The sequence below is a fragment of the Scyliorhinus torazame genome, chromosome 17 (genome assembly GCF_047496885.1).
Source record: "Scyliorhinus torazame isolate Kashiwa2021f chromosome 17, sScyTor2.1, whole genome shotgun sequence".
Taxonomy (NCBI): domain Eukaryota; kingdom Metazoa; phylum Chordata; class Chondrichthyes; order Carcharhiniformes; family Scyliorhinidae; genus Scyliorhinus; species Scyliorhinus torazame.
Genome location: NC_092723.1, coordinates 42,000,415 through 42,061,362, shown reverse-complemented (window position 1 = coordinate 42,061,362; position 60,948 = coordinate 42,000,415). Strand labels below are relative to the sequence as shown.

General features: G+C 47.3%; 1 protein-coding gene across 1 annotated transcript; it reads left to right on the top strand.

Moving 5' to 3' along the window:
• Positions 1-5,065: 5,065 nt before the first annotated feature.
• tmem167b (transmembrane protein 167B) lies at positions 5,066-25,207 on the top strand. The gene is made up of 3 exons (XM_072480352.1): positions 5,066-5,196; positions 18,605-18,736; positions 24,194-25,207. The coding sequence occupies exons 1-3, from the start codon at positions 5,187-5,189 to the stop codon at positions 24,274-24,276; spliced, it is 225 nt and encodes a 74-aa protein (XP_072336453.1). The 5' UTR covers positions 5,066-5,186; the 3' UTR covers positions 24,277-25,207.
• Positions 25,208-60,948: the final 35,741 nt, after the last annotated feature.

The window sequence follows — 60,948 nt, the reverse complement described above, 5'->3', positions numbered from 1 at the left end:
TGCAACGGCAACAATACTAATACCTCCTCTCCAGCCTGGAATGTTCTGGGCCTAGCATGTTTGTTTGGTCATTTTCATTCTTGCTCCTGATACCTTTAAATGCTCTTCAACTACCTAACAAGCTCCTGTGAGTCTTTCCAGAAATGTGGACACGTAATTCAACTTTGAGGATTCATGTTGTTGTTTTAGTAACTCCGCTTTCATCAATGTTAATGGACCCCATATTTCATGGAAATAAACTAATTCAAATGGGCTAAACCCGTTGGATTCTTTCAGAGAATCTCTAGTGGCAAATAGTAAAAAAAATCCAATCCCTTATCCCAATCTCTTGGATATTCATGGCAATAGGTCCTAATCATTGGCTTTGAGAGTCTGATGATATCTCTCCAAGCCTCCCTGAGTTTGTGGGTGATAGGTGGTTGAGTTTAGTTGTTTGATACCTATACTACAAATTATGTCCTGGAAAATTTTAGACAATAAATTAGAACCATAGTCAAATTGTACTTCTAAGGGTAGGCCATAGCGCGTGAAAAATTGCGTCAACTTTTCCACTATTACCTTAGCTGTAATTGTTCTCAAAGGTATAGCTTCCGAAATTGGGTAGTTATATCCATGACCGTAAGAATGTACTGATGCTCTGCCTTCACTTTAAGCAACAATCTCACGCAATCTACCAATGCCTGACTAAATGGTTCTTCAAACACTGGCATGGGTATTAAAGGTGCTGGTTTAGTCACATGTTGTGGTACCTATTACCTGACAGATATGACAGAGTCAACAGAATTACACTACATCCTAATGCAGTCCTCGCCAGGAAAAATATCTGTTGACTGATACCTGAGTTTTCTGAATTACCACATGTCCTGCCAGTGGTACCTTAAATGCTATCCACAGTGCTTCCGTACGATATCTTGGTGGTACCACTATCTGATGAATAACCATCCATTTCTCGTCTGAGTATATCTCCACTTCCTCATCAGAACTCCATTCTTAATGTCGTATCACTCTAGAACCCCCTCTGCCTCAACTTTTGTGAGAGCTGACTGCTAATCTTTGCAGCTCTGGATCAGCCTCCAGGACCTCAATTAATGAAGTCCTACCAAACACTTCATCAGAATTATCTACATTCTCAAGGATAGTTTTGGCTACTCTACCATCTGATTGTGGTGAGACTTGAATCTCTGCTGGTGAACTTTGTTTAGCCATTGCCTAGTCACCACACACAATGGAAAAATATCTGAAATTTGTTCCTGTAACTGTTGTGTCTCTTTTATCTACCCTCGGAATTTCTGAAACCAGGGGTGACGCTATAACCTTAACTCCTGCCAAATCATTCCCCAAAAGTAAATCCACTCTGTCCACTGGTAACTTCTTAACCGCTCCAACAACTACTGGACCTAATAATAAATCACTCTCCAATTGTACTTTATACAATGGAACTGTATATAATCTGCACTTATACCTTTCACTAACACCTTAGCTTTCATTGAACTCTCTGATGGGAAAACTAAATCCCTCTCCAGTCAGAGTTTGCACAGCACCTGTGCCCCTTAAAATAGTTATGGGTTTGGCTACATAAGTTGATGAACATTAGGTGATTTTCCCTACACAGAAACACTGCATATCATTCATCACACCTGCTCCCACAGCAGTGTTTACCTCAGGTCACCTAAGTACAATTTAGCTACAGTCTGCCCTGTAGTATTCTCCACTTTCATTCTCTTTTCCGAATTCTCCTTATGAATCCCAACAAGTCCCATGGGTCTTCCTCGCAACTTCCAACAGGCTGAACGAATGTGTCCCACTTTATTGCAATGGTAACACCTAGGCCTTTGAGTCTCACCTCCACCCTCAGTACCTTCCTTCCTGGTCTGAGGAGGAGACCTTGGAGCATTCCCAGCTATCCATTCCTTACCTTGGCTACCTATGTTCCTTTCACAATCCCACTTTCTATCCTTTTCACAATTATGGGTTGACAAAACAGAGGTTAAATTTATGGATCAGCTCATAATCATCAGTCATTATCGCTGCTTGTCTAGCGGTCATCACCCTTTGGTCTTCAACATGGATTCTTATCACAGAAGGTAGTGACTTCTTAATTCTTCCAAGAGAATTACCTCTCTCGGAGCCTCCTAGGTAGTTTCAATTCCCAATGCACCTACCCACCTATTATAACTGTTCTGCTTAACCCTTTAAAATTCAGCATACGTCTGTCCCAGCTGATTCCTTAAATTATGAAACTTTTGCCCAAATATCTTGGGAGCTAATTAATATGCACCCAGAATAGCCATTTTTTTAACCTCAACATAATAGACACCCTCTCTGAATGGACACATAAAATTCCTGTGCCCGCCACATCAATTTATTTTGCATGGTAATGTACACTTTTTTTTTTTGGCCTCTACAATTGGGTTGCTATTTTCTCAAATGCCATAAAAATGTTTCTACTTCCTTTTCTTCAGATTTTGGGAGGGCCTGTATAAATCTAAGCATCTTGTCCTGTGTTCCACTCTAGAGTTAAGCTACCCTCTAGCTCCTGGCAGCTCCCTTTTAATTTCCAGTTTAAGCTGGAACTCTCCCTTTTGCCTTTTCCTCTCCCTTTTCCTCTCTCTTTTGCCTTTTCCTCCCTCTTTTGCTTTTTCCTCTCTAATGTTTTGTCCTCTCGCTCTAATGCCAACCTCACTTCAATTTGAAAAGCTCTACCTTTTTCTTTTTCCTGCACCTCCAATTCTCTTTCTTTTTGCTGTATCTTTAACCGGACCTTAGCTAATTCTACTGATTTTTTGCCACAACCCAAGCTGTGCTTCTGGCATCTCTTTCAAATTTAAATGCTGAGCCATCGCATCAATTATCTCTACCTTCCTAGCTTTAGCCAGCACCTCTATTTTTAATTCATGTGCCAATTCAATTAGCTTGTATTTTCGAAGCCATTGTAAATAAACCAAAGGCAGGTCCTCCACTTGAAGAAAAGCCGTAGCAGCTTCCAGAACTATCTTGTTATACTATTACAAATCTGGTGCCTCGTTTTAATAAATATCATACCCCAAACGTTGTTGTCTACTGTTGCTCCCCTTTACTGGTGTCAGCTGACAACAGTCCTCACAAAAAGCTTTGATTTAATACAGCTTTTTATTTAACTCAGTAAGCTTTTACGTTATATAAGTTGCAACTAAAACTAATACCCAATAGAGAGACCTTGGCCAGGCCCACTCTGGAACATGTGCGTTGTGAGTTTCCAGACTCAGGGTCTTGTCTTGCGAATGTAGATCCCAGGGTTATTGCTGCTGAATCTGGAAGTCCCTGCTTTTCAAAAGGTTTTAGTTGTTAGTTTATAGTTCATTCATAAACAATACTGTAGCACATAGGCCTCATTTCTCCTTGAGAGAACCTTGCTTTTGTTGTTTCAAAACAAAGCGTTATCAGCAAAATGTCCAGTTGCAAGCTGTCATTCTGTTTTGGCAGAGCTGCAATTTTCACACACACAAGTCTTTTAATCTCTTTTACCATCATGCCTTACTGTTGGCCTCTTTTACCATCATGCCTCATGGCACAATGTTACCCATTGTCCTCATCACTATCATTCCAAAGATCACGGAACTGATCCCCCAAATTATGTTACAACACCCTGGGCGAGTGCACGGTCAATTCCAGCCCCACTTGACGCGGAGTCGCAACACCATTGAAATTAATAATTAATTCTTAGAAAACACTCCAAGTATTTTGTGTTTGGATGCCACATAACTACAGTCACCAGGTTTGTAAATGTAAAAACAATTATTTTTTATTAATAACAATAACTATAATTAAATAGACTGCAAATAGAACTAGTTAACTATTATTTAATTCATAACCTGCCTCTTTAACTTGCCCCACCCTCTACACACACAAGGTAGACAAACACAGAGGGAAAAGAGGGGTGGAAAGAAAAATAATATGAAGAGTGGGTGGCACAGTGGTTAGCACTGCTCCCTCCCAGCACCAGCAAATGTCCTCTCCATAAAAAAAGACATTCAAAAAGTGAGATCATCTGTGAAATGTGCAGCTATTATTGTAGGATATTTACAGAAATGTATAATCCAATGTTCACCCCAAATTAGTGTCTGTGAACTCAAAACGTAACAAAGGGAAACATGAAGAAGCCAGTTTATCACAAGCAGGTGTGAATGGCCACCATTCACTCCAATCGTGTAGCAACGTCTTTGTAACTTCAAATCATTAATCTGTACAATAGAAGAATTGATCATGTGGTCACGATGAAAATTGACTTCACAAAACACCTTTATTATTCCAGGGGCTAGTCAGGGGCAAGGCGGTCTGGAGATCAACAGGACAAAAGAGGGACCATTCCTTCAACAGGACAGAACTCTGCCTCCCCAGCCAATGGGGATGGGGAGGGGGGGGGGACTAATTTGATCCCACCTACATAACAGATATCTTTATTTTTTACACTCAACAATCCAGAGGCTCCCAACCATCTTAAAGGAGTAATTTAAACGTGTGATTTGTTTTCATGCTCTCCCATTAATAATCTAAGTGCACACATTATCTGTAAGACTCATCTTCTCTTGGGTGTCTGTGCCTGTGTTTAAGGGCATGATTGTTTTGTTTCATTGCCTTTCCTGGGGTGAATAAACATTCTCCTTTTCCCTTGATTTGCACATGCCACAAACCGTATTTTGTGTCTACTACCAAGTCACAACCCTCCACCTACACGGACATCTTTCTGTGAAGGACCCTGGGGTGAGGGGGAAATTATCCCACAACCATAATTTCGCCCATCCATAACAAGAATATTTTGTGGATTCCCTTTTATGTTAGTCATGAATCTATTCTCATAGTCTCTCTTTGCTCCTCTTATACCACTTTTTAAAAATGCCTCTTTACTTTCTTTATTCAGCGAGGTTCCTCTCCTGTATTGTCATATTACTACTTTTTGAGAGTAAGATCCAATTTTTAACCAAAAGCGTGGATACGATGACATTTGTGAGGGATTGAGGGGGCAGGCAGTAGTAGGTGAGCATCGCTGTGATCGAGGAGCCGATGCAGCCCGGTGGGCGGGGTTTGATTACTTCTCCCTTGTGTTTGTGTGTGTTTACCTCCGGTCTGGAGGCTCGAGCCGGATCATGAACGCGTCATAAAGGAGCGCGCGCGAGGAGAGTGCGCGAGACAGGAGCCGGGCCGCAGCCATGACCAACGGTAAATTTTTCAAAATCTAACTGCCTGCCCGGGCTTCTCCACTCACGGCCCGTGGCGCGGTCGCTGAACGAGCGGAGGGGGCTGCGTTTGAGGACGTGGCCAGCCAGCCGGGAGAAGCAAGGCCTCTGGGCCGGGGCTGCGTTAGGTCGGGCCGGACCGGCGCTGGTATGGGCTGCGAGCTGAGCCGCTGGCTTCGCCTTTGGCTCGGAGCCGGTCAGTACCGCCCCCCCCGCGGAATGACCAGTTTCACACGGGGTCCCGAACGCTCTGGCCGGTCAGTCAAACCTGAATGCGGAAGCGCTGCGGGGGTATGGGGGCGGAGTGGTAATTGATTGTCAGCCGTTTGGTCCAATCGGCAGCTGGCTCTTGGCGTCCCTTTGTTCTTTTTACCAATTGCGGCGCAGGAGGCGGAGCTCGAGGTGGGTTTCAAGTTAGGTTGCGGCCTGGGCTACCCTCCTCTGCCCCCTCCCAGAAGCAGTCTCGAGCTCTGAACTCCCATCCAGCCACTCACCTCAATGGCCACTGTTTGTGGGAATTGAGTTTTGGCAGGCTCTTTAACCTCAAAGTTGCACATACTGACCACACACACATCTCTCAAGAGGTTGCTGAAATGGTGTTTTATTGTTGCCCAGACACTTTTCCTTGACATCTTTGTTTCCTCCCCATGTAGTCCCCTGAACGGAGAGCTAGCCTTGAGGGAAGTTCATAGAATATAGGAACAGGATTAGGCCATTTGGCCCATCCGAGTCTGCTCTGCCGTTCGATCATGGCTGATCTCATCCTGTGCTCAACTCCACCATTCTGCCCATTCTCCATAACCCTTCAATCCAATACCAGTTAAAAATCTGTCTAACTCCTTATATTTATCCACAACCCTTTGGGAGAAGTAGTTTCTCCTCAACTCTGTTTTAAATTTGCTACCTCTTATCCTGTGGCTATGACCTCTCGTTCTAAAATGCCCCACAGGAGGAAGCATCCACTCCATGTCTACTTTATCCATACCTTTTATCATCTTGTATACCTCAGTTTGATCTCACCTCATTCTTCTAAACTCTAGAGATTATGGGTCTAAACTGTTCAATCTCTCTTCAAACGACAAACCCCTCATGTCTAGAATAAACCTAGTAAACCTCCTGAACTATCTCTAATGCTACTACATCTTTCCTCAAATAAGGAAAGACTGACTTATCTAGTGTGATTTAGGTTGCAACTATTTTGGGTGAAGGAAATGTTTGCCCTGCATTGAAACTCAACACCGTGCTGCAGAGATTCCAAATGAAGTGGCTGAGATGTCCACGTTGGTTAATTTTGTCTGATTATGGAGTGCACTGCCTTGCCCTGTAGGGGCACACATGCTCACCAAAGCCCAGAAAATTATTGCAGATTGGCAATAATTTAGGGGCCTGAACTGCTGGAGTTGAACAGACTAAAGCCATAGAGTTTAATGGTCAGTCTACTTGCACACTATCTTGTGTGCCCCTTATCTTGCGTGCCCCTATCTGTTTTATTATCAAATTTCAGAATTAAATGGAGCTGCATGGATCAAATTTGTTTTGTCAGACCCTTTTCATTGATTCAGGTTGACTGGTAAATTATCAGCAATCACCTGGAAAATTACAGATCTGGCTGGTTCATTCTTTGGAATGCTGAAAGTTTGAAATAAAATCCGAAAAGACTGGACAGGTCAACACGCCTCTGATCCTGCACTACAGGGAATGGAGTATTCGACACACAAAACAATGAGGTTTTTTTGTTTAGGACTTGGTGTTTAAGTTATTCAAAGCATCATAGATAGAATCCCTACCCTGCAGAAGGAGGCCATTTGGCCCATTGAGTCTGCACCAACCTTCTGAAAGAGCACTCCACCCATGCCCACTCTCCCTCCTGATCCCAATAACGCCTTAACCTAAGGGACAATTTAGCATAGCCAATCCACCTAACCTGCACACCTTTGGACTATGGGAGGAAACCCGGAGCACCCACTGGAGACCCATGCAGACACGGGGAGAACATGCAAACTCCACACAGCCACCCAAGGCCAGAATTGTACACTGGTCTTTGGAGCTGTGAGGCAGTAGGTGTATTGCATTAGATGTGCCTGTTATCGGAGGGAAACTTGTGAAATTGTCTGTTTTTTGTTGATGACACTGGAATAACCAAATGTCATCCTTTTCAGAGTCAACTCAAAGGGTAAATAGAGAGAGGAAGATCACGTAAATGTCTCAAGTCAATTTGTTTCACCTAACGAGAGGTCATTGATCCACCTGTCTCTTTGATTGCTCAGTCATTGTTCTGCCATAGTTGGGTGCATCGACTGATTCCTAAAGCGATTCGGGTTACGGTGTTGCCTTTTTAAATTCATCCTTGGGACGTGGGCGTTGCTGTCTCAGCCAGCATTTATCATCTATCCCTAATTACCTTTAAGAAAGTGGTGGAGATCTATCATCTTGAACTGCTGCAGTCCATGTAGTGCAGGTCTGCCCACAATACTGTTAGGAAAGGAGTTCCAGGATTTTGACCCAGCAACAGTGAACAATGATACATTTTCAAGTCAGAATGGTGAGTGGCTTGGAGGGAAACTTCCAGTGGTGGTGTTCCTATGTATCTACTACCCTCATCCTTTTAGATGATAGCAGTTGTGAGTTTAGAAGGTGCTTGCTGAGGAGCCTTGGTGAGTTCTTGCAGTGCATCTTGTAGATGGTACACACTGCTGCCACTGTTCATTGGTGGTGGAGGGTCTGAATATTTGTGGAGGGTGCCAATCAAGTGGGCTGCTTTGTCCTGGATGATGTTGAGCTTCTTGAGTTCTGTTGGAGCTGCACTTATCCAGGTGAGGGTAAGTATTCCATCACACTCCTGACTTGTGCCTTTTACGTGGTGGACAGATTTTGGGGAGTTAGGAGGTGAGTTACTCGACGGAGGATTCTTAGCCTCTGACTTGCTCTTGTTGCCGTAGTATTTCTATGGCTAGTCAAGTTCAGTTTCTGGTCAATGGTAACCCCATGATGTTGGTAGTGGGGGAATTAAGCTCAAGATAATGCCATTGAATGTCATGGGCTGATGGTTAGGTTCTCTCTTGTTGGAGATGGTCATTGCCTGGCACTTGGTGTGGCACAAATGTTACTTGCCACTTGTCTGCCCAAGCCTGGATATTGTACAGGTCTTGCATTTGGGCATGGACTGCTTCAGTATCTGAGAATCGTGAATGGTGCTGAATATTGGAAGGTCATTGATGCAGTAGCTGAAGATGGTTGGCTGGGACTACTATGGTAAATGTTATTTGTAATATAGGAAAAGAAACAAAGACTTGCGTTTATATAGTGCTTTTCATGACCACTGGTTGTCTCAAAGCACTTGACAGCCAATTGCATACTTTTGAAGGGCAATCACTGGTAACGTAGGAAATATGGCAGCCAATTTTCACACAGCAAACAGCAGTGCAATAATGAACAGATGATTTTATTGAAGGATATATATTGGCCAGGACACTAGGGATTGCTTTTCTTAACAACAGTGCCATGGGATCTTTACATGCCTTCCCCACCACAGCAAGCAAATGAGGCCTTAGTTTAGCACAGTGGTTAGCACTGTTGTTTCACAGCACCAGGGTCTCAGGTTCGATTCTCGGCTTGTGTCACTGTCTGTGCGGAGTCTGTGCGTTCTCTCCGTGTCTGCATGGGTTTCCTCCGGATGCTCCAGTTTCCTCGCACAAAATCCTGAAAGACGTACTCGTTAGGTGAATTGGACATTCTGAATTCTCCCTCAGTGTACCCGAACAGGCGCCGGAGTGTGGTGACTAGGGGCTTTTCACAATAACTTCATTGCACTGTTAATGTAAGCCTACTTGTGACAATAATAAAGATTATTATTATTATTATTATTATTATTATTATTAATGTCTCCTCTAAAAGACAGGATCCCTGACAGTGCCGCACTCCCTCAGTACTGGAACTGCGGTAACAGCCTTGATTTTTTGTGCTCCAGTTTTAAAACTGATTTTGTGTTTGGCAATTGCTATCAGTGCTGACACAGACAGTGAGTGCATTCCATGTCTTTGTTTAGCAGTGTGGCTTGATTTTATGTTGCTCAGACCAAAAATTGCTGAAGAGCAGGGTTTTTTTTTTTTTTTTTTGTTGACTACTGCCCGAAAAAGACTTGTGTGTATTCAGGTTCCATGTGCTTCTTTATTTAGACAGTAGCATGCTATTTTCAGATCACATCTGCTTTATTACATTTTTTGCAAAGTGAATGGTGCACTTTTAAAATGTGCTTGCAGCATAACCTTGGGAATTAAAATTGCTTTTAAGTTAAGATAGGTAAATATGTTATCTGTTATATCATAAATAATGTTTATGTAAGTGCTCAGCTTTGCTGCATTTCAAATGTTTCTTGCTGTCTAGTGTAAATATTTGCATTAAAATATTTTGAAAGAGCCAAAAGCAATAATTCACGAGGAATGGGGCAATTCTCCAAGAACACACAGGCTGCTTGTAAGCTCTTGATTGAACTTCCATAAACAAAGCCATGGTTTTGATTTCTAACCTGAGCAGCAGTCACAAAACAATTGCGTGCATAATACAAATGACCTGGATTTTGTAGTCATTGGTAACATTGCATTCAGCACTCGGGGTTTGATTCAAAATCGAGGGGTGTGGTGATTTTAATGAGCAAAAAAATGGAATTTGTGAGTGCGAAGGAGGTGAGGGATCCAGGTGGGAGATGTGTGATTGTGTGTGGGGTATTGGAAGGGGCACCGGTAGTTTTGGTAAATGTGTATGCCCCGAATTGGGATGATGTGGGTTTTATGAGGGGGTTGCTGGCAGCAATCCCGGATTTGGCCACGCAAGAGTTGATCATGGGAGGAGATTGTAACTGTGTCCTGGAGCCGATGGTGAATAGATCGAGCCCCAGGCCGATGGGTGGGGTACGAATGGCAAGGGAGCTGGGGGGGTTTATGGATGATGGGTATGGTGGATCCATAACGCTTTCAGAACCCAGGGGGAAGGGAGTATTCCTTTTCACACGTCTATAAGGTGTATTCGAGGATTGATTACTTTGTAGTGAGTCGGGAGATTTTGGTTGGGGTGGAGGGGGCAGAGTATGCGGGGATAGTTATCTTGGACCATGCACCCTACTGGCTGGATATTCGGTTCAGTACGGGACGAGAGCAGAGGCCGGAGTGGAGGTTTGACTCGGGGTTGTTGGCAGATGGAGGTTGGTGATTAGGGATTATGTGGAGTTCAATCAGAATGGGGAGGTGTCTGCAGGCATTTTTTGTGAAGCACTGAAGGCAGTGTTCCGGGGAGAAATTATCTCATTTACGGTTCGTGTGATTAAGGAAAGGAGGGCGGAACATGACCGTCTAGCGAGCGAGATAGTGGAGGTGGAGAGGGAATATTCGAGGGTGCCCACCGTGAAGGGATTGATGAGGAGGAAAAAGTTGCAGGGGCAATTTGACAGGCTGTCAACGGGGAGGGCGGTAGGGCAACTGCGTAGGGCAAGAGGGGTGCAATATGAGTATGGGGAGAAGGCGAGCCGCATGCTGGCGCACCAGCTGCAGAGGCAGGCTGCGTCCAAGGAAATATTGAAGATCCGGACTGGGGCTGAGGATGTGGTTTCTGAGCCAGGGAAGATAAATGAGGCATTTAGAGAGTATTACAGGGACTTTATGGGGCAGACCCAGGAGGAGAGGAGGGGGACATGGGGCGGTTTCTGGACGAGCTGGAATTTGCCCAGGTGGAGGAAGCAAAGAGGCAGGCGTTGGTGGAGCCCCTGGGGCTGAGGGAGGTACTGGAAAGTATCAGGGGTATGAAGTCGGGGAAGGCCCCTGGGCCGGATGGGTACCCGGCGGAATTTGCAGCGGACCTGGCACCACATCTGTTGGGGGCGTTTGATGAAGCACTAGAGAAGGGGGAGTTGCCGGAGATGATGAAGCAGGCGGTAATCACACTAATCCCCAAAAAAGGGAAAGATCCGGTGGAATGTGGGTCGTATAGACCCATATCACTATTGAACACGGATGTGAAAGTATTGGCTAAGTTGTTGGTGGGGAAGATGGAAGATTGTGTCCCGGGGGTGGTTGCAGAAGATCAAACGGGCTTTGTGAAGGGCAGGCAGCTCACGAGTAATATAAAACGGCTGTTGAATTGAATGTGGTGATGAATCCGCCGAGAGCTCTGGTACTGAAGGTGGTGGTGTCCATGGACGCGGAGAAAGCATTTGACCGGGTGGAGTGGCGGTACTTGTTCGAAGGTTTGGGTTTGGGCCGAGATTTGTGGCATGGGTGCGGTTGCTGTATGTAGCGCCAAGAGCGAGGGTGAGGACGAATGATAGGAGCTCACAAAACTTTGACTTACACAGTGGTACGAGGCAGGGGTGCCCGCTGTCGCCGCTGCTGTTTGCGCTGGCCATAGAGCCATTGGCGATGGCTCTCAGGGAGGTCGGCAGAGTGGCAGGGGATAATAAGGGGACAGAGGGAACATCGGGGTCACTCTATGCCGATGACCTCTTGCTGTATGTTTCGGATCCATTGAAGAGTATGGGAAAGATTATGGGCCTGTTGGGGAGATTTGGAGGGTTCTCAGGATACTAGCTGAATGTAGGGAAAAGCGAGGTATTCCCGGTGAATGAGTTGGCACAGCGGGCTAATTTAGGGGGGATGCCACTTACGATAGCGAGGGATAGGTTTAGGTACTTGGGGATTCAGGTAGCGAGGGAATGGACGGGGCTTCATAAGTGGAACTTAATGAAGCTGGTGGAGGAGGCCAGGGAGGATCTTAAGAGGTGGGATACACTTGGGGAGGGTCCAAGTGGTGAAAATGAATATTCTGCCGAGGTTCTTGTTTATCTTTCAGGCTCTCCCGATCTTTATACCAAAGGCCTTTTTTTGGGACGTGGACACAATCATCTCTGACTTTGTATGGGCGGGGAAGGTGCCGATGGGTGGGGAGGACCCTGCTACAGAGGCTGCAGGGGGGGTTGGGGTAGCCAAAGCTGTTTCATTATTATTGGGCGGAGAATGTGGACAAGGTGCGGCGGTGGTGGGAAGGAGAAGGGGTAGAGTGGGTTAGGATGGAGGAGGAATCTTGTGAGGGGTCTAGTTTGAGGGCTATGATGACGGCAGCATTGCCAATGGCTCCGAGTAGGTATTCAGGGAGCCCAGTGGTGCAGTCCATGGTGAAGATGTGGAATCAGCTGAGGAGGCATTTTAGGGTGGAAGGTCCTGTTCACCTATCACTACCTTGCTCGCTGACCTACACTGTGACTCCCAGTCAAGCCACATCTTGATTTTAAAATTCTCATCCTTGTTTTCAAATTCCTCTATGGCCTCACCCCACCCCACCCCTTCCACTCCCATTTCTGTCATTTCCTCCTGTCCTACAACCCTTCAAGATATTTACACTCCTGTATTTCTGACCTCTTGAGCATACCTATTTTAATTGTTGCACCATTGATGGCCATGCTTACAGTTGCATAGACCTAACCACTGGAATTCCTTCCCGACACTTCTTCCTCCATTCCGCCTTTAAGGCCATGTTTAAAACTTGCCATTTGATAAAACGTTTGGTTATTTGACCAAATATCTTGTGTGGCTTTGTCATATTTTATTTTATAACGTGTCTGTAAAGCACTTTGGGACATTTTATTATTTTAAAGATGAAAGCAAAATATATGTTGTTGTGGAATGTGAGTTCACACTTGTATAATTACAATGCCAGAGAAGTTTTTGACAGTAATTAATAATTATCACATTGTTCAAATTTCACTTATATTTGAATGTGCAGGCTCTAATTTTTTCTGGCAATTAGTGGGCAAATTCTGCTGTTGAAGCATTTGAATGCTGAGTCTCTTGGCAACATATTGATGTAACAAATATTCTACAGGAGCATGTCAACTCTTGACAGTACCTTCTTTATTTCTGCATTACCTTGTGCATGGGCGGATGGCAGAAAGTTGCTGTCTGATTTGCTCAAATAATGTGAGTGTTGATAATTTCACTATTATTCTTACAGCAATCTTGGGGTCATTAGGTGTAGTGTGCACTCTCAGTTACAAAATCAAACTTAAAATGCTGGACAGTAGCCAATGCCGTGTTTTTAAAAAAAAAAAAAATTTTTTTAAATTCCCTGATCAAAAACCAGTAGAACTTTCAATAGCCACATGGTGTAATTATTAACGGAATTAAACTTTCTAGGCTTAATAGAATGAAAGGTTATCTTGGATATAGGCTCACCTAAGGATGTTAATACATTACGTATTATATATTATTATAGTACAGTTGTTGAACAATTGTTCAATTGTCCTATTTTCATAGGAGATCAACTAGCAAAATAAAACCATTTAATGTCCGAGCAGGTCAACTAGTCTTCACAAGTATACATCATCCCTGACCTCCTCATTCCTGACCTGGGGGTAATCGGCAGCCAAATCTTGTATTGATTGCCCTTGAGTCAATGCACACATTCGCTTGACACTCATATTTTTAAAATCCATATATTTGTATGTATTATAAATAGCTGAGAACATAGGAAATTGTTTCGTCTTGATGAGCATGTGATACTGATGTTCACTCTTTATCCACAGAAATAGGAGCAAGACTAGGCAATTTGGCCCCTTGAGCATGCACTGCCATTCAACTTGATCTTGGTTGATTTTCTACCTCAACACAATTTTCCTGCACTATCCCCGTATCCCTTGATATCTTTAATATGTAGAAATATATTGATCTCTGTCTTGAATAGTGACTGAGCCTCAGTCGTCTGAGGTAGCTAATTGCAAAGATTCACTATCTACTTAAGTGAAGAAATTCCTCATCTCAGTGCAAAATGATCTACCTCTTATTCGGAGACTATGTCCCTTACCGCTTAACCCCAGCCAGGGGAAACCTCTGTTGACTGTTTCAGTCCCAACAGCGTCGCCAATACTGTGGGTATTTCTATTTATCTTGGTGAACCACAAGCCTTCCCTTATATCGATCAAATGACCACACAACCAGTTAGTTAGTTCAAATGATGGTTTATTTACATACACAAGAGTTATCTCAACATGCAAACACAATATCTACTGCGAGTTAAACAACACCTATCAGCTGCAATAACCTATACTTAACTTCAGGACGACCGGCACTGTGCAAATGGATAAGGCCTTTCTCTGGATTTCACTTGGCTGGTTCGAACAAAGTGGCTCTGTCTCTGCTGGGCTCATCCGTCAGGTAGCGATCGTTGGTCTTGAACTTAGTGGCTGTTCCTGCTGCAATTGGGCTGGCACAGGCCGGATCCAAAAGAGACAGAACACATGGCTGTGTCCTCTTTTATCCCTCTGGGATTTTGCGCTCTTTGGAGCGGTCCTTAACCTTGGACCCAATAGTTTGACAGGGCTCTGATCATTGTTTTTGATTTCGGCCAATAAAGGGGCAGGTGCCTTGGTGGCTGGATGGGTCCTTAGCAGACGTTGACCTTGGCAGTTGGGCTTTCTGAGTAAGGGGAGTGGTGCCGATCAGCCTGTGGCTGTACCGGTTGCTTGGTTGGAATTCTATTGCCCTGGGAAAATGGGCCATTAAAATGCAAACAAACGGGGGTTTCGATCAGGTCTGGTTCCCTGTGTTTCAGATACACATAGGCTCTGTATCTGTCTGAGTCCAGGGTTGGCCATAATTCCCATGGTCTTTTGCAGGTGGCCATCTTAGATGGCTACACCCCTTTCCTCCATTTACCCTGGCAGGTCAAAATAGTGTATGCTATAATGAGATCGCTTTTGTTCTTCTAAACTAGAGAATATAGGCTGTCTGTTGAACCTTTGTTGTGCTCCCTGTACGGCAAACCTATCCTTCATTAAGGAAGGAGACCAAAACTGTACACTATACTCCAGGTGCAGTGTCACCAAATCTCTAAGCAATTGCAGGAAGATTTCTTTACAACTCCTGTACTCATAGTCTTGCAAAAAAGGCCAACATGCCATTTGCTTTCCTAATTGCTCGTTACACCTACATATCGGCTTTTAATGACATTTGAACAAGGCACCCAGCCATGTGCCTTGTTCAAATGCCTAAATCCCCTTGAAGTCTCTTTGCAAACTTATATTCCCACCTAGTTTCAGGTCATCAGCAAATTTGGAAATCATATATTTGGTTCCCACATCAAATCATTGGTATAAACTGTGGATAGCTGGGGCCCAAGCATTGATTCTTGCAAGATCCCACTAGTCACAGCCTTCTAGCCTGAGAATGACCTGTTTATTCCTCCCCTCTGTTTTCTGTCTGTAAACCAATCCTCCATCCATGTCAGTCTGTTACCCTCAATCCCATGTGTTCCAATGTTGCTCACTAACATGTGTGGAACCTTATCGAAAGCCTTCTGAAAATGCAAATACACGACATCAACTGGTTCCCACTTATCTATTTTGCTAGTTTTGCCCGCATAAAAATTCAAATAGCTTTTTTAAACAAGATTTCTCTTTCGTAAATCCATGTTGACTCTGCCCAATCCTACCATTATTTGCTAAGTGTCAGTTATCGCAGCCGTTATAATATATTCTAGCATTTTCCCTACTACTGATATCGGGCAAACAGATCAGTAATTCCCTATTTTCTCTCCTTTCTTAAATAATGGGGTAACATTTGCCACCTTCCAACCTGCGGGAACCGTTCCAGAATCTGTACAATTTAGGAAGACCAGCAATGTATCCACTTTCTCTACAGCCACCTCTTTCAACACTCTGGGATGTAGATCGTCAGATCTAGGGGATTATCAACTTTCAGTCCTATTAATTTCTCTAGTACTTCTTTATAAATTTCTTCCAGTTCCTCATTCCCACTAGCCCCTCAATAGTCTAGTATTCCTGGGAGTAGTTTTGTAACTTCCACTGTGAATACCGACAAAAGGTATTTGTTGAAGTTCTCTGCCAGTTCCTTATTCCTCATAATAAAGTCTCCTGCCTCTACCAGTAGTGGGCCCACATTTTTCTTTGCTAATCTTTCCATTTTTGCATATCCATGCAAGTATTTACTGTCTGTTTTTTGTTTCTAATTTACTTTCATATTCTAATTTTTTAAAATCAGTTTCTTGGCCATCCTTTGCTGAATTCTAAAATGCTCCCAATCCTGAACCTTACTTTATTTTTTTGGCAACTTTTTAAGCCTCTTCCTTTGATCTAATAAATGTTCTAACATCTTTTGTTGGCCATTTATGGATCGCCTTTCCTGCTGGGCTTTTGTGCCTCAAAGGCATGTAAATTTGTTGTAAACTATGTATTAATTCTTTAAATGTTAACCATTGCCTCTCTACAATAATCCGTTTTAATGTAGTTTCCCAATCAATCACAGCCAATTTGCCCCTCATGCCTTTAGTTTCCTTTGTTTAGATTTAAGACCGGAGTTTCCGATTGAACAGCAACTTTTAAACTTTAAGAGGCTCCTTTAGTCATAGAGGTCCACAGCACAGAAAAGGCCCTTTGGCACATCCCATCTACGCCGGCCCAAAACAACCACCCAGCTATTCTAATCCCATTTTCCAGCACTTGGCCCAGAGCCTTACATGCCTTGCCATTGCAAGTGCACATCTGAATACTTAGTGTTATGAGGGTCTCTACTTCTACCACCCTTTCAAGTAGTAAGTTCCAGACACCCAACACCCTCTCGGTGAAAAAGCTTTTTCTCACATCACCTCTTCCTTAAATCTATGCCCCCTGGTCATTGATCGCTCCACCAAGGGGAAAGGTTTGAAAATGAAAACTGAAAATCGCTTGTTGTCACAAGTAGGATCATGAAGTTACTGTGAAAAGCCTAGTCGCCACATTCTGGCACCTGTTCGGGGAGGCTGTTACCCTTCATAATTTTATACATCTCAATCATGTGTCCCCTCCCTACTGCCCCCCCCCCCCCCCCCCCCCCCAGTCTCCTCTGCTCCAAGGGAAACAACCCCAGTCTATCCAATCTTTCTTCATAACTCATTACAATAAGAGTATTAATATACGACCCTTTCTCGTTGCATAATAAATTTATTAAATATGTAACTAAAACTAGAAGGCAACTTCTAACAATTATCTTCCACAGGAATCTTCACTATATTTATTGTGACCACTAAGTCGAATGCTGTTAATAAAGACTGGGTTAATTCTAAGATTAATTGTATTTCAGTCTGCAGGCTAAAACCCTAGCTTTGTCTTGGCTTTTTAAGTGTGATTGGGGTCAATTGAAAGGCTGTTAGTTCTGGGATTCTCTGCTCCTGGAAACCTCTATTTGTACATTTCATACGACTGTCTTCCTATGTCTACATATAAAAGTATTACAGGAACATTTAAGTGTAATTGACAGGATTGTATCTTGTATGTACCATTTTATATCATTAAATTGACTTTACAAAATTCTCATTTACCATTCTGGGTGCAATTTTACAACCGTCGTGGGAGCATCCGGCAGGCTGGTGGGGGAGGATGGTGCTGTAAAATATATCCCATTATGGTGGTACAATGCCCATTACCTACTGGCCTGCCTACCTGGAGGGGAGGAGTCAGGCGTTGCCTTTGGGTTAATTGAGGCCTTTGGCCAAATAAAATCAGGCCGCTTTAAGGGGCCTTTCTCACTGCTGCTGGTATTTCACGAAATGGCCCACGTCCCCTTTTATGGGCTTGTGATGCAATTTGTGGTGCCGTTATGCGGTTTGCGGGACATGGCCAAGTGTAGGTGAGCTCACCCCTGATTTGTCAGCTGGGGGAACAGCCAACACCTCCGTGTAAAATTCATGCGAATTAATCTACTACACATTTATTTTGTCTTGGGCTAGAATCTCAAATCTGTAAATATTTTTCTTTATGCAACTTTTATTATTGTCACAAGTATGAAGTTACTGTGAAAAGCCCCTCATCGCCACATTCCGGTGCCTGTTTGCGTAAGCTGGTACGGGAATTAAACCTGCGCTGCTGGCCTTGTTCTGCATCACAAACCAACTGTCTAGCCCACTGAGCTAAATCAGCTCTACTGGTGATGCGTGCACATTTACTTGACACTTCAGTTCCGTCTCAAGCTTGAAGCAACATTACCAAAGGTAACCTAGCCAGTATAACCTAGAAACTATTTTTCAACCACCGAAGTTGTATCGTTGACTGTTTGCAAGTCAACAGCATTACTAAAAAAAAATGAGGCTGCAATCTATGTGGGTTTAGTATTTTGGGTTTGCTTAAGGATGCAAAATTGAGACATGAAGATGTTGATTTGTGTATGAGAATCGATATTAAACTACAAAATTGATACATGAAGATGTCAATTTGTGAATGGGAATCAATATTAAACTACTGTTGAATATATATTCTAGAGTTTTTGTATAATTTGTTAACAACTAAAGCATTAATACATCTTGAATGAATTGGAAAAGACTATTCCAGTTTTAACCAAATGTACTGTTATGTTTTGTAGTATATTCTTTTGATGGGCTCCTGGTATTTGGCTTGCTTTTTATATGCACCTGTGCATACCTAAAGAAAGTTCCACGACTAAATAAATGGCTACTTTCCGAAAAGAAAGGAGTATGGGGCGTATTTTACAAAGGTAAACAAATATGCATACTAAACTTGATTAACAAAAAGCTGAATCTATTTTAGAATATGGTCAAGTTACTATTCCTGGGAGAAATAATAAAACCATCAGATAAGTGAGTATTGTATGACTTATTACAGTTTGTATTGCATATTGTTGAGTACTAAAACTAATCAATTATGATTTACCAAGTTCCTGTTGTACAATAGAACAAATAATGTGATTTAAATCAGTAAAATCATCTTTTAAAAATTTTTTTAAAAAAATTTAGAGGGCCCAATTCATTTTTTCCAATTATGGAGCAATTTAGTATGGCCAATCATCCACCTAGCTTGTACTTTTTTGCGTTGCGGGGGCGAATCCCACGCAAACACTGGGAGAATGTGCCAACTCCACACGGACGGTGACCCAGAGCCGGGATCGAACCTGGGACCTCGGTGCCGTGAGGCCACAGTCCGAACCCACTGCGCCACTGTGCTGCCCAGTAAAATCATCTTAAGTAGTAAATTAAATTAGGATTTGATCTTTTCCCTGTCTGACAATATTTTGTGGTATATTTATTCACAACTTTAGTTGCATAAGTAGATCTTGGGCAAAGTGCAGAGCAGGAAACCCTTTTCTTAATCACAGAATTGTTATTGCGCAGGAGGAGGCCATTCGGCCCCCATGCCTGCATTGGCTTTCCAATTGAGCATTATGACAGTGACATTCTCCCGCCTTTTCCCTGTACCGTTGTACGTTGTCTCTACTCAAATAATCATCTTATGCCCTCTGGATTGTCTTGATTGACCCTGCCCACCACATTTCCAGGCAGTGCTTCTAGCCACAAACCACTCATTGTGTGAAAAAGTTTTTTAAATCACATCACGTTTGCTTCTTTTGCAAATCATGTTAAATCTGAGCTCTCTTGTTCCTGATCCTTTTAAAGCGGGAACAGTTTCTTCCTATCTACTCTGTTCAGTGCCCTCATGATTTTGAACACCTCTACTAAATCTCCTCTTGGCCTTCCCTCCAAGGAGAACAGTCCCAACTTCTCCAATCTCTATTCATAGTTGAAGTTTTTCTTCCCTGAAATCATTCTTGTAAACCTCTTCTGCACTCTCTCCAATGCGTTCACATATTTCCTAAAGTGTGACACCCAGAACTATACACCATATTCCAGTTGAGGTCTAACTGGTGTTCTGTACAAGTGAAGCATAACCTCCTTACTTTGCACTCTAATGCTCCTATTAATCAAGTCAGGATACTTTATGCTTTATTAATTGCTCTCCACCTGTTCTGCCACCATTAATGATCTGTGCCCATATACACCCAGGTCCCTATGCACTCTCTTAAGAATTGTATCCCTTATTTTATATTGTCTGTCCATGTTCTTCCTACCAAATTGCATCACTTCACATTTTTCGGCATTGAACTTCATCATTTGCCACATATCTGCCCACTCCACCAACTTGTCTATATCCTTTAGAAGTTCTACACTGTCCTCCTCACAGCATATCATGCTTCCAAGTTTTATATTATCTGGAAACTTTAAATTCCCCTGCGCACAAGATCTGGATTATTATATATATCGGAAAAAGCAAGGGTGCCAATGCTGACCCCTGGGGAACGCCGCACAAATCTTCCTTCAGCCTGAAAAATATCTATTACTCACTTCCTATTGCTCGATCAATTTTGTATCCCATTGCTACTGTCCCGTTTATTCCATGATCTATAAATTTTGTCAAGTCTGTTGTGTGGCACTGTATCAAATGCCTTTTGAAAGTCCATGTACACCACATCAACAGCATTGCTCTCATCGATCCTTTCTGTTACCTGTTAACTCCAACAAGTTAATTAATCACAAATTTCCCCTTTTAGAAATCCATGCTGGCTCTTCCTAATCAACTCACGTTTTCCATGTGGCTACTAATTTCATCCTGAATAATTGTTTCTAGAAACTTCTCGCCACTGAAGTTAAACTGACTGGTCTGTAATTGCTGGGCTTATCTTTACAGCCTTTTTTGAACAAAGACATTGGGCGGGATTCTCCGTTGGCTGGCACCAAAATCGGGAACTGTGATTGGGTGGAAAATACGGTCCGATGGCAAAATCCCGAATGGCGCCGATTTGATGCCAAATCGCAATTTTTCATCACCTCGATAGCGGCGTCAATTCGTATCTGAATGCACATAGAGTAAACTCCATTTGCATATCATTAGCGGGCCCAAGCCGGTATCCTTCATGGCCAATGCGATTCTCCCCCTCCATTGGGCCAAGTTCCCGATTCCGTGGTTCACTTGTGCTTTCAAAAATCGGTGTGGTGGCTGATGAGGGGGAGAGAGCGGTGGGATTGTGGGCTGCCAGGCCGGTCCGGACACAGGCCAAGCGGCCGTGGTGACCCCCCACGGAATTGGGACAGGCACGGACCGCCATTACGGTGGCCATCTTGCTGTGCACCCACTACCCACCCACCTTGGCCTCTGGTTCTGCAGAGTGAGACCGGCTGAATGGGTGCCCGCACACCCCACACCCCTGCCCGGCAGCCCACCCAGGGAAACACTCACATTAGCGCCTATGGGGGCTGTGCTGCATACCTCTGGCAAGGGCAGTGCCAACTGACAGTGCCCCTGGCATCACGATCAGGCGCCAGTGCCAGAGGACCCCATGGTGCTGACCGCCATTGCCAAGGGTGCGGGGATTGTGGGGGGCAGGGTGCATGTGGGAGCAGAGTCCATGGTGCCAACTGGGGCCACTATGTGGCCTGGTTGGCATGGGGGTTTGCATGCTAACATGTTGGCCTTTCACCCCCTGCAGACAATGGATATTGGAATTCAACCAGCAATGGTGGCCTTCCTGCTAGTTGCCACAGCCCTGGGGGGATGCCCTGCGGATGTATGAGTGGTCGTTGCTCAAGGAGGAGGAGTAGGAGGCTGCAGCAGCGGAGCGTGCAGCAGAGGGACAGGTGGCAGCCGCCTAAGCTGGAGAGCCGGCTACCCAACAGGCCAAGGAAGAGGAGGCGCACAATGAGGCCTCGCGTGCACTGGCACCGCCTGTCATTCGAGGACCTGTTGGACTGGGCAATCCGTCGAAGATCCTGGCTGAGCAGGGAGACAGTGCCAGATGGTGGCACACCTAGCACCATGGGGTATGGGGAACACACCCACTCCCAGCAGCCGTCAAGGTGCCGGTCGCCCTGAACCTTTACGCCATCGGGTCCTTCCAGGCGCCGATGGGGATCCGGGATCTCACAGATCTCCGTGCCGTCACAGAGGCCCTATATGCCCAGGCCTCATAATACATTCATTTCAATGTGGACCGAGCCACCAGAATGCTCGGGGTCCCGGGGGTGATCGACTGGATGTATGTCCCCTGACGAGCACCTGCAGATGACTGGCTTCTTTGGACAAACTGAAAGGGGTTTCACTCGAACATGCAGCTGATATGTGACCATCAGCTGTGCCTCATACACGTCTGTACCAGATACCTGGGCCGGGCAGTGTGCACGATGCCTTCATCTTGGCACACTCGACGATTCCTGACATATTCGAGATGCCCCCCCCTCCGCCAGGCTGGGGTTGGCTCCTGGGTGACGGAGATTATCCATAGCGGTCGTGGCTGATGACATCTATCCGGATGCCACAACGACTGGCCAGGAGCATGACCACCACATCCCACCACCTCATGCTTTCTCACCCCCGTGCAACTCCCTCCGTGATCCATACCTGTCGCACTATGGGTTGGGGACCCGGTGTTGGCAGTAACAGTGGGTCTGGTCCATGGGATGGAGGCTGATGACAACCCGCCCTGCGATGAGCTCTGGTGCTCCACATCATTTGGCACAGTCTTGACTCCTGCCCATGGTGGCACTTTCCACCGTCCACCTGGGTGATCCCTTCACGCGAACTGGCCATTCCATCGCACAGTCCCATCAAATCCCTGGGGTGGCGGTGGGGGGGTGTGTGGAACCCAGGCTAACTTCCTGGCCTTGTGGCCCTAATGCTACATGTAGGTGGTTCCCCGGATGGTGGGACCCCCAAACGGTACAGCAGGAGTGGAAGTGGCCTGCTGTGTTTCCTGCCCTGCCCCAGCTGGCGCTGGGACTTCCCTATGAGGCGGCAACCCTGTCCTGGGCCTGCACAGAATGCCCCAGGCCTTGGACATGCTGATCCATAGCCATGACCGTCCTCCCCAATGTCTCCACTGCGGACAGCACCCGTACGGTGTTGGCCTGGGTGGCTCGCATGACCGGCACCATCACCTGCATGCGGTTGGATTCCTCCAACTACGCCTGCAGGTGCTGGGTGCTCACCGACAATCCCTCATTTAGTGCCTGGCTCTGCGACTGCATCTATAGATGGGACTGTCTGTTCCAGAAGCTCGAGACCCGTCTGGACGGCAGCTAGTTCATCGGGTCGCCCTGCCCTCCGAACGTCCGCCTCCTCAGGGAGTTCCTACCTCCACCTGCTGTCCTGGATCAGCTATGTGGTGAGCACCAAATAGTGTCCTAGGAGCCTCTTCACTAACATGCCCAACCGAGGTGAGTATCTCTGGGATGGTGGAGGGCGTTAGAGATAGCCATGACAGAAAATCATTGTCATTTTCCGACCCGAGCTCTGGGGTCTCCTGAGTCTCGGGCAGACGCTGGTGTCCGAGCTGCCTTTAGCATTGGTGCTCGGCTCACGGGGAGGCTCCAGCTGTGGCACTGGCTGGGAGTGGGGGACGCCTGATGGGCCCGCCCCATCTCCAGCAGGTCCTGATTAGACAGCGGGCCGGGGAGGAGTTAGGGTGTGTGTGTGTGGGTGGGGATGATGAGGATGGTGTTGGGGTGAGGGGGATGACACGCGTAACATGGGGAACCACAACTAAACAGGGTCTCACTTCCTCCCCTACGGCCGAGCTCCACCTCGGCGACCTTTTTCTCCGGGTCGCCGACCACGTCCAGAGCTCTCTGCTCGGCCGGGGTGAGGGGCCACAGGTCCAACAGTCCCCCTCCTGTCGCCTCCCGCTCCCGGCGGTTATGCGTGGCCTTCTCCTCGGTGGGGAGAGGGGAACAGAAAACAACAGTGTTAGACAATCCAACCCATGTAGCACACTGGGTGGGTAGCTGGTGGCCTCAGTGGTCGGGGCACCCGGCCATGGGGGCCAGTATGGGTGCCGACATGTGGTGCAGGGCGGGGGTTCGGCCATCCTCCAGGTTTGGGGGGGGGGGGGGGGGGGGGGGGGGGGAGGGGGGTAGGGTGTGTGAGACTGGGGTTAGTGCCAGGGACACAGTGCTGCCCACTTAGCCTGGCCGCCCTGAGGAGGTCATGCAGTTTCTTCTGGCACTGCTGGCCAGTCTGGACTACGTTGCAAGGGCTAACGGGATTTGAGATGATTCTGAGCATCATTTTTTAAATTGCAGTATGTTCAGGATTTATTTTATTTTAAAGAAATGACTTGAGGCAGCATCATTACTGATTATTAAATAAAACTATTGTTTCCTTACAGCTGCAGTAATAGGAACAAGACTTCATGTACCAGTTGCACTGTCTTGCCTTGTCACGGGTGTTTATGTTTTGTTTATTAAATGATACCAACAATCCAAACTTGATGAAGAACCTAAGAGGAACAATATATTTCGCAAAACCATTCATCAAGGATTAAGATCAGAATGTTTCCTTTCTGTCCAAGAACTGAACACTATACTGTTTATCCTCTCGTGCTATCCTGGAGGTGCTTGGAAGAAACACTGACCAATGGAAAAGTAAATTGCTGGTGTATACATGGTCTGTGCTCAATCTGTCCCTTAATTCCAAGGTGTGTGCTTATAGCAAACGTTCTGTTTCATTTGAAAACAACATCATGAAATAATAGTCAGACAATTGGACAAGATGTTTGCTTATTGCAACTTTGAAGGAAGTATTTATGTGGTTCAGTAAGCTTTCTGAATTTTTCAAATTCTTTTGAATTGAAAGTATAATCCTGAAGTAATCATTTAAAATAGGTTTCTTTTTGAATTTAATAAAATACTAAAGTTTCCATTTTTTAAAAACGAGGATATTTTGTTTCGGCATATTTTGTCTAAAATGATGAGAATGTGGTACATTGATCCAGTTTGCTTCTGTCTTCCTGAAATGATGTATACTATAGGTTAATAAATGTAATGCTTAATGCATAATTTAGGGTGTTGTGGTAAAGTTTATAAAATGGGATACTTAACCAGGACATGAACAATTTAACAGTTTTTGGTTTTGGATAACTAACCCAATGGAATCTGTAAAGTGACTGATTTTAGCAACAATGAGGATGCCCAACCTTCCTTAATGTTTAGTTACTTGGAGTTCAGTGACTAGATTGGTTTTCATGACCCAATGGTTACTAAATTTATGGTTGTCAATTTGTTAGACTCCTGTTCCTTCCTTTGACATTGGAACTGCAGTATATATTCTTGCAAAATGTTATCTGCAACTCAAGGAATTATCACAATTTTGGACAGAAATAAAAGTAACCGTTGCAGGGAAAGCCTGTTTTTAATTTTAATGCTAATGGCTTTGTACATTTACAGAGAATAGATCCACTCTTTAAAAAAAAAAATGTATGTGTATATGTCATTAACTGATTATCTAAATTTAGTGTTTTTTGAGTGCTACAGGAAAATAGACTGGTTTTCTGGTTCAAAATTTGATCTGAGTAAGATGTGCCTGTGCATATGATTATCCTCACAAAAAGTTGTGAAACATGGCCCTGATGTTCAGAAGATTCGCCAAGTGGAAATGAAATGGTTCTCAAAGTAGAGAAGAAGAATAGAAGAGCCGCTGTGCCTGGACTTCTTTGAACAATTCCAGTGGCTGCCTAATGAATAATGTTGGGCACAAGGGAAAAGCAAAACAAAAAGAATAGCTGTGCATTTATACAGCACATTTCATGATCTCCAAATGCTCCACAACACTTTACAGACAATGCAGTACTTTGGAAATGTAGTTACGGTTGTAATATTGAAAAATGCAGCGGTCAATTTGCACTCAGCAATACTGCGTAAACAGCAATGTAATAATGATCAGATCATCTATTTTAGTAATGTGTGAGGACTTAAATATTGGACAGAATACCAAGGAGAGCCTCCCCTATGCTTTTTTCAAATAGTGCCATGGGATTTTTTTTTTTGTACTGAGAGGGCAGATGGAGTCTCGGTTTAATCGAAAGGCAGCACTTCCAACAGTGCAGCACTGCTTCAGCACTATGGCATGTCAACCAAGATTATGTGCTCAAGTCTTTGGATATTCCCCACTGGCTCTGAAACACGTGCTGCAACTTAGCCACGACATTGATACTTGTGTGCAGCATAAGATGGAGCTTCTATTGTTAAAACTGAAGAATGTAGAAGTGTAAGGATAGTTTTGGCTTATTCAGATAACTGTGGGGATGCATGTTTACTTTTTAAGCAATGGGCAATTTAAGATTAACACTGAGCTGCTGCAAACTTTTTGCTGAAGTAACAACTTTAAACAAGTTTAACAAGGGTCCAGGTAAAGCTAGAAGCTATTCTGAAGGGGATTTCTGTGGCTGTATGCTTTTGACTATCTCAGTAACGTGTTACGAACCACAGTGATGTTAACTGCGAGGGTATCCCAAAAACCCAGAAGGGCAACTTGGAACACCGGTTCATAGTGTTGTATATGTGTGTTTTTTTGTATAATGTGAGGAATAATGTGCAACCCAGTGAGAAACAGTACAGTCATTGTGTCAACAATTAATAAAAAATATTTATTAACTTAAAGAAAGACAAAAATACACAAGACAAGAAGGACTATAATACACTATGACACTTAAGTACACTGATGACTATATACACATACTTTTGCTTTAAACTATCCCCTGGTCCCTAATTATCTATGTTACCTGAACTACAGTTATACTGGGCAGGATTCTCTCAGCCCGGGCCTGGGCCGGAGAATCCCTGCGACCGGCACGAATCGCGCCATACCGCCCCGACGCCGGCACGCGATTCTCCGCAGAGCTGAGAATTGTTGCGGCGCTGGTCGGGGGCCGCTCTATGCGGCCGGCCCACCGATTCTCGGCCCGGGATGGTCCGAGCGGCCGTCGTGAAAACTCCGAGTCCCGCCGGCGCCATCCACACCTGCTCTCAGCTGGCGCGAACTCTGCGTGGAAGGGATGGGAGGGTTCTGACCCCGGAGGGGGGGCCTGACCCCGGAGGGGGGCAACAAATCTGGTCTGGCCCGCGATTGGGGCCCACCAATCGGCGGGCCGGCCTCTCTGGTTGGGCCTCGTTTCTTCCGGGTTGAAGGAAGGCACTGCGCATGCGTGCGTTGGAGCCGGTGCCACTGCGCATGCGCAGATCCCGCGGCGCCTAGTTCACGTCAGGATCAGCAGCTGGAGTGGCGTGAACTGCTCCAGTGCTGTGCTGGCCCCTTTTGCGGGCCAGAATTAGTCGCGTTGGCCTGTTCACGCCGATGTAAAACACGACCGTATTTACGATAGCGTGGGCACTGCCGCGGGATTAGTGAATCCCGTATGTGTCAGTTTCCTTGTCTCGCCACTTTGAAGCTACCACCTCTAGCCCCATTGTTTTCTCTAGCCCCATTGTTTTCTCTAGTCACATATATCAAATACTTGTTTTGCACTGATAGGTGAATTTGCATCTAATCATTTCTCCAGACGTTTGCCTCTAATCAACTCCCTGTTTTACTTTGGATTTTTTAAATCTTAATTTTCCCCAATTCTTAACAATTCCTGAGAGAGACCAGTCCACAACACAAAGTTTCCAAGCATTGTCTGTTCATGGTAAAAATAGTCCCACGGTACCAATAAACTAAAATTTTTGATCTTGAGCATAAAGCGAATGTGTTGACATATCAACATTTATTCTATCTTTTGCCATACAGTTTGGCCCAGAGCTGCTTTTTCAGGGTAACTAGGAATGAAGAAAAAATGTACCTTTGCTTGAAACAGCATCTCTTTGTACCGTATTGTGTAATTCTTAAAACTCAAACCCAAGGCAAAGGCAAAATGAATTATATCAGAAGCAATTGATCCAGTTTCTATTTTAAAGACTGAGCTAAAATTTAATAGGAATGGTATGTACAGGGAAACCAGACAGGCCCTTCTATGTCACCTTGATACAGATTGGCAAGAATACTTAAAAATGCTGTGGGGAAATGAAGGCATCTGTCATATTGGTTTTCTTAGATATAATTGGAAAAGTACAGAAAGCTTATAGTGTATCTTAACTGTTATTCATAACCTAAAAATGTTGATACTGGTACTTCACAGCAAAAGTTTTCCAAATTTCAGCACTCAGCCACTTGGACCATTTTTTCAGTTGCCAATTTAAACCAGCAATATATTGTCTATTTTTAAAAATATCTTAGTACATCACCTAAATGGGGATCTTCTTGTCTCTGTTAATTGAACTAATCCAAAATATCATGGTCATCTTGTTACACCATTTGCAGGAAGTCAAGTGGTTGCTCAATAAACTAACAGCCAGTCTTATTCCCATTTATTTCCCTCACATGCCCATCTAATTTCCTTCTGAAAATCATTGATTGGCAACACAATTGCAGGACTATTTGTCTGATATCTAGTCTTGAACGAGCTGTAATTTCCTCCTGTTAAATATTGCAAAGACTTGGAGATATAGGTGCATAGAAAAGAACAGCCTGAGTAGGCCACTTGTTCCCTCTAGATTGCTCCACCATTCACCTTGATCAGGGCTGTTCTTGTAATTGGTCACCAATTTCCCTCAATACCCCAAACACCTTGACATCTTTATCAGCTAGAAATCCATCGATCTAATTGATAAGCACACTCAATGGCAATGCCTTCACTGTTCTATGGAATGTTCTGTTCCATTCCAACCACTCACCACCCTCCATGAAAATTCTACATGTTTCAACCCTAGATGGCCAACCTTTTCCTGTGGTGCAGTGTCACCTGATTCTGGATGCCCCAGTTATGTGTAAGAAGTCTTTATGCTTCAAATAGATAACCTCAGATTTCTGCACGGTCCAGCATACACGCTCATTCTCCTCACTCTCACCTCATGGGCTAACTCTCCAGTCCCTGAATTAAGTGGTGAACCTTAGACACCCACACTTCTCCATTTTCTCAACATGTAGAAAAGCCTCTAGCTTCCTATTCTTCAATCGAGGGCCTCACACTTCTCACCCTCACACTACATCTATAGTGTTCTTTGCAACTCAGCCTGTTTAACTTCCCTTGAGTACTCTAAATCCTCCTCACATCAGCACAAAAGCAGCAGGAGATGGAGTGTCCTGGCTGCGGACACTGCGCAGGCAACATTCTCATAAAGGTCAATCTGGTGAGCTGAACTGAAGGATTGCATGTGTGCCGAGGCTGCATATTGAAGATTGATGGCCAATGCTTAAGCATTCTCATGTCAGTATATTCAGTGATCACAATGCTGATAATGAGAGACAAGTGTCTCAAATGTAAGACCTAATCGAAGTTCCACATCCTTCAATGCCCATGATAATTTAAGCAACCAGCCGCAAAATGACAGTGCAGGAAACTTCCAAACCGTGCAAGTGAACATTTATTTACAAGTGCAAAATGTCCACAGCCCTTGCCACTGATGTGCCTTCCAAACTTTTTTAATCTGTCTTTTCTTACCACTATACCGAGGTGCGCACCCCCCCCCCCCCCCCCCCCCCCCGAATAACCACAGCTAAGGTGGAGGCAGCCCGCATTATGCTGGAAGACAGGTTATCTGTTGACTTGGAAAGGTGTCTTCAAGTGGCTCAAGGCCTAGGGGGCCCCTTCCTTGTGCACCTTCCTCAGCCTGAACTGCTAGAGGCACTGGGGTCTCTGGCAGAGGGAGGTGGAGCAGCAGGTTGCCCTGGATAGTCCTGGGATGAAGCCCTCAGGGTGCCTTGCTGTCATTCCTTCTCCCAGTTGGTGTCTAATGGCACCTCCCTGTCTCCTTAATTAGAAGGAGCATTATAGAGAGAGATCAAGCTGCCCATCCTCTCACCTAGCTACTGTTGCATTGCACTAATGGATGGAGTGCTGGTCCAAGTGTATATCTGGCAGCCATTGTGTGTTCTGTTGGATCTAAGTATCCAAGGTGGCCACCACCCTTTCCTGGAGGCTCGCACGCTGGAGCCACGACAGCAGACCAAACGTAGATCGACTCATTCAGTCTTCGTTCTAGTCTGTGTATGACTTCTGGCATATTTGCCTGGTGTTCACCTGTCTGTCTCTGCAGCTCCAAAGGCCTCGTATAGCCGAGTCCAGATGCTCGTCATCCGCATGGGGCTCAGCAGGTCCCTGGTTTCCAATAGTCCTCCAAATGTCAGAGATCTTGGCTATAACTAACATTGGGCATGTGTACTAACCCTCACAAGACCACGGGGATAACCTGACTGATCTCCCCATTGGGCTTGTGGAATACGAGCTCCCCAGTTAATGGGCGGAGGCCCATCAGCTGAGGCTCATAGAACTCACCTCACAAAAGCCAGCCTGATCAGTAGTCCTGTTGGGATCTGAGATGTTGAGGGGTGGCCTAGTGTGAGGCTTAATAACATGGCGACTCAACAGACATTGTTGGCAGAACTGGCCTTGGATCTAGAAAGGGCCTTAGAACCATCACTTTCCCGTGAAAACATGGAAAAGGGGGGCCAGGAGTTCCTGGGTTCCATGGTTTTCGACATACACAGCGTTGACAGCCCCCCCAATCCGACGAATGACACCTCCCAAAAGTAGGGCCTATGGGACCCAATCGCCACCTGAGCAATGCCGTGGTCAGACCCGCTGGCCACGAGCCACCGCTGAGGACACACAACATCCTCTGTCAGCTGTGGTGTGTACAGCAGATTGTGACCCCGAGCCACTGAATGACAGGTGGTGAAGGGTAAATGTAAAGTCACCGTTGTCCCAGATTACCATAGGTTGCTTTCCCCTTTGAGGGGGAGAGCTGATTGGTGGTGATTTAACCTATTGATCACCACGCCTCGGGCAAGGGGGAATGTTGAGAAGGTGGGCCTTCATGAATGACCTCAGCTGGTATGGGAATTGAACCCGTGCTGCTGGTTTTGTTCTTTATCACAAACCAGCTGTCTAGCCAACTGCCCTAAACAGGCAATGGGTGCCATGATGATATATTCTCTGGGGCTTCTGATGTATCCTTCCTAGAGGTGGAGCTGGGGTTGGGTTGTCTCTTCCTCTTAGCCCTGGCATTCTAGCTGGTACCTGGAGTGGAGAACAGAAAGATTTAGCTGATGATTGTGCAAACTCCCTTATCCAAAAAATGTCTCACTCTGTTGGTGCATCTGACAACTATAGTCTAGAGATATCCTCACTAGCTTAAAAAAATCTTATCCCGCCATCACCACAGACCCATTCCAGGCCTTACCCAGCTCCCTGCACCTTCCTCTCAAACTGCATGAGAATCTGAATATCCAGCAGTCTGGGACCGCTCCCTCTTGTTGGGCAGCCCCTGTGGGTGTTAATACTGGGGGACAGCCCCCCCATTCCGACGAATGACACCTCCCAAGAGTAGGGCCTGTGAGACCCAATGGCCACCTGAGCAATGCCGTGGTCAGACCCGCTGGCCACAAGCCACCACAGTCACCGCTGAGGACAAGGAAGAGGACTCACAATAGTGATGCACTTGCAGTCGCAAGAACCGTGGCGGTGGAGGTTACCAGAATCAACAGAGAACACATCGTCCTGGTAGGGTAACACCAGCACCCTGAGCCAGTGTTATTGCCCAACCCAAGAACGATGATTACATGCAACTACATGCATTAAGCATCTAAGGTGACCCCAATTAAAATAAACCTCCAAGTAAATGGTCACCCCTTAGACATGGAAATCGATATGGGGGCTGCTGTCTTGGTCATCAGACAACAAACATTCCGAAAACTTCATTTGGGAATCCATCACTGGGTCTAAAGGACACTAAGGCCCCAGACAAAAATTGGGACGACGGTGAGCCCAGTTACCCATGAACAACAATCAGTCTGACTACCATCAGTGGTGCAGGGGCCCGGACTGAGCCTTCTGTGCCACGACTGATTATAGAGACTCCGTCTGGATTGGCAAAAGAATTTCCAAATGGGTACAGGCGGATTGAAGGAGTCCCTGGGAAAATACCTAGAAGTCATCAAGAAGGCCTGGCCAAGACAAAGAGGGCCATGGCTAAAATTTGCATTGACCCGGATCCCCAACCCAAATATTTTATGGCCCATTCAGTCCCATACGCCCTGCTATCAAAGATGGATGACTAGCTGAGTTGGCTGGAGAACCTGGGGATTATACACCCGGTCTAATTCACAGAGTGGTAAGTGCCAGTGGTCCCACTCATTCACGAATCTGGACATGAGCCATGCGTACCTCCAGTTGAAGTTAGACACAACATCCAGAAAATACGTAACTATTAACACCCACAGGGGATTATATGAGTACATCCAGCTCCCATTCAGGTGTCATCCGCATGTGCAATTTTCCAGTGGGTGATGGAAGGCATTCTTCAAGGGCACCCCAGGGTGGCTGTCGACCTGGACAATGTACTCATTACAGGAGCCACCAAAAAGGAACACCTGGACAATCTAGAAGAAGTCCTTTGTCGATTTTCAGAAGCAGTCATCCACCTGAAGAGGGGCAAGTGCATCTTTCAGGAAAAATAAATTATATACCTGGAATACCGGGTCAAAAAAGACGGGTAACACCCTGTAGAGGAGAAAGTCTAAGCCATCAAGCTTGAGTGCCCCAACACCCAAGAGCACAACTGAGGTTGTTCCTGTGGGGCGTAAATTATTACAGAAAACCTATTCCAAATCTGGCCACTGTACTGGCGCCTCTGCACACGCTCCTAAAGAAGCACCAAAAATGGATTTAGAAGGTACCACAAGTAAACGCATTTGCCAGAGTGAAGCATCAGCTACTATCCTCCAGATTACTGACACATTATGACCTGGCATCACGACTTATCCTCTCGTGTGACACCTCCCCATATGGCATTGGGATAGTGTTGTCCCATTGGCAGGACGATGAGACAGAGTGGCTGATAGCCTACGCATCAAAAACCCTGGCTGATGAAGAGCGCCACAGCACAAATTGAAAAGAAAGGACTGGCCGTGATTTTTACTTTCAAAAGTATCATCAGAATGTCTAAGGACATCATTTTTCGATAATCATGGGCTGTAGCCCTTACTCGGCCTTTTCAAAGAGGAAAATGACACTGCGAATAGCTTCAGCCAAGATCCAGCGATGGGCATTGCTGTTGGCAGCATACAAGTAAATGTTTGAGTACCGTCCAGGCACACAGATTGCGTAAACAGATCCCCTCAGCAAAACTGCGTCACATCGTCCTACATGGAGGACTACAAGTTAAGCTCCCGGAAGAGTTGCGAGCCTGCACAACAGGGGGAGCTCAGCGTAGAAGAAGGCATCCTCCTCTGGGAGCTCGCATGGTCATCCCGAGGCCAGGCCTGAAAACCATTCTGTAAGACCTCCACAGTGGACATCCGGGGGTTTCCAAAATGAAAATGCTGGCCAGAAGCTACGTGTGGTGGCCAGGGCTCGATGGTGACATTGAACGGATGGTACAGCAGTGTGCAGCTTGCCAAGAGCATCAGAGCTCCTTCCATCAGCCTCACTCCACCATTGGGAGTAGTGGGATATCCTTGGCTGCCCTTTGCACAAGTCAAGAAGTGTCGGGGTCTATGCAAGTGAATGGGATGAAGCATATTCGAACCATCCTATATCACCCTTCTTTGAAGAGTCTAGTTGAGCAGGCAGTGCGAAACTTTAAGCGGCGCATTGAAAAAACAAACTATGAGGTCTTGAAACAAAACAGGCATATTTTTAATTTAATTATCAGACCATCCACATGCTATGACTGGGGTAGCACCGGCAGAGTTACTGATGGGTCGATGTCTCCAGACACGTCTAAGTTTGACATTTCCCAACCTTGGCGGGAAGGTGAAAAAGAAACAAGACCACTAGAAGAGGCATCATGACCACCATAAGCAGGACAGAGGATACAAATCGGGGACAGAGTCTACATCTGGAATTTTGAGGACGGCGCCCGGTGGATACCGGGAACCATAATGGAGAAAACGGCAGAAAATTAATTGCTGTTTTGATTTACCTTATCGGGTTTCCTAGGCTTTAATTGCAAATTTTTGTCCTTCAGACAGACAGAAGGATTGGCTGTCATCCCAATGGGTGCATGAGCAATTTAGGAGCATGCATGCCTATACCAGCTCCTGTCTCCACCCCAGTAAGTGATTAACAAGCGCAATGTCCTGTAACTGGTAGAATATTGATAGCATGAAGCAGCTGGCACACATGTCCTATCTGCTGCTGTGTCCTGCAAGCCATACTCTTGTCTGACATCCGTGTGCACTCGCACACTTAGCCTGACTCATTCACTTATGAGTGTTACTTTGCAGCAAGTGTTCCCTGGGGGTGTACAGCAAGTCGTTCATCCTTTTTCCTGCACTGGAGCCAGGTTTCTTTGGGGGCCCACGGGCGTTAAGCTCGACTGACACCATTGTCGGGCAGGATGCCATTCCTGGGAAACAGCACCTCCTGCCTTTCCCAGACGGCCTCGAGGACATTCTGCAGAGAGGCCATGCTAAACAGTGGAGAAGCACATTGTCTGCTCTGCACCAATGGTGTTTCTGACAGGGTGAAATAACGACAGTACCAGCAATGCCACTGGCTTGCATCAAGTAAATGGCTGTCCAGCTGCCCTTTAAATATGGCATTCAGACCTTCGATCCCCCCTGGGGTAAGGATGAGAATAGCAACTTCCCGCCTGTCCCCACCACGGAATCTGCTGTACTCCTTGCGCATGCATATGTAATGAGCTGACCAGTGTGAGATTGCGCGCAGCCTACCATCTCGCCCTGAGGGGTCAAGACCAGAGAACGGACTGTATGTAAACACGTGGACAATCTCTAGGGCAGGGAGCCTGCTCTAGGGGTAGCTCCGCCAGTTGAATCAGCCCCTCACCACCCCCACTCTCTGCATACCATCTGTTAGCCTAGGACCATAACTCTTCAGGGACGGGTGTCCAGGTCAGCAGGAGATGGAAGGCTCAGCATTTGATCTGGATACAGAATCCACAATACGTTTGGAGGGAAGTACGGTCAGAGACAGACCTCCAACAAGATTCCTCCGACATATGGCGCAGAAACGACGCTCTCTGACATATTACACACACCCCTGGCTTCATTTCCATTCCTGACTCACAACCTATACTTCAGAGCAGCCTCTTGGTCAACTAAGGAAAGCATTCCTTCTTGACTATCTTAATAATAATAATAATCTTTATTGTCACAAGTAGGCTTACATTAACACTGCAATGAAGTTACTGTGAAAAGCCCCTCGTCGCCACATTCCGGCACCTGTTTGGGTACACAGAGGGAGAATTCAGAATGACCAAATTACTTAACAGCATGCCTTTCGGGACTTGTAGGAGAAAACTGGAGCACCCGGAGGAAACCCATGCAGACACAGGGAGATTATCTGCCTGTCTGCTGCCTCCAGGAACCTGTGGTTCACTCCAATACCCTCTCTCTGCTCCTCGACGTTTCTCAGAATCCAACGATTTATTGAAGACTCCTTGGCTTATGTGTCCTCCCCAAATGCATTACCTCATATTTCTCAGGATTGAAACCCACTTGCCATTTTTCTGCCCACCTGATCAGTCTATTGTTATTTTCCTGTCGTCTACAGATTTCTTTTCACAATGAATCACACAGCTAATATTCACATAATTTGCAAACTTCATCATAGAATCATCGAATTTACAGTGCAGAAGGAGCCCATTCAGCCCATCGAGTCTGCACCAGCCCTTGGAAAGAGCACCCCACCCAAGCCCACACTTCCAATCCATCCCCGTAACCCAGTAACCCCACCTAACCTTTTTTGGACACTAAGAGCAATTTAGCTTGGCCAATCCACCTAACCTGCACATCTTTGGACTGTGGGAGCACCCAGAGGAAACCCATGCAGACACGGGGAGAACATGCAGATTCCGCACAGACAGTGACCCAAGCCGGGTATCTAACCTGGGACCCTGGAGCTGTGAAGCAACTGTGCTAACCACTGTGCTACCGTGCTGCCCACGGTTAATCATTCCTAACCGCCTACATTTAAATCAAAATAATTTATATATATCGTAAAAATAACCAGGGACCTAGTACTGAGCTCTATAGAATCAGACTGGCAACAGCCTTCCAATCACAAAAATTCCCATCAACATGAACCATTTATACAGTCAATTTGGTTGCAACTGGTCACCTTTCGCTGGAATCCTTGTGTTTTTCTTTAATTTTCTGCCTAATCTATCATGTGGGATTTTGTCAAATGCCTTGTTAGCATCCACATTGACTATATCAAATGTGTTACCCGTATCGATCCTCCTTTCTATCTCCTGAAAACATTCAATCAATTTAGTCAGGCATGACCTTTCCTTAACAAAGCAAGCTTCAATAGGTCTTTTTGATTTATTATGGTGAATTAAAAACTACCTGCAGGTGAAAAAGCAAAATTTTCCATTTGTCTTCCACCTTGCACTAAACTTATTAGCAGTGAAGCGGAGTAATAGCCATCAGAAGCACTATGCAGAGAAGAACAATAGATACTGTAAAAAGCAATTAAATTAAATTAGGTGCAACAGCATTCATTCATTCACAAGCTTCGATTTGTTGAATGTGTTGGCGAGTAAGAATAAGAATGAGAAGCCGAGATCCAGTTAAATCAGAGGATATAGGAGAAGGACTATCATTATCCACACTTACCTCATGTAAACTAATTATCATCTGCCACAGAACATGCTTAATGCCATTTAGAAGCAATGTTTAAGAAGGCTGCACCTTTCCAATAAAGCCATAGATGAATTATACAATCACCTGTGTCATGTGAGAGTACCTTTAAGAAATGACCTTCTTGTTCAAAGAGACTCAAACAGGAAGGATTTCAGTTGGAGGAAGAAGAACAAAAATAGACAATATTATTATTACTGTTTGCGTGTGTTGCTTTTTGAAACAAAAAGTATATTTACTGTGTGCATTTCTTAAAGGATAGTGAAAAGGTGAAAAATGAAACCATCTTGAAGTTGATGGTTTATTTATTTTTCTTGGGGGGAGGTGTCATGTGAGAGTACCTTTAAGAAATGGGTGTTTATAAATGAGTGTGTATATAAATATCTGTAGTGAGAGTACCTTTAAGAAATGGGTGTTTACTACTGCAGTGATGTCAGAGAGTGGGTGGAGCTGGGTTGTCTGTCAGCTTTTTACTTTTGTTTTTGAGCAGGCTGCAGGGCGTGTTTTAGTTTCGTTTTCAGAGCTGGATAGCTGCAGTCACAGCCAGAGGGTGTATGAATCTCTCTCTGTAATCTAAAGACTGTAAATCAATTCTGGTGATTTAAAACTAATAACAGTAGTGACTTTAACCTGATGTGCTTCTGGTAAAAGGTAAAAGTCATATGGATGTTAAAAGGAAAGCTTAAAGGATTACTTAGTGTTGTAGTCTTTGGTGGTTGTATTTGAATTGATGGTTGCTAAGATGTTCACTGTATGTTTTAAAAAGGTTAACTTGAGTTCATAGAATAAACATTGTTTTGCTTTAAAAAAATACTTTTCCATTTCTGCTCCACCACACCTGCAGAGTGGGCCGTGTGCTCCCCATACCACAATCTATTAAAAGTTATGGGTCGTTTGGTCTCCAATATGTGACAACCACCGGTTTGCCCAAGGGAGCCTGGATGGGGGGTTTCGACTATGGCGAAGGGCGGGAATTGAGAGGATGGGGGACCTGTTCCTGGAAGGGAGCTTCCCTAGCTTGAGGGCGCTGGAGGAGAAGTTTGGGTTGGCAAGAGGGAATGACGTCAGATATTTACAGGTGCGGGACTTTCTGCGCAGGCAGGTATCATCCTTCCCACTCCTGCCACTAAGGGGGATCCAGGATAGGGTAGTGTCTGGAGGATGGGTGGCGGAGGGGAGTGTCTTGGACATCTACAAAGAACTAATGGGGGCGGAGGAGACGCAGACCGAGGAGCTGAAGCATAAGTGGGAGGAGGAGCTTGTTGGAGAGATGGAGGACGGCTTATGGGTTGACACGTTGAGCAGAGTCAACGCGACCGCTATATGCGCAAAGCTCAGCTTGATCCAATTCAAGGTGGTCCACCGGGCTCATATGACAGTTGCCCGAATGAGTAGATTCATTGGAGTGGAGGACAGGTGTGTAAAATGTGCGGGAGGACCAGCGAACCATTTCCACATGTTCTGGGCGTGTCCAAAACTTCGGTGACATTGGCAAGGGTTTGCTGAAGTTATGTCCAGAGTATTGAAAACAAGGGTGGCAATGAGTCCAGAGGTGGCGATTTTTGGGGTATCGGAAGATCCGGGAGTCCAGGAGCTTGGAGAGAGTCAAAGCCCCCAAAGTCGGAGGCCTGGTTAACCGACATGGCGAGCTTTCTCGGCCTGGAGAAGATTAAGTTCGCCTTGAGAGGGTCAGTGTTAGGGTTCGCCCGGAGATGGCAACCATTCATCGACATCTTTGCGGAGAATCAATCGGCAGCGGGGGGGGGGGAGGGCTAGGGTAGCGTAGAATAGCGGGTTAAATAGGCGGGTCTCGGAGGGACGGGTGTCGGTGTTTGCACTATGTTTATTGTTCTTTGTGCACTTTTTATACTGTTGTTGTTTGTAACGCCAAAAAATACCTCATTAAAATTGTATGTTAAAACAAAAGTTGTGGGTCAGGTGAACTCCATGATACACTTTCAGGTTCTCTAAACCCTGGCCCATAACACCTGTAATCAGATCTGCGACTGGGGAGCAGCATTGATACCACAGCTATAAAATTGACGCAGGCACTCAAATTCTTTCATCTTGAATTTGGTGTTGATCAGTCAGTTAGTTAGTGGTCACCACTGAATTACTTAGAGCAAGATGCTCTGTTTCACTATATTGATGAAAACATTGGAATTAGCACGAGCAATGAATGGCAACAAGGGAGACTGACAAGGTTTTTACTATCAAAGTTGTGCCTTCCCACAATACAGGGTGCTGTTATGTTTTGGAATTTTTATTTCAGTGTTAATTTTCTGACTTTTGTCTTACTGAAGTACATATGGCAAATTCAGATATCCATTGTGGAGATTATCGAACCATTATTTCGAAGGTTGGAAAATCATGCAGGATATGTTCCCACATTTCCACTGTGCACCCTCTTTGGGAAGGTTCCTCGCTACATGAACAAAGCCAGAAAATTGTCCATTAGATACTTTCCCAGTTTCAAAGCTGCTGGGCACATGTGTAAATTAATCTTTGCTTTCTTTTTTTTTAAATGTAGAGTACCCAATTATTTTTTTCCAATTAAGGGGCAATTTAGCGTGGCCAATCCACCTAACCTGCAGATGTTTGGATTGGGGGGGAGGGGGCAGCATTGTGGTACAGTGGTTAGCAATCCTGCCTCAGGGTGCTGAGGTCCCAGGTTCGATACCGGCTCTGGATCACAGTCCGTGTGGAGTTTGCACATTCTCCCCGTGTTTGCGTGGGTTTCTCCCCACAACCCAAAATCTGTGCAGGGTAGGTGGATTGGCCATGCTAAATTGCCTCTTAATTGGAAAAATTGAATTGGGTACTCTAAATTTTTAAAAAATCTTTGGGTTGTGGGGGTGAAACCCACGCAGACACGGAAAGAATGTGCAAACTCCACACCAACAGTGACCCAGGGCCAGGATCAAACCCAGGTCCTCGGCACCATAGGCAGCAGTGGTAACCACTGAGCCACTGTGCCGCCCTGAATCATTCTTTCTAGAAACTGTGAACTGTTGCTTTATTTTCACAATGTCCAGATAAATGTATCAACTTTAGGGTTGAATAGGTAACTCTTACCACTCTATGTTGGAAAGACAATCTGCTACCATGTATTTCCTTGGCTTTGGACAGCGGAACAATAAACATTTGATCACTCTGTGGCTTAAATGCCAGGCAGGTTTTTTGAATACTGAACAAGTAAATCAATGCACAAGGTCAAACCATACATTTTCAATAATTGTAAATTTATCTATTCCGCGAGAAAATGACAAACCTGTTTCATGGTGGCACAGTGATTAGCACTGCTGCCTCACAGTGCCAGGGACCAATGTTTGATTCTGGGCTTGGGTGACCGTGTGGAGTTTACACATTCTCTCCTTATCTCCGTGTGTTTCCTCGGGTGCTGCGGTTTCCGCCCACAGTGCAAAGATGTGCAGGTTAGGTGGATTGGCCATGATCAATGAGCAGGGTTACGGGGATAGGGCAGGGGAGAGGCCACGGTAGAGTGCTCTTTTGGAAGGTCATTGGGCCGAATGGCTTCCTTCTGCACTGTATGGATTCTATAGATTCTGCACTTTCAGGGTAAAATTGAGCTTGTAACAATGTACCTGACTAATGGTTCTTCACCGTGAACCTATCATGAGTCTCCTGTCTGCCCTAAGGACTCAGAGAGACTTGATTTGAAGTAAAACAACCAGAAATATATGCTTTCATAAATCTGATTGAACAAAGCAAATTCTCTCTCGAACTCAGGCACAGCTTCAAATCAAACCTATACTATAAAAATACCCTTGCTGCAATTAATGTCCTCCAATACAACACCCTAGACACAATCGTTCACAATTCAGTTTTTATTTTCTGGATGAGTAGACAATTCAATCCCAGGGGAGATTATAGTCCTTGCAAAATATAATGCTGTGGAACTTCTTGAGGTCCTCAGCTCCGTAGGCAGCAGTGCCATCCACTGCGCCACCATGCCACCCTGAATCTGCTTTCTAGAAACTGTGAAGTGTTGCTTTATTATCACAATGTCCAGGTAAATGTATCAACTCTTGAGGTCATAAAAGTTGTTGCAAATAAAATAAGTTTGATTAACTGCTACTGCTGCTCCCTGATACCTGGCATAATTTGGCTTGAAACATTATGTCAACTTCTGGAGCAAAGTAATATTGCACTGTCTTGTGTATTAAACATAGGTTTGTACCACAAAGTTGAATGCACAGTTTAGATATTAATGTTCACAGTGAGATTACATGTTCACACATGCACATGATCGCAAAGATGGAAAGAATTCTTGATGCAAAGTCGCAGGTTGAAATCATTTGGTCTCTGGCATTAACAAAACACAGTAACCACAATATTAGAAAACATGTCCTTCAACAGAATGCCACAATACAGTTCAATAGCTTGTCTCTGGAGCTTCTCTGGTACATTGTACACATTGACAGGAGGTAGTATGTCGAAAATTGCAAGATCTTGCAAGAAGCATTTTTCTTGAAATTCCTTTCACAGCTTTTACATTGAGTCTGGACGATGTTACCAAGTGATTTCAAGCCAGGGAAATATGGTAAGTTACTTCTCTCACTGCTGAAAGGTTCCAACAATGGCATTGTACTCTATCACCAATTGATGGTACTCCTCCCTTCTCCTGTTGAATGGGTTTCTGTGCTCCATAATATTTTCACCCTACAAGCAAAGTCTTGAAGTAACTCATTATAGAAATCACAGTGCAGAAAGAGGTCATTCGGCCCATCGAGTCCAAACCGAACCCTCCAAAAGAGCACTCTACTTACGCCTACTCTCCTGCCCTATCCCCATAACCCTGTGCATTTATCATGGTCAATCCATCTAACCTGCATATCTTTGGACTGTGGGAGGAAACCGGATTACCCAGAGGAAACACACGCAGACAGGGGGAGAACCTGCAAACTCCACACAGACAGTCACTCAGAATCAAACCTGAGCAGGGCGCTGTGCTACAGCAGTGCTAACCACTGTGCCGGCCCTGTAAGTCAGTAATATTTATCCATGTCTGTTCCTAGAACAGGCGATTCAACACAACTCCCTGACTGAGCCACCAAACTGCAGTGTAAAATGGCAGTCCATGGTGAATGTCAAATTCTTCCAACAGCTAGTTACACTTCCAGTTGTTGAAAGCTGCATTTTAAATAAAATTTATAGTTTTAATCACAACATGTACAACACAATTCATTTCCCAAGTTTTACGACATTGATGTTCTTGATGTAAAATGCAGTGAAAATGAGTAAGCTGCTGCTTGCTTTTAATAAAAAAATAGAAAATGCTGAAAACAACTCTGTGTTCCAAAATCTGCAGGGTTTGTTTTTTGGTATAGTATAAACGTGCCTCATTTCAGGAATATACTAGAAGAGGGCAGCACTGAGTACACAGTATTGTTGCCATAAAATGAAATCTTCCTAAATGTAGTAAGAAGTATTTACAGCTTACTTCTGCCATGTTCATCAGACCTACATTATTGGAATTGTGTAACTAGACAATGAATTAAACATTTTGAGAAGATTTTTGCAGGCAGCGTCACCCCGCAAAAGTATTTTTTCACAACGCCTGCTTCCTCGAAAGAATGCATTCCACTGTTAGTGCCAAAGGAGATTAATGTTTAAAAGGGCAGTAAAATGTTAGTAGCACCTTTAGGAGCAGCACGGTAGCACAGTGGTTAGCACAGTTACTTCACAGCTCCAGGGTCCAAGGTTCGATACCTGGCTTGGGTCACTGGCTGTGTGGAGTCTGCACGTTCTCCCCGTGTCTGCATGGGTTCCTTCCGGGTGCTCTGGTTTCCTCCCACAGTCCAAAGATGTGCAGGTTAGGTGGATTGGCCATGATTAATTGCCCTTCGTGTCCAAAAAGGTTGGGTGGGGTTACGGGGATAGGATGGAGGTGTGGGATTGGGCACGGTGCTCTTTCCAAGGGCCGGTGCAGACTCGATGGGCCGAATGGTCTCCTTCTGCACTGTAAATTCTATGATTCTAGCACAACCAGCAGCTTGAGCTATTATTGAGCATTTTCTGTCCTGTGGACATTGACTTTATTTGCATTAACATTCTGACATTAATATCCTACAAATGATGAGCCAATGAACCTGTACTTAGAGTCACATAATGATTACATCACAGAAAGAGGCCACTTGGCCCATTGTGTCTGCGCCATCTACAAAATGAGCCACCCCCTAATCCCACTTTCCTGCATTTCATCCATAGCCCTACAGGTTACAGCTCTTGAGGTGCACATCCAGACACCTGTTAACTGAGTTGAGGGTTACTGTCTCTAATTATCCTTTCACGCAGTGAGTACCAGACACCCACAATGCTCTGGGTGAAAAGGCTTTTCCTCATCTCCCTCTAATCTTTCTCCTTTAAATCTATGGAATCCCTACGATGCAGAAGCAGGCCATTCGGCCCGGCACCGACCCTCTGAAAGAGCACCCTACCTAGACCGACACCCCCACCCTCTCCCTGTAACCCAATAACCCCACCTAAATTTTTGGACACTAAGTGGCAACTTATCATGGTGAATCCACCTAATCTGCACATCTTTGGACTGTGGGAGGAAACCCACACAGGCACGGGGAGCATGTGCAAACTCCAGACAGACAGTGACCCAAGGCTGGAATTGAACCCGGGTCCCTGGTGCTGTGAAGCAACAGTGCTAACCACTGTGCCACCTTATGCCCACCGATCACTGATCTCTCCGAATAGAGCCTTCCATTGCACTTTATCCAGACCCCTCACAATTTTGTACATCTCAGTTCAATCTCCCCTCAGCCTCCTCCGTTTCAAGGACAATCCCAGTCTATCCAATCATTACCCAAGCCGCAATTTTCCAGTCCTGGCAACATGCTCTTTAATGCAATTACCTCCTTTTCTGGCGTGAGGTAAACAGAACTGCACACAGTACTCAAATTGTGGCCTAACTGATGTTTTCCATAGTTCCAGCATAACCTCCCTGTTCTTATATTCTGTGCCTCGGCCAATAAACAAAGGATTCTATATGCCTTCTTTGCATGGTAGCACGGTGGTTAGCACTGTTGCTTCACAGCGCCAGGGTTCACAGGTTCGATTCCCGGCTTGGATCACTGTCTATGCGGAGTCTGCACTTTCTCCCCGTGTCTGCGTGGGTTTCCTCCGGGTGCTCCGGTTTCCTCCCACAAGTCCCAAAAGACGTGCTTGTTAGGTAATTTGGACATTCTGAATTCTCCCTCTGTGTACCCGAACAGGCGCTGGAATGTGGTGACTAGGGGCTTTCCACGGTAACTTTATTGCAGTGTCAATTTAAACCTACTTGTGGCAATAATAAAGATTCTTATTATCATTATCATGGGTATGGCTAAGCCAAATCAAGGGCTCACCAGGTTTGGCACTCCTCAGAATCGCTACCCCACTGCAGAGGAAACAGGGGATTAGCAGAGCTCACAGCAACCAAAGTATACCTGCACCGTGGCCTATGGAACCCTCCCTGGTTCTCTGCCCCTCTCAAGGCAGAGGCCTTACCAGTGACCCCCACCCCACAGGATCACCAGCTGTCTCCTCCTGGTGAGGCTGACAGAGCTGATTGCCTCTGTCAGCACCTCCCAGGCACTATTCAGTATTCAGGAGGGCGAGCTTGAGTCTGCTGTCCACCCTGGGGAAGAGGGTGGCACTCCGCTCCTCACTGGCATGGAGCTGTGGGGCCACCTCAGACCCCCGATCTTGGGGACAGGATCTTCTGTGAGCCATCTTCATGACTGCAGTGAGCCTATGGTAAGTGGAGCGCTTGAAAACAGCTCCAGCTGTCAGGTTCTTTGGCATTAATTCTGGTCCCAGTGATTACAACACTGTGGTGAACACCACTAGTGGTATATTAAATGTATTACGGCACTGCCCATATATTAGAGGTACAATGGTAAATCCCTGCCTGCTGGTTCCGCCCAGCAGGCAGCGTATAAAAGTGTGTGCTCTCCTGCACTGCAGCCGTTCTGGTTCCAGCTACAGGAGGCACAACATTTTGTTCAATAAAGCCTCGATTGTTCCACCATTCTCGTCTCGTGGTAATTGACGGTACATCAATTTATTGAACAAGATTTTTAAACGATGGATCTCCTCATCAAGCCTGATCACCTGCAGCTGAGCCCTCAAGCAGCCAACGCCACGTCCACCTTCGACCACTGGCTAGCCTGCTTCGAAGGCTACCTCAGAGCAGCCGCTGAAGAACCCTTGGACTCGCAGAAGCTCCAAGTCCTCTATTCACGGGTGAGCCCTGACAATTTTCCCCTCATCCAGGATGCGCCCACCCACTCCGAAGCGATGACGCTCCTGAAGGGACATTACGTTCGACCGGTGAATCAAGTATACGCCAGGCACCTCCTGGCCACGAGACAGCAACTCCCCAGGGAGGCTCTGTACGATTTCTTGCGTGCCCTGCAGTTCCTAGGTAGGAACTGTGACTGCCAGGCAGATTCGGCAGTCCAGCACACAAACTTTTAATTAGAGACGCTTACGTCACGGGCATGAAGTCTGCGTACGTCCACCAGCAGCTGCTGGAAGGGGGCACGCTTGATCTTGCGGGAACTAGGCAGCTCGCTAATTTGTTAGAAGTGGCCTCCCGTAACGTTCAGTCCTACGCCCCCGACCGCGCGGCACCCTCGTGGGCATCATGGGCCCCACCAGCTGCCGACTCCAGCTCACCGCAAGCCTGCGCCGCACGGCAGCCAGCCAACTCTGGGGAGCCCCAAGTGTTATTTTTGCGGACAAAACAACACCCCAGGCAGCCCTGCCCGGCGCGGAGCGCGACCTGCACGGGTGTGGGAAGAAAAGACACTTTGTTTCTGTTTGCCAGGCCCGGTCGGTCGCCGCTGTTTCCAGGCCCGGCATTTCTACACGCCCCACGTGCGACCCAGGGGCGCCGCCATCTTCCCCACCGCAAGCCACGTGTGGCCCGTGGGTGCTGCCATCTTTGATGCCGCCCGCCATGTGCGCCCCATGGGCGCCGCCATCTTCGGTGCCATTTTGGACCGTTCCTCAGGACCTCTGCTCGTCTGACCGTTCGTCGCCTACCATTACCTCTGCCACCGCTATCAGCCTGGGACCTCCCAGCATCTTCCGCAGCTCGCCTCTATCACCCTTGATCAGTCTCGGCCCCGCAACCTTGCGACCGCTACGATGACGGTGAAGATCAATGGGCACGAGACGGCCTGCCTCTTTGACTCCTGGAGCACAGAGAGCTTCATCCACCCCACTACGGTAAGGTGCTGCTCCCGCTCGGTACACCCCGTCACCCAGAAAATCTGCCTGGCCTCCGGGTCCCATTCCGTTGAAATCCGGGGGTACTGTATCGCGGCCCTCACCATCCAGGGTGTAGAGTTCAGCAACTCCGGCTCTACATCCTCCCCCACCTCTGCGCTGCCCTGTTACTCGGCCTGGACTTTCAGTGCCACCTCGAAAGCCTGACTTTAAAATTCGGCGGACCCCTACACCCCTCACCGTCTGCGGCCTCATGACCCTTAAGGTCGATCCACCTTCCCTGCTTGCGAACATCGCCTCGGACTGCAAACCCGTCGCCACTAGGAGCAGACGGTACAGTGCCCAGGACAGGATCTTCATCAGGTCGGAGGCCCAACGGCTTCTGCGGGAGGGGGTCATTGAGGCCAGCAACAGCCCCTGGAGAGCTCAAGTAGTGGTAGTGAAGACTGGGGAGAAGCACAGGATGGTCATTGACTACAGTCAGACCATCAATCGGTACACGCAGCTCGACCCTCCCATGCATATCTGACATGGTCAGTCAGAGTGCGCAGTATCGAGTCTTCTCCACAGTGGACTTGAAGTCCGCCTACCACCAGCTTCCCATCCGGTCGGAGGACCGCCAATACACTGCCTTCGAAGCAGGTGGCCACCTCTATCACTTCCTTAGGGTTCCCTCCGGCGTCACTAATGGGGTCTCGGTCTTCCAGCGAGAGATGGACCGAATGGTTGACCGGTACGGACTGCGGGCCACCTTCCCGTACCTCGATAACGTCACCATCTGCGGCCACGATCAGCAGCACCAAGACGCAAACCTCCAAGAATTCCTCCATACTGCCAAACTCCTTAACCTCACATACAATAAGGATAAATGCGTGTTCCGCACCAACCGCTTAGCCATCCTTGGCTACATAGTGGAAAATGGAGTCCTAGGGCCGACCCGACCGCATGCGCCCCCTCCTGGAACTTCCTCTCCCCCACTGTCCCAAGGCCCTGAAACGATGTCTGGGGTTTTTCTCCTATTACGCCCAGTGGGTCCCTAATTATGCGGACAAGGTCCGCCCACTCATTCAGTCCACACTTTTTCCCCTGACGGCTGAGGCCCGCCAGACCTTCAACCGCATCAAGGCGGACATCGCCAAGGCCACGATGCACACGGTCGACGAGTCACTCCCCTTCCAGGTGGAGAGCGATGCATCGGACGTACCTCTGGCCGCTATCCTCAACCAGGCGGGCAGACCCGTGGCCTTCTTCTCCCGCACCCTCCATGTCTCCGAAATGCGGCACTCCCCTGTCGAAAAGGAGGCCCAAGCCATTGTGGAAGCTGTGCGACATTGGCGGCATTACCTGGCCGGCAGGAGATTCACTCTCCTCACTGACCAACGGAAGATTGCCTTTATCTTTAATAATACACAGCGGGGCAAGATAAAAAATGACAAGATCTTGAGGTGGAGGATCGAGCTCTCCACCTATAATTCTGAGATCTTGTACCGCCTGGGGAAGCTCAACGAACCCCCTGATGCCCTATCCCGCGGTACCTGTGCCAGTGCGCAAGTGGACCGACTCCAGGCTCTCCATTATGACCTCTGCCACCCGGGGGTCACCCGGTTCTTCCATTTTGTCAAGGCCCGCAACCTGCCCTACTCCATTGAGGAGGTCAGGACCGTCACCAGAGACTGCCAAGTCTGCGCAGAGTGCAAGCCACACTTCTACCGGCCAGATAGAATGCACCTGGTGAAGGACTCCCGCCCCTTTGAACGCCTCAGCATTGACTTCAAAGGGCCACTCCCCTCCACCGACCGCAACACGTACTTTCTGAACGTGATTGACGAGTACTCCCGGTTCCCTTTCCCCATCCCATGCCCCGAAATGACTTCTGCCACGGTAATAAAAGCCCTGTACATCATCTTCACTCTGTTCGGTTTCCCCACCTATATCCATAGCGATTAGGGATCCTCTTTGATGAGCGATGAGCTGTGTCAGTTCCTGCTCAGCAAGGGCATCGCCTCGAGCAGGAAGACCAGCTACAACCCCCGGGGAAACGGGCAGGTGGAGCGGGAGAACAGGGCGGTCTGGAAGGCCATCCTGCTGGCCCTGCAGTCTAAAAACCTCCCGGTCTCCCGCTGGCAGGAGGTCCTCCCCGACGTGCTCCACTCCATCCGATCGCTCCTCTGCACCGCGACTAACAAGACCCCTCACGAAAGTGAGTTTCCCTTCCCCAGGAAGTCCACCTCCGGGGTTTCGCTCCCAACATGGCTGACAGTTCCTGGACACGTCCTCCTCTGGAAGCATGTGCAGAGCCATGAATCGGACCCCTTGGTCTAAAAAGTCCATGCAAACCCGCATTACGCCTACGTGGCACACCCCGACGGGCGCCAAGACAGAGTCTCCCTCCGGGACCTGGCACCCGCTGGGTCCCCGCCCATGACCCACGACCTGACACCACCAACCCCCCCTCCCCCAATTGCCTCATTCACCCCTGCGCCACTCACCCTCCCTCCAGCGAACCTCACCGCAGCCCCCACCCCAGCAGGTTCCGTCCTCCCACTGGATCCACTCAGGGGTGACGAAGACGAGGACAACACGCTCCCGGAATCGCAAGTGACCAGGCCGGCGCCCACATCACCACCAAGACTGAGGTGATTGCAGAGGAGGGTCAAGGCCCCCGACAGACTTAATTTGTAATGTTTCCACCACCCCCGCCGGACTCTTTTTAACAGGGGGTGAATGTGGTGAACACCACTAGTGGTATATTATATGTATTACGGCACTGCCCGTATATTAGAGGTACGATGGTAAATCCCCGCCTGCTGGCTCCACCCAGTAGGCGGCGTATAAAAGTGGGTGCTCTCCGATGCTGCAGCCATTCTGGTTCCAGCTACAGGAGGCACAACATCTTGTTCAATAAAGCCCCGATTGTTCCACCATTCTCGTCTCATGGTAATTGACGGTACATCAAACACCCAATGGACTGGAAATTGCTCTCAATTCGCGCCGGCAACGTGCTGGCCCATTTGTATGTTCTGACTCGGTTACCGAAAAGCGGCGCCAGAAGAAGTGCGATTTGCACGCTTTTCTGTCCCCGTGAGAACACTTAGGGCCCAATTTAACCACCATGCTGTGCCCGGCGTGGATCTGAGTGTGCCGGGAAAATAACAGGAAAGACTAAAATCGAGACTCACGCCGGGCATGAACCAGTTTGCAATTCGCCCGACCTGCTCCCGATGGCAAGTTCTGTATCTCACCCAAAAATGGGTGAAACCCCTCAGGGGAATTGGGTTTGGTCGGGGGGCTGAAGCTTTCCCGATTGGGGGTCACCCCGATGCTGAGTGGGGGGGGGGGGGAGGGCACAGTGAGGGTCTTTGCATCTGTGAGGCTTTCAAGCCACCTTGAAATATTGTGGAGACCCATAACAGGGGCAACCACAGCGGCTGTCTGTCTGTCTGTCCTACCAAACACTTCCAGGGCTGAGCCCTGCTATGGCTTCACTGCTGAATGTCAATTTCACTCCCTTAGCTGAAGGCCATTGCAATTGGCGAATTAGCCTTGTTAGTTGTGAGAGCATTTCACAGCTGTAGGTTGTGTTTGCTGCTTGCTCCTGCTGGTGGCTGCAGGTGCCTGGAGGCTGCCGTTGCTGTCACCTTCCTTTTCTGTAGTCAGAAAGCAGGACAATTTTTTCTAAGATACCTGGGCCCTGGAACACCGGACTCAGGGGGACATATGAGTCCAGAAGGCAATCTGGTTTGAAGCAAGAAGACGCTGTGGGACCTGGTGTGTGACATTGTTCCAAATGGGCCACCTGAAAACGCCGTTGAAGAAATACTTTTGCAGATTGCTGATGTTTTTGTTGCTGCTGTGGTGAGTGCTGCGTGTAACTGGCACGCCACCGCGGGTTAAACATGCTGGAAGTCAAGGATGTTCAACTGCCCCTTGAACTTTATTGGAACATCTGGATGCCAGGATTTGGTTCTGGTGGGATTGGGCCATGTGGGAGGTCCTGCACAGCTGTGGCTCCTGGACGGAGCATGGCACTGATACGGGAACAAGTAACACATTGATGGACATCTCTATGACAAAGTTCTGGACATGATAACACATTCTCAGGCTTACCCTCTGTTCCTGTTGGGGAACCTACGAGGGATGATATCATGTGTTTGTTTTTTTGTGTGAAAATTAACTGATATAGCTTTGTATTGGTACCAATATGGAATGGTGATGTTTCCTTGTTCTGTCATAGTTAGTGTGATCTTTGGAACGTTACGTAGTTGATTTTCAAATCTTTGTTATTGTGGACCATTTAATAAATAAAATATTCTCAATTCTCCAGTGCCTTCTCGAGGGAACATGTGCTATTTCTCAGAGGATGATTAGTGCATTGCATTTCAAGCAACCTTTGATGCCTGAACACTGTGCCTGAACTCTAGGAGCATCAGCACCATAGAGGCAGCTGCCAACAATCAAACAGTAAAGAACAGGGCTTCAGCGCTGGGGATCCTCTCACGGCCAAGAAATAAGCATGTGAATCGGGGAGGGCACCTGAGCACGATCTCCCTAATGTTTCCGGTAGAGGTCTGGGGTCTAGGGGCTCCTGAAGTGGCCGGGGGGGCGAGTGTGCAGAGCAAGGTTTGCCAGCCCAGCTGGCTCGGTGGATGGCATTCTGAGAGAAGGCAGGACACGTAAGGTTCGGGGAGGGCACTTAGCCCTATTCTCACATCGCAAAACCTGATTCGGCTGCTTTTTCAGGGTTTTCACTTCAGAGGCTAGTTCGTTAGTTCTTGCTCAAGGCTGACGATCTGTTTTTTAGTTGTCAACTGCTGCCCCTCCGGGCTGCATAGCAGGGCCTACTTTACCTGAATCATGTGGCACAACCTCTGTGGTGCCATTTCTAGATAGTGGCATGGCCCCATCAGACCCTGAGTCGCTCCACTCGAGGTTTCATTCTCATTGCATCCGCCCTCGCGTTTTAAGTCTTGTGTCAAGAATGCAACTTCTAAACTACCTAGTTGAAGTTCCTGAGGATTTCCAAAAGGGTCCTTGCCCTTTAGGAACATACCAAATTCAGCCTTTGGGGTTGGTTTATTAGGCAAAGTCAGGTTTTGAAAATTCTTCTTGCTGTTTGTATGTTCATTGGGCTTCAGATGCTGCTGCACAGCGTGAAATAGGAAAGGAATATTGGTGTTGCAGACGGCACTCTGAGCAGCTCCAACTCTTTTCATTCAGTAACCTGGAGCAACTCCCATCCAAACATCCTTCATGAGTTTCTGTGCTGGCTCCTTTTGCTCCTGTTGTTGCCGTTGTTTACGATCAGCAGCCTTTTTATTCTGGCGTGAAGGAAATCAGCAGCTTTTTTTCCAAGCTGAATGTTCTTTCCAATCAACTCAAGAGTTTCCTTCTGGTCAGGCATTTCGAGATGAACCTCAATTTCCTGTTTCTCTGTGGTTTGGAATTTATAAAGGGAGCATGTAAATGCATTCCAGGCATCTACGCCAAATTTTACAGGATACATTTGACCTTCAATTTTGTCAAAACATTCATATGCATCTTCCGTAAGCTCATCATCCTTTGTTTTTCAACCCTGAACCACATTTGTTACAGTATGCTGAGCTTTTGTCGTCTCGGTCCCAGTATTGCTAGTCTGGGCCTTGGCCACAGCTGCTTTTAGAGCTTTTTCAGCAGCTGCTATTTTCTGTTCCTTTGGGCTTTTGGTTGGGGGTTGGGCCTGCTTCGGACTCCTACATGAGATTCACCTCGTCCCAGTTTATCTTGATGCTCTCCAGCCAGGTTCTCCCCATGAGGGCTGAATAGTACCTTTAATGACATGCAGGGAGCAAGTGTGTGGTCTCTCTGTTTAGCCACACATTTTCATTGATATGGACCCTGAACGGAACCACTTCTCTGCTATAGGTTTTGGGTATTATCCTTGTGGGCTTCAAGGCGATGAGCACGATCTTCGCAGAAAATGGCTAAGTATCGGGTCTGATGAGAAAAACGGTGCGAATCCTGCCGACGGTGTCATTGGGATTTCTCACAGAATTTTGCAAAGTTTTTTTCTCCACAGCTGCGCGCCTCCCACTTAATCACTGGAATTACTGGAGAGTTCCATATGGACACTCCATCACTGCCCAGCACTTGTTCCAGATCCATTGGAGGTGAGATGACAGCCACGAAGCCTGTTCCATGATTCCCAGAGGGAGCCATGACCAGACTTTTGGATGGAGTCCAGCAGAGGCAGGGCATCCTGTGTTCCTCACGCCAGAAAGCATCCCACCAGCAAGGTGACCACCCCCACCTGGGAGGTGATTGAGCTTTAGTGACTGCCAGCTCACTCCAGAAATGAACGGGTCAGCAGTGCAGGGAGAAAATGAATGACGTTCTTCACGGGTCCAGGGTAAGTCTGCCGCCTCCAGTCTCTCCCTGCACATCCTGACACACCCCTTGCACTTCCAAGGTAATCGCTCGACCAGCCACCATGTTGGTCGCCCAACTATCATAAGGCACTCTTCCCGCCCCCCCCTCCGCCCCCCGCACAATCCCCATTGTGCCTGTGGTGAATGGAACTACTGTTAATTCACCAGTGCACTATGATATCATGTTACTGCTGTATCGTGTTACGTTATGTGATTAACCCAGTGGGCTCCACCTATGAGCCATTGTACGGCTTCACCCACAGGGGGATATGTCGGGGCATGTACGGGCTCGCCCATGGCTCCACCCCTTACAGGAAGTATAAAGGCAGCTGACCTGCGGGGCCGCCCTCAGTGTTGTACCGGTCACAGGCAGGCTCAGTTGTAAGCTGATTAAAACCACGGTTTACTTCTCAACGTGTCTCTCAGTGAATTGATGGTCGCATCAATTTAATCAGCTTAAAATACTGCTATGGAATCAGCCCTCAAACCTGACAGACTGGAACTCGATCCACAGGCCGCGGCGGCGAGAGAAATTTTTTCGCACTGGCCTCGATGCTTCAAGGCCTATCTCGCCGCGTCGTCTACGTCATCTGTCACGGACGAACAGAAACTGAATCTTCTCCACGCACGGTTGAGCCATCGTATTTCAGTCCAGCTCGACGGCGCTGCGTCCTATACAGAGACCCTCGCACGACTCGAACGCATATATGTATGGCCCGTGAATGCGCAACACATCTTCACCACTCGCCGCCAGCACCCGGGGAGTCATTAGATGACTACCTACGCGACCTCAAAGCCCTCACGCGCAACTGTAAGTACCTGGCCGTTACGGCCCCTCAGCATATGGAGCTCGCTATCCGAGACGTTTACGTGGCGGGGGTCCGATCGAACTATGTAAGACAGCGCCTGCTCGAAAAAGGGGCCCAGGACCTGGAGGACACGGTAACACTAGCTACCTCTCTGGAGGTTGCGTTTCAGAGCCTTACTGCGTTCCCCGCCGACCACGCGACCCCCTCGTGGGCCCCCGACCAGAGACTATCCCAGGCTTGTGCCGCGCGGCCGCTCGCCCATCATGGGGGGCTGCCCTGCTATTTTTGCGGCCAGTCCCAACACCCCTGACAGCACTGCCCGGCCCGCAACGCGAACTGTAGTAACTGCGGGCGAAAAGGACACTTCGCCAAGTTCTGCCTGGCCAGGTCTAAAAACTCGAACTCACAGAACCGATTCACAGGCCCACAGACCCCGCAAAGTGGCAGCGTGTCTGCCGGTTCCGCCTCAGCACAACACGTGCGACTCATGGGGGCCGCCACCTTGGCCATCCTCCCCCACGCGGCCAGCCACGTGCGATCCATGGGGGCCGCCATCTTGGATGCCATCGTCCTCACTGCCCGCCATGCTTGACCAACTGCTACACCGCCCGAGATGTACGAACGACATGGACAGCAGCCATCGCGGGGCCGCCCCAGCACCTCCGATCACGCCACCGGCTACCCCCAGCTCAGCGCAGTCACCCTGGACCCGTCGCGACAGAAGCACCTCCGGAGCTCCATGATGGCCGTCCGGGTAAACGGGTACGAGCCACCTTACCTTTTCGACTCCGGGAGCACAGAGAGCTTCATTCACCTGGACATGGTAAGACGTTGTTCGCTCCCAATATTCCCGACGCGACAAACTATCTCCCTCGCCTCTGGGTTGCACTCGGTGCAAATCCAAGGGTGCACTACTGCAACCCTAGCGATCCAGGGCGCTGAGTACGCTAATTTTAAACTATATGTGCTCCCAGACCTCTGCGCTCCTCTCCTCTTAGGACTCGATTTTCAGTGCAACCTCAGGAGCCTAACTCTTAAATTCGGGGGGGCCCCTGCCCCCGCTCACCATATGCAGCTTCGTGACCCTAAAAATTGACCCTCCCCCCCTCTTTGCGAACCTCACCGCCGATTGCAAGCCAATAGCCACCAGAAGCAGGCGGTATAGTATGCAGGACAGGACGTTCATTAGGTCCGAGGTCCAGCGTCTCTTGCGGGAAGGGGTCATAGAAGCCAGCAATAGCCCCTGGAGAGCTCAGGTGGTGGTCGTCAAGACCGGGGAAAAGTTCCGGATGGTGGTTGATTACAGGCAGACCATTAACCACTTTACGCAACTCGATGCGTACCCACTTCCCTGGATTGCAGACATGGTAAATCAGATCGTGCACTACCGCGTGTTCTCTATGGTAGATCTGAAGTCTGCATATCACCAGCTCCCAATCCGCCCGGAGCACCGCCACTACACGGCGTTTGAGGCAGACGGCCGCCTTTTCCATTTCCTCCGGATCCCCTTTGGCGTCACGAACGGGGTTTTGGTGTTCCAACGAGCAATGGACCGAATGGTGGACCAGTACGGGCTGCGGGCCACGTTTCCGTACTTGGACAATGTAACCATCTGCGGCCCTGATCAGCAGGACCACGACGTCAACCTCCACCGATTTCTCCAAACCGCCCAAAAACTCAACCTCACCTACAACAAGGAGAAATGCGTTTTCCGCACAACCAGGCTAGCCATCCTCAGCTACGTTGTGGAAAACGGGGTCCTAGGGCCCGACCCTGACCGTATGCGCCCCCTCCTCCAATTCCCTCTCCCTCACTGCCCCAAGGCCCTGAAGAGGTGCCTTGGATTTTTCTTCTATTATGCCCAGTGGGTCCCCCAGTATGCGGACAAAGCCCGCCCACTATTTAAGGCCACCCTCTTTCCACTGGCAACCGAGGCTCGCCAGGCCTTGAACTGCATCAAGGCGGACATCGCCAAAGCTGCAATGCGTGCGGTGGACGAGTCCGCGCCCTTCCAGGTGGAGAGCGATGCCTCAGAGGTCGCTCTCGCCGCCACTCTCAGCCAAGGAGGCAGACCGGTAGCGTTCTTTTCCCGCACCCTCACCACCTCTGAAATTCGACACTCCTCGGTCGAAAAAGAAGCCCAAGCCATCGTGGAAGCCGTACGGCACTGGAGGCACTACCTCGCTGGTAGGAGGTTTACCCTCATCACCGATCAACGATCGGTTGCCTTTATGTTTGACAATACGCAGCGGGGCAAGATCAAGGATGACAAGATCTTGAGGTGGAGGATCAAACTCTCCACCTATAACTACGATATAGTATATCGTCCTGGGAAGCTCAACGAGCCCCCAGATGCCCTGTCCCGGGGCACATGTGCCAGCGCGCAAGATGACCGATTACGTGCGATCCACAATGACCTCTACCACCCGGGCATCACCCGGCTTATCCACTACATCAAGGCCCTACTCCATCGAGGAGGTCAAAGCTATAACCAGAGACTGCCAAATCTGTGCGGAGTGTAAACCGCACTTCTATCAACCAGATAAGGCCCACTTGGTAAAGACGTCCCAGCCCTGTGAATGCCTTAGTATCGATTTCAAAGGGCCCCTCCCCTCCAATAATCGCAACACGTACTTCCTGAACATCATAGACGAGTTCTCCCATTTTCCGCTCACCATTCCCTGCCCCGATATGACCACTCCCACAGTCATCAAAGCCCTGCATAGTGTCTTCACCCTGTTTGGTTTCCCCAGCTATGTCCACAGCGACAGGGGCTCGTCGTTCATGAGCGACGAACTGTGTCAGTACCAGCTCAGTAAGGGCATCGCCTCGAGCAGGACTACCAACTATAACCCCAGGGGAAACGGGCAGGTGGAGAGGGAGAACGCGACGGTCTGGAAGACCGTCCTACTGACCTTACGGTCCAGAAATCTCCCAGTTTCTCACTGGCAGGAGGTCCTCCCCGATGCGCTCCACGCTATTAGGTCCCTCCTTTCCACAGCCACAAACCAGAGCCCTCATGACCGCTTGTTTGTTTTCCCTAGGGGAGCTACCTCAGGGGCCTCTCTCCCGCCCTGGCTGATGACACCGGATCCAGTCCTCCTCCGAAAACATGTTCGGAGCCATAAGACCGACCCCCTGGTAGAGAGGGTCCAGCTCCTGCAATCCAACCCACACTATGCGTATATCAGACACCCCGATGACCAGCAGGATACCGTCTCTCTCCGGGACCTGCCGCCTGCAGACTCCGACACCACGACCACTACTGCATCCCCCACACTAGGTCCCGTCCAACCTCCCATGTTCAGCGCCCCTACACCTATCCAACCTCCCATGTTCAGCGCCCCTACGCCGATATGGTTCCCGCGCTCCCTCCCACCTGCCGTACCGGTCCACAGGAATGAAGCTCCGGAAGAGCCGCTCCAGGAGTCCACACCTGTGCCTGCTCCGTGCCCAGCTCCACAGCCACCCGAAACGGCTGCAACACCAGTGCTTCGGCGGTCGCAACATACGATCCGGGCACCAGACCGACTGAATCTGTAAACCCGTCACCCCTGCCGGACTTCATTTTTTAAACAGGGGGTGAATGTGGTGAATGGAACTACTGTTAATTCACCAGTGCACTGTGATATCATGCTCCTGCTGTATCGTGTTACGTTATGTGTTTAACCCTGTGGGCTCCACCTATGGGCCATTGTACGGCTTCACCCACAGGGGGATATGTCGGGGCATGTACGGGCTCACCCATGGCTCCACCCCTTACAGGAAGTATAAAGGCAGCTGACTTGCAGGGCCACATTCATTGTTGTACTGGTCACAGGCAGGCTCAGTTGTAAGCTGATTAAAACCATGGTTTACTTTCAACATGTCTCTCAGTGAATTGATGGTCGCATCAGTGCCCCTCAGTCTCAACTCAGCTCCTCACATCCCTGCTCCCACTCAAGTCCCATGCATGCCACTCCTCAATCATCTGAGCTGTCTAGATTCCTGCCGAAAATCTCCCCATCTGTATCCCCGCAACGCAAATTCGAACAAAACCAGTGTGAGAGGGCACAGCCACCTGAAGCAATGAGAGAGCTTCGCAACCTCACCCCACGTGAGGAAAGAAGAGCCCTTGAGCCGGCTGGGGCAGAGCATGACTGCACCTGTGCTGATGGCGAAGAAGGGGCAGTGAGCAAAGGTGAGAACCCTAAGGATACACAGTCATTCGTCAAACCTCACCTGAGTAAACCTCTTGTGTCATTTATTCCCCATGGTGAACTAATGCCATCTCCGTTCCCTTGTGGGGCAATCAGACAAGCAGCCCGGGCCATCCTCACGCCCCCTGGAAACTACTGATCTGAGCAGCTCAGAGCGGAATTTCTCCGACATCAGCATAGAAGAGGTGTCACATTTATCACCTGCACCCTCCACAAGCACAAATACTCACACCTTGGTGGGATTAACTAATAGACAGGCTTCTGCTTCACTCAATGGTGAGCACCTGACAGCTGAAAATCCACAGCAGGTGGAGGCATCCTAGGAATCCAGCACTTGGTGGGATGCCGCAGTCCAGTACGCTGCTGAGCCCCTGGTTGATGATGTGTCCCTGGATCCGGTCATCCCAGAACGGATGGAACTGCAGAGGCATAGTCGGGGGCATCAAGAAGGGATGACAGCATCCATCCTCGGACTGCAAAGCTGACTGGAGGAGTCCATTCACCTTCTGTGATGGTACCGTCACTCCAATGCAATGAGGCTAACACTGCGAGGGTGGTGTCCACAGTCGAGACCTTGGTGCAGGAGGTGAACACCTTGGCGGAGGATGGCCACGCCATAACTCAGCTCATGGCCTCCATGACTGAGGGCATGAGCTCTATGGTGCACGGCTTTAACCACATGGTGCAGGCACTAGTGGGAATCCCCGAGTGTCAGCGCCAGAAGATGAAGGGACTTCTGGATTTCACTCCAGTTGCCCCTCCATCCCATGGAGAAGCATAGGGGTCTTCAGGCACCCGAAGGAAAGAGGATTGGCAGGAGTGCAGCCTGTGGCCCACCACTCAGGAGATCCCGGGGGTGTCCAGACCATCTGACACCCCCCTCCCTGACTCACCTCCAGCCTCAACCTCAGTTGTGGATTCTGGGATAGACCTAGACGTAGTGGGAGGGTGCGGAAGAGTAAGAAACAGTAGGTCCACAGTCGAGACCTTGGTGCAGGAGGTGAACACCTTGGCGGAGGATGGCCACTCCATAACTCAGCTCATGGCCTCCATGACTGCGGGCATGAGCTCTATGGTGCACGGCTTTAACCACATGGTGCAGGCACTAGTGGGAATCCGCTGTGAATAATCACTTGTAAATAAACATCACTTTGTTCATCAGCAGATCACCCTCCCTGTTATTTCATGGCACCATACTCCACAAAGTCCCGCACATATCCGGTGCTTTATCTCTGTGCAGTGTGATAATGGCTGTTTTGTTACCTGTGTGGTAGGTAACATGTGCTACTCAAACTTTGGTTAGTGATGAGGTCTTCTGAATCTCGATGAAGAAGACTCGAACTTGTCCAGTAGTAACAAAAGGTGTATTGAGTAACTATAACAATAATTGCATGACTTCTTTACTTTAACTTTGATACTAGTGATAAGGTTAACAAGATCTAACTACGGTAACTATACGTAACTCCACTAGCCATCTGAACTAGTCTGCTATTGCCCTGGCCACAGTGCACCCAAGAGACAGAGACCCAATGTTGTTGCCTTTTATACTCCTGTTGGTCCGGCCCTCGAGTGATCATGTGGTGCTACTGATTACACATTAACCCCTTGTCTATATGCACATATAGAGATCACTACATCCCCCTTTTTTTTGTGTTACATATTTTCTGTATGTTAAAAAAAAATTGAACAAACATAATGGATGCAGTTTGCAAATGCATTATATAAAATCAATGAGTTAGTCCGTCAAATGTTAATACATTTAGCCTCTTAGGTTTTTTTGCTTCTGTGAAATAGGTAGACAAATGATGTTATGTACAAGTTGTAATGATCTTGATGATTATACAAAGCCAATTAATATTTATGAGTCCAATCTTAATTTAAAAAAATTTTTTTGTGAGTCCATACTTTATGAGTTTGTTCGGTCGAGTTACTTTCTTCTTCTGTTGTTGAAGTGGTGATGTTGATGTTGTTATTTCTTTGTGAACGTTGTCAGTGTTCCTGTGTTTAAGTAACCAAGAAGTCATCAATGGGGTATTTGAATGGTCGAATCACTTTGTTGTCTGATTTATGCTTTTTTTTTCTATGCTTGCGTTAGTGATTCTGTGTTACATCTTTGTTGTCTGACCTGGACTTTTTCCTGTGTTTGTGGTATTGATTCTGTATGTCATCTTTGTTGTCTGACCTGGACTTTTTCTTGTGTTTGGGGTATTGATTCTGCATGTCATCTTTCTTAAAAGCTGGTTTGATTGTTTGTTGTGGAGCAAATGTGAATTTGTGAGATTTGTTGCCTGCCATGGCATGTTTGTACTCTTGCCATTGTTTTGCAGTGTGCTGTGGCATTGTCCTGCACGTGCAGAGTTGTGCCATGTTGTACAGGTCGTTGTTTCATTGTTGTCATTTCTGTCTTGGTCGTTTCGTTGTCGTTCTTGTTGTTGTTATTCTTTTTGTTGTTTTTGTCGTGCTTGTTGTTTCTGTTTTTGTTGTTTTCGCTGTTCTTGTTGTTTTTCTTGTCGTGCTTGTTGTTTCTGTTATGCTTCTTGTTGTTTTTGTTGTTCTTGTTGCGCTGCATGTTGTTTTTGTTGTTGCTGTTGTTGTTCTTGTTTCTGCTGTGCTTCTTGCGGTTTTTGTTGTTCTTGTTGCGCTCAATGAGTGTTCCGTGTGGATGATTTGAGTCATTGTCACAGTTATTGGTGTCAGTGTCCTTTGTGGTACCTGTTACATTGAGCATTTCTTCTTGAGAATTGTGAGAATGATCTGTTGTTGCATTGATGTTGGTGACATAAGTCATTTGTGGTGGATTTGATTCCTCTTCTTTGCTTCCTTGGTACTCCTCTTCTAAAGCCATTTCTGGTTCACTTGAAGCATCTTTGATTTCTTGGTGCTCCTCTTTTGGAGTCAAAATCTTCACGATTTCAATTGACGTGGTCTCTCTGGACTCTTGGTACTCCTCTTCTGGAATCAAAATCTTCAGGATTTTTATTGATGTAGTCTCACTGGACTTTTGGTGCTCCTCTTCTGGAGTCAAAATCTTCAAGATTTCAATTGACGTGGTCTCTCTGGACTCATGAGTAGCCCTCCTCTGATTGTTGAGTGATTCTGTACAGACGAGCTGAGATCTGTCAGTCTCTCTGTGATCCTGCACATCCTGTGTGTCGATTGTGATCCCATTGCCACTATTCTCACATACAGTGGGTAGACATTCTGTGTCTTCTTGTTGGTTAAATGAGCTGGGCAGACTTTCATAGTCTGCTGCTGGTTACGCAAATAAGGTGAATAGACCTTCATAGTCTTGTTCATGCATGGCATTCGCTATGGAGTGTTTGCTTGCTTCCATTTTTGAGTCTGTCACGAGCTGTCTGTGGAGGCTTGCGTCGCTCTCTCTGTGGAGTCTTTCATCGCTCTCTCTGTGGAGTCTTTCATCACTCTCTCTGTGGAGTCTTTCATCACTCTCTCTGTGGAGTCATGCAGTGTTCTCGCTGTAGAGTCGGTCTGTGCTCTCTCAACAGAGTCGTTCTGTGCTCTCTGTGTGGCATTGTCTTCTTCTTGGGTATTTGACAGGTTGCTGTCATCCAATGTATCGATGATCTGCCATGGCATCATGGTATTAGAATCATCTACCATGAGTAGAGTTGTGTTGAGCTTTGCAACCGTGTTGCTGATGCTGTGATCAGCATATCCGAATAACTCAGCCATGTCTGAGTAGTATTGTGTGTATTGTTCGGTAGACAAATCATCTCTTTTTGTTTCTAGTTGTTATCGTTCTCTTCATGTTCAATGAAC

What these genes read in the sequence shown, in the direction of transcription:
- tmem167b (XM_072480352.1), top strand. An exon ending in ATGGGGCGTATTTTACAAAG is followed by an intron (nt 18,737 to 24,193) that starts GTAAACAAATAT and finishes GTTTCCTTACAG; the next exon opens with CTGCAGTAATAGGAACAAGA.